The 53,357-nt window shown below is 48.7% G+C and overlaps 1 protein-coding gene and 3 non-coding genes across 6 annotated transcripts; all 4 read right to left on the minus strand.

The window, feature by feature from the left end:
* Positions 1 to 2,040: 2,040 nt before the first annotated feature.
* Positions 2,041 to 45,351, minus strand: RPL3 (ribosomal protein L3). Of its 3 annotated transcripts, none has more exons than XM_043543625.1 (12): positions 45,346 to 45,351; positions 43,482 to 43,488; positions 30,587 to 30,646; positions 28,646 to 28,838; positions 27,772 to 27,940; positions 26,669 to 26,804; positions 24,992 to 25,178; positions 24,306 to 24,466; positions 22,344 to 22,445; positions 20,941 to 21,036; positions 20,159 to 20,278; positions 19,058 to 19,173 (listed from the first exon to the last, which is right to left on the minus strand). In XM_043543625.1, exons 3-12 carry the CDS (start codon positions 30,587 to 30,589, stop codon positions 19,129 to 19,131), a joined length of 1,212 nt encoding a protein of 403 aa, XP_043399560.1. In that variant the 5' UTR covers positions 30,590 to 30,646; positions 43,482 to 43,488; positions 45,346 to 45,351; the 3' UTR covers positions 19,058 to 19,128. The 3 variants fall into 3 exon arrangements, with proteins under 3 accessions (XP_043399564.1, XP_043399560.1, XP_007069145.2); XM_007069083.4 differs by lacking the exon at positions 45,346 to 45,351 and adding an exon at positions 45,061 to 45,064; XM_043543629.1 differs by lacking the exons at positions 43,482 to 43,488; positions 45,346 to 45,351 and adding an exon at positions 2,041 to 2,069 and having other exon boundaries at positions 19,155 to 19,173; positions 30,587 to 30,662.
* On the minus strand, positions 19,714 to 19,806 carry LOC114021609. The gene has a single exon (XR_003566102.1). It is a non-coding gene; the product is annotated as a small nucleolar RNA U83B (small nucleolar RNA).
* LOC114021608 lies at positions 24,735 to 24,827 on the minus strand. Its single transcript, XR_003566101.1, has one exon. It is a non-coding gene; the product is annotated as a small nucleolar RNA U83B (small nucleolar RNA).
* On the minus strand, positions 26,805 to 26,851 carry LOC114021610. Its single transcript, XR_003566103.1, has one exon. It is a non-coding gene; the product is annotated as a small nucleolar RNA U82P (small nucleolar RNA).
* Positions 45,352 to 53,357: the final 8,006 nt, after the last annotated feature.

Genomic DNA, 53,357 nt, shown 5'->3' on the forward strand with positions numbered 1-53,357 from the left:
CAGAGGCTGCTGCAATTTGCAAGACAAAGGAGGTCCTATCAGAGAAAAGCCTGCAAGGGTAACAAAACTGAGCCCAGCCTTATCCCTGAAATAATTCTGTCCCATAACTGGAATCGGGGAGGGTTCCAATCACAGGTCATTGGCTGTATGGGTGAGTGAGTGCGAGTTACATCATCAATCAGTAGACCTAATCCTGCAAGCTACTCTGTGCAGGCAGACTCCTGAGCCCCAATGAAAACAGCTACAGACCAGTGCATGGGTCCAAGCTAATGGAGCAGCTTGCAGGACTGGGGGCCAATACTGGGAGATGTTAGGCCTGTCTTGTAAGGGTGTGTAGGTTATCGGGGGGTCTCTGGCCAATAGGTTCAGAATGGATGTGGAAAAGTTGACTTCTGGCTTTTAGCTGAAGTGTGGGATCTCTGACCAGCACTGGGAGGTAACAGTTACAATGTTCTAATACATTGGTTGTAAATAAATGGTGTATTTACATCCTTAACTCTTCCCTACCTGGTCTTGTTAGGGAACTACCTTTGTTTTTTAAAACAGCTTTTTATAACCCTAAATATGAAAATGATTTCAATGAAGTCTCTACCACTTTACTGCTGGGAAAACCAGCACTGAGCCTTCTGCCAGGCTAAGAAACATCAAAGCAGTCCCTGAGCATCTTATAAACTTTTCAGGAATCCCATTATGTTGGTAACATCTGCAGGAACCCCTGAGTTGCCTTGAAATTCTTGGGGAATACCTGCTGGTTCATGTATGGCCCTTGAGTTTATCTCACCGTAGTGCACCTGGCATGATTCAGGAGCGTGTTAACTCAAAGTCTGTATGGGTTAAAGTTTTCTTTAATCCATTCCTATGGGAGAACTTTGTGAAGCCCTGACAAACTTCACAAAGTCCACAAGAACTTTTCTATCCTTCTTGCTCCCATCCAGTTTTCTCTTTCTGACTTTCTCTTTTCCCCTCTCTATCCCTTTATCTCTTTTTCTCCTGGCTCTGTTTTCATCTCTCCCCCACCCCACCCCTTTCACTGGCAGAACTACTTTGGGAAAATTCCATCTTCCTGAAGCAGCTGGTTTGGCCAGCCCCTGACAGCCAGCACCCCTAAGGGTCATCTAGGTCAGATTTTGGAGTGGGGAGGATGAGGGAGGGTGTCTGCAAGAAAACACCATTGTTGGCTGGATGAAAGATTGAAAAATCTGCTGACATTTAAACAATGGGGCTGAAGCTCAAGCTGCTGGACAGTGAGGTGATGGGGAGGTCGTGTCAGGGCCCCTGCTACAACTGTAGGATCCAGTTCTTCACAACTGGCCTCGCCGCCTCTGCTCCGCCTGTGCTGACAAGGTTCATTTATTTCTCCATTGGGTGTGTGCGTGCATGCATAGCTCAGGCCCACGCTGCCCCCACAGCTTTGCCAATACACCTGTAGCTTGGTCTGCAGCACCCCCTGCTCTTCAATCGCAAGCTTGAAGCAGCATCAAACCCACCTGGGTTTCTGCTACTGCCTACGGGCTTCTCTGCTGAAAAACACAGAAAAGAGCATCCTGGCATGGCCCCGCCAGCAGGTCAGCAGGTCTGGTAGCTACAGTTCAGTTGAATGAGCATTCAGAGATGCAGGTAGTGATGAGCTGAATGGAAAAGCCCAATTCTGAGGGAGATTCACCTCCCTTGGCAAGTGACCTTCAAGATAGTTCTTGATCTTGGCCTTGTGTGTCAAAGAGGCACTTCCTTGTTTCAGTGCCTGTGGGTGGGAGGTCAGAGGTCAAGCCTCGGGGAGAAAGATCAGGCAGGGCAAGTTGTTCAGTCAATGCTTTGGTCTGTAGAGGGGATGGGATGGGAGGAATTAGGTGATGTCACCATGCTTAAAGAGACAGACTATTTCTCAGCTCTCATACCCTTCCCTGCAGTGCCTCCTGCTGTGAGGCTGGAGCTGAAGTAGCTACATGTGCCCTACAGCCAGCGATTCTTTGCCATCCCCCTTGATGCCGGGGAAGACTGGGACTGTAGCAGGCATGAGCTTCCCCACAGTCAGTGCTCCTACAACACCATTCCCTACACTGCACTGCTCCCTGCAGGGAAAGGCCTGAGACTGAAGTAGCTGCAAACTTTGCCATCTGGGGCCTCCATTTGCCACTAATCCCTGTCTGTCTTTCTGTGGTAGTTCTTTCTCCTTCAATGGAGACCTCACGGCGGCTAGTCCGTGTACTGCTTGCAGTGTGCCCACGAGGAGAACTAATCCCGCTGGTGACACATGCATCAGGTGTTATGGGGTGATAACAAAACCTGCCTGAGGTCATCAATATTTAATTAGCAATGGGGCTTGTTTAAACATTAACCTGGGAAGCTGGGGGGGGGGGGGGAAGAGGTGCTAGAGCACAGTGAGGTGTTAACTCTTTGTGGGAAAGAAGAAAGAAGGAAAAAGAGATACTCCGTCACTCTCTGCCTACCACCTCTTACACATGGAAAGGGAGGGAGGGGGTCAAAATTTCCCACCTGCCTAGGAACATAGACATTCATGTAATAGAACAGCGCCATGGGCCTTCTGATCAGGAATCCCAAAGGTAGTCAGTGCTGAATGCTCACCCCCTTCGCTGTAGAGAATTATAACAGTTGTGAATTAGGGGGCATGTATTTCTTCCTGGCACCAGCTGGCGATCAGATTATGTCCTGAAGCATGAGGAGCAATAGCCCTTGTCACTGGTACTTTAGCTAGCGTTGCTGCCGAGGCTGTCCTGGATTGTGGCAAGAGATGTGCTGTGTGTTTGTGTTGTTCACTGATTGATCCCTCCCAGGCTGCAGTGTCTGAGACACACAGCACTTTCTCCACCGGATGAGTCAGGTCTCCTTTACCTGGGCTGACTTGCACCTGGACAGCAGCAAGAGAGCGAGGGAGACAGGCTCACACAGACACTTTTGAACTATAAATTGTCTCTTTCATTTCCTTCTGCGGCTTAGCCAAGCCTGTTTTATTCCCCCATCCCTACACCCACCACTCACTTATGAGTGACCCACGGTACCTCAGGCTGCTCTCACAAGCTAAGCAGGGCTGGGTTTAGTTAGTTCTTACAATGGATACCCCCAAGCAAACCTCAGGGGCTGCAAGAAGTGGTGCTAGTGATTCAGAAGGGGGTGCTTGTCCCTCTGAATCTGTGTTGAATCCAGGCCCCAGCATGGTGCTAGAGGGTGCTCTGCTGACAGATGAGACCTAAAACCACGGCCATGACTATTTATGGTCACTGAAGCTCCCAGAGCACTTTTCACAGGACTGGGGTGCCACTCTCCATAGCCTGGCCAAATTCCTACATGTGGGTGTTTTAGTGTCAACCAGTCGGGACTGAGCCCACTTTGGCCAGTTGGCTGTCTGTGTATTTAGCTCTGTGTGTATTTTTAGGAGTGCGGGAGTGAGCCCAGACTGCCCCCCTCCAGGGAAGTGTGTGTATTTTTAGTAGTGTGGGATTGGGTCCAGGCTTGTCTGCTCTATGTGTGAATGTGGAACAGCTGCAGGCGGCAGAATAGGTTGGACTGTAGCAATGATGTCACTCAGCGACTCCCACGCTGTCAGTGGAGAGCATGAAGGCAAGAGAGGGAGATGAGCAGGGAGGTGTACAGGCCGGCACAACGTCCCACAACATTCAACAGTCTCAGACGAGACCCCCATTGTCCTTGAACCAGCTACTCCTGCCCAGCTGCTCTCAGCAGGGAGCACTGTGAGAAGGGTTCAGAAGTGTTGGCTGTGAGGCACTCACAGCCACTCCTGCCCCTTTCAAGAAGAAGCACAGTAGACAGGAGGTGATTCTGGAGCGCTGCCTTTGGGGAACTCACAACTCCATTCCCAGTCTCGCCCAGCAGAGGGCACGAGGGGGAATGGCGCAGGAGTGCTGGCGATTGAGTGCTCACTTGCTCCTCTCTTCTCAGCCTCTGCCAGCTGGAGGCGCTAGAGGGGGCAGTCAAAGGACACAATGAGGTGTTAGTGAATCCTGAATCATATCAGACTCCACGGGATGGGGGAGAGAGAGAGAGAGAGAGTGTGTATAGCAAGGGGGGTTCTAATAATTCGAAACCAGAACCCGCAGCCAGCCACGCAGGGGAAGGGAACCATTGAGTCAGACTACAGTGGGATTTGTGTGAAAGGGCACCAGGACAACTAGCACCTGTGAGGGAGGAAGGGAACTTCCACTTCTATTGTTGACTATGCCACTCATCTGGAGGAATGTACAGAGACGTCGGGGAATGTGAGTTCTCTCCTTCTGGGCATGTCTCCTCTCTTCTCCCTCAGGACAGTTGCTCCTTAACAACACCATTGGCAGCTTTGAAAGGAGGCGGATTGCTGCCCTTCACATTCCCTGAGGTGTTCCTCAGACCCTTCAGTCCTCCCACATACACATCCTCCAGGCCCAACAATGTAGTGCTCTTCCGTCCCCCTGGGTGCAGCAGAGCTCCCAGATTGCCAAGCAGGGGACATGTAGCCTCACCTGTTCCCAGAGGGCTGAGCACACCGAAGGGAACTTCTCCCTGCACTAGTGCTGATCCTGGCACGGGGACTGATCACGAGGGGGGAAAGCAGCTTGAACCCACACCCTCAGCATGGATTGGAGCAGCCCTATCTTGCATCCCAGCTTCAGCCCCTGTGAACCATTGCAGTACCACAGAACAACTGGGGCATAGGAGCACTCTGTACACCCTTCTCCTGTCCCCAGCACACAGCTGTGCCAGGAGCTGCTGTGGAAGTAGGTGGCCCAGAGCCAGCTATGCTGGCTGTGCGCCTGCCAGGGAGACCCCCTTTCAGCTGCCACTGTAAAGTAAGCACCACACAACTATGAATTTCCCTCATTGTCTCCTCAGGGCCCACAACCCCACTGGCCAGCAGGGGAGCGAGAGGGATTCCCTCCCCGTGTGTCTCTCTCACTCACACACAGTGTGTTACCATGAGGCCAGCTTGCCTCCCTCCTTTTCTGTGATGAGCCTCAGAGCTGGTGGCTCTTCCCCGCCCTGCGATTTGGAGCATTAAACGAGGTTTGCTATCAAATTCACAGTGGGTGGTAGCCATAGTCTCTCTCCAGATTAGTTGCCTAGTGTATCGTTCCCCTGTGCACCCCAAATTGGATGCAGGGTTCTAAGAGATCAGGTCATGTGTGCGCCATAGTGAGCTGTGGGGTCCGCTTTGGGTGGGGGCAGGGGAGAATGAACATCAGCTCTCAGGAAAGTGACATGCCCAGAGATACACGCACAGTGTCATTCAGAAAATGGGGGGCACCTACAAAGCTCATTGCTGCAGGGCCCTTCCTCCTGCATCCCATGACTGACTACACACACACACACATGCTGCACACACATACACCCCACCTCCCCCCACAACTTCCAATACCCTCCACAACCTCACGCACACATGCCGCACATCCACATCCACACCCACAAACACACACAGCCTCACTCACACACACCCCGCATGCACATACCCCCACAACCTCACACCCAACACAAACACACACATCACACACACCATACACACACAACCTCGCACACACACACACACATTACTCTTGTCTGTAGTAAGACTGTGTATAATAATGCCCTCAGGGCCTTTCTGCCTCACCTTTCTACCCCATCAGACCCTTCCTTCACTGGGCGCCTCCTATCCTCATGGATCCCCCTTCCACCCAGAGCTGTTCCCTCAGCCTCTCTCCCTGTGGGGTTCCCTCCTTCCTCATGGGCGTGGCCCCTCTCCCCAGACCTCTCACCCAGTGAAGCCCTCCCCCCAGTCCCCTGCCTTGTCCTAAAATCAAGCCCCCTCTTGGCTACCCCAAACTTGACACTGTTAATTAGCCAGTGACATCATGGCAACCTGGTGAAAGAGCGAGTGTGGGTGAGGGGGAGACATGAAAAGAAGTCGCCAGCTCCTGCTTGGGGTGCGTTCACCGGGCTCCTCGTCTGCTCCAGGTGGCAACAGGGACTCCTGGGCAAGGCACCCAATCCATACTGCAGCGTGGAGAGAGAATGAAAGAGAGCTCAGGGGGAGGGGGGCGTCCAGCACCCGTGTGCCCTGACCTGTTCAGGACCGACAGCCACAAGACCCCTCCCCTATCGCTGTTTGTCCTCCACGCTCCTCTGTCTTGCAGAGGGCCAAACTCCCATCTGAATATTTACACTGCTCCCCTCGTGTGTCTCTGACCTTGTATGGCTTTCTCTTGCCTTCTTTTCAGCTAGTTGTCTCCTCACCTCCTCTCTCAATTGCTAGTCTGCCCTCTCAGGAACAGGGACAAAGGAAGCGTGGCCTAGTGGTTCAAGCCAAGGACTGGGAGCCAGGAGGTCAGGGTTTTCATTCTCACAGACTTGCTCTGTGCCATTGGGTATGTCACTTGGCCTCAGTTTCTCATTGGTAAAAAGGCAGGAAAGGTAATAGGGGTACTGTGCAGATTTATTTATTAACTTCTTTACCGTACATTGAGATTCCCATTCCCAGGTAGAAAAGGCTAGAGGAAAATACCTGTATCTCCCTTTTCTTCCTTTTCCCTGTTCTCTTCTTGAGTGTGACAACAGAGCTATGGCACAGCAGAGGGCCTCTGCTATCAGATGGAAGGAGACAAGGGCAGTTCCTGGGATGAGAGCTCAGACTTCTTGAAACTGACCCTCACGCCCTAAGTTCTAGCAACTGAATTTCTGAATTTGGGAGCAAATTCCTGTGACCTGTATTCTCTGGGGCTCTGTCTGGAGAAGCTGCAGGACAGACTGTATCCTCCGGCTCAGCAAGGAGCCCCTACCCAACCCAGGAGCAATGTCCCAGTACGCCGCTGTTCTCTAGGAGCATACAGATCTCTGAGGGGAACAAAAAGCCCCTCTTGACAATTGGATTTGGAGATAAAATCTCCAGACTGGTGGCTTCAGGCCTCCTTGTTGTTTGCCTTTTCCAATCATTCCACCAGGTCATTTTCCAGTGGAAGCTGGGATCTGGGATTCAGAAGGTGGAGGTACCCTACCTTCCCCTGTGAGCACCCCAAAGGGCACCACTGTGGCCCAGTGTCCAGGATTTTCAGCCAGTTTTGGCCCTTTTTCCTACAAATTCCCATATCTGGGCTGCAGGGGAAACCGTTTTACTTAGGGGTCGGATGTTTGGTGCTCTCTTCTTCACACTCCTGAAAGTTCCTATTCCCATGTCCCAGGTCAAGGCTGCTGTTTCCCACCTTCTTTCCTCCCCTCCTTCAGGGCCTGTTGGGAACAGGCGTGAGGAATTCCTGGCCCAGCTTCAGAGGAGAAGCCTGTACAGGCAGCAACACATGCACGTCAGGGCTGCTCCAAATTCCAGCTCCCAAAGGCAGAAACAGAACAACGGCTAAATGGGGCTGGAGTGGGAATGCTGGGGGGCGGGGAGGGAGGGACTCCCAGGCACCTGCCACCTCAGCATGATATGTACATCCCTCTCCTCCTAGTGGTGGGGGTTAAAGAGTGAACTGTGCTGAAGAGGACTGGGGAGAAATCAAAGAATGGACCATGCTAAATAGGGATAGAAGGTTCTTTTTGGCTGGGGAGAACCAAAAAGAGCACATTACGAGTGGTACATCATGGTCAGCAGGATCAGGGGAGGGAGGAATTGGATCTGGCCAGGTTGCCATCTGCACATGATGGATTGCAGGACAGGTGCTAAATGCAGGACAGGGATGCTCTGTGGTCATGTGGACCTTGAACCACATAAGACGCATGAGTCCAACCAGACACTGGTGGTCTCTGAAATGGGGGATGTCAGAAGAGCAGTTCTCGCATGTTCTATGCACATCTGGAATAGAGAACACTTAGCCTGGGCTGTTCTCAGATGGTTCACATATCTAGAGCGGTGAAAGCTCAACAGACAGTTCTTGGATGCTCTCTTCACTTCTAAGACAGGGAGTGCTTAAATGAGCATCGCTCACCTGCAATGGACACATCTGGAATGGGAGTTACCAAAGGACAGTCCTTGAATGCTGTGTTCACATTTGGAACGTGAGATGCTATAGGGCAGTTCTTGAGTGCTCTGTGCACAACTGGACCGAAAGTCACTAAAGGTCAGTTCTCAAATGCTGTCTGCATATCTAGAATAGGAGGACCTAAAAAGCAGTTTCTGAATGTTCTGTGCACAGCTAGAATAGAAAACATTAAATTTCAGTTCTTCAATGCACTGTGAACATCTGGATGCCAGTGGCCACAGGGCACTGGTTTAAGTTTGCTAAGAGTTGTTTGAGCATGGTTGATATTAGGAGTGATATTATTGTAGATGCCCACTTATTATAGGTTGTTGAAAACAACAAAAATGACATTTTTAAACTGGCCAAACCCCCCCCCAAAAGATTGTTTCAGAGCCTGCAACAGGGTCTCATGCCCCATCGGTCCTCCCACTGCTCCCGCCGCTGCACAGACAGGTGCGATGGGTTCAGATGAGTACCCCCCCCAACCCCTTGAATCACTGTCAACATGGGAGAAAGGTTCCAACACCCACTCAGCACCTGGCTTGGCCACGCCACATTCCCAGGGGACCAGCGGAGGGGGCTGGGGCCTCTCGTTCCCCCTTCTTAATCACTTTTCATCATCCCAGCAGTGCCAACAATAACAGTGAGGAGACAATGCCTTCTTTTCACGGAGTGCGGGGCTGGGAGGAAGGGACACAGCGGAGGTAAAGCGAGAGGAAAACCGATTCAGAAACCGGGTCACCAGAGCACCTGGGAGAGGACCAGAGCAGTTCTTTCTGAACTTTTCGTCCCAGAGGATTCTCCAAGCACTTTGCCAAACAAAAGGATCACTAACCCACCACTGAAATGAATCCATCAAGCCCATAATGCTGCACAGCTTTCAAGTATTGTATCCAGCTGACACTGCAGGGGGAATTTTAGGTTGGTAAAATGAAAGACCCTGCACTAAACCCACATCTTGCCATGGGAGCTTGCATCATGAGTGGCCAAGCGCTCAGAGTTTTATGGCATTCCAGCAGCCCAGCACCTCCTCACACCAGACTGGGGCATTGGTTCAGAAGCAACAGCAGCCCCTGTTTGGAGTCAGCCCTGGGTTTTCCTTGACGTTCTCCCATCCAAGTAGTAGCTTGGTCTGAGCCTACCTACCACATAAAAGATTACAGCCCAAAGTGGCATGACAAGAGACACATAAGGCCTGATATTTCAGAGTTGCTGAGCTGCTCTCCAGTTCAGAGTCCTTAGCACCCCAGAAAAAGCTCGGTGTGTCAAGTCAGACTCCCAAATATTGAAGCACCCAAAATCAGTGGAAACTTAACTGTTCAGTGCTTCAGTTTAGTCAGCTATGAAATGATGCACACGGGGCTTGTATTAAGGGCTTTGAGAGCCCCAGGTGGCCAAGCAAAGTGTTATAATTTTGACAAGGGGCCAAGATAGGCAGCTTAAAGAAAGACAGCCCTGCTACCCAAACTGGGTTACTCTCTCTCCTTTAAAAAGAAAGCAAACAATTGTTTTGTGGCTGTTCTAGCATGAAAGGCAGTTTTGGTGGCTGTTGAGTTTGTGCTTCACTTTTAATATTTAAGTCCCTCTGAGGAAGTTGGACATGACTTTTGACGTCTTGTGTTCCCCTTCTGTCGCTTCCCATCAGCCTCGTGTTTCCACTCACCACTGGTGTTATAAAATGAAACCTAGAAGAGGTAGAGAACAAGGCTGGGAAATTCCCTTCTTGGACAGAGGCAACCCCTCTGCCCCCAAAAACCTTAGAAAGTCACACTGATGTTTTGGGCCTCATCACTGATGTCAGGGCGCTGGGCTGTTTACAGCTGCAGGAACAGGCAGGAGACACCTGGCAAGCCACATTAAACTACTATATCAGAGAGTAGTTCCCCTTAACGGCCCTTCATGCCAAGAAGCACAGAGAGGGCTGAGAGCGCGATGGAAGCAGCATGCTCAGCCCCTCTCCTGTAGGAGAATATTCACAGTCACTTGCTGGGAGAAACAGCTGGGGTCAGGAGCATTGAATAGAAGGAGTTTTGCTGAGACATCAGGACTCAAAGAGAGCTCTTGAGGCTCTGCATGGCTGCACAGAGAGACCCCTGTTTTATTAAGGGCATGGAGCATAGCTGAAAACATTGCCAAACTGGAGTTTCATAAAAGCCAACTGTTTTGCTGCAAGTTGTTAAGGGCTGCCATCAGAGGTGATCACAGACCTGGTTAAAATCAGTGGGTGTGCTAAGCATTCCTTTTTTCAGGGTAAATGGAGAGAAAAATTAAGTACCTTTTTGTAGTGGGATAGCCAGAAACAGTAGAAGCTACACCCAAGGCTATGAGCCACATGGCAAGGCCTGTGCAAAAATTAACTCACTTAGATTAACAGAAGTTTCCCTGATTGCAAAGGGGTTTAGAGATTAGGTTTGTTTGTCTGTGTGTGTTGGAGGCAGAAGGCCAGAGAAGCAGGTGAGATTGTGACTCTGGGAGGAAGCAAAGGGACAGAACTTCTTAGGCACAGAGTTTGCTAGAGGGCAGGCTTGGGAATTTTGGAGCAAGAAAACTGCCTGCTGCTGTGTGATTCTCCTGTGTTCAGGGAAACAGGACTTTGTGTACTTTGCAAATAACCAGGATTAACCACAAAGATTATATCTGACTCATATGATTGATTTCTCCTCTTAATGGAAGCAACGTGCATGGTCCTGAATACTGGCTAACTACTTGGGCCACAGGGACAAAATAGAACATTTGTTTTGATCCAGATTTCAGATAAGGATGCTGGATAACACAGAGATTGTGATGACCACAGTTTGGAAAATTACCTCTTCAGTATTTGGTAGCGAGCTACTCTTCTGTAGGGGAAGCCTCTATCACCAAGTTAAGCAATTCCACAGCGGCAGACTTGTGCCAGAGAATCTCAGCTTCTTTCTTTCTTTCTTTCTTTCGGCTCTACCACTTATGGTTGCAGAGAAATCCTTCAAAAGGAGAACCAGGTGTAAATCGATGCAGTATTGGCTGCCTGAATCTGCAGACCACCCGAAACAATAGCTCTGAGAAGTAGTTCTCTCTATAGGGCATTTGCTCTGGAGCTGAATGTTGTAATTTTAATATAAATATTTTAACTTTTTCACAACAGGTATATAAGCATAAACATCCAATTAATTTTCTTATCATTACTGGATGCAGAGACTATTAGGACAGCTGATGACTTTCAGGGTTTGCTGGGGAACAAAGAGTTCAAACCCTCTCCTCAGAATGTACAGTCACTTCTGAACCTGCCTGTACATGATAGGAAATGAGGAGCTACATCTTCACCCTAGTGCAATAAAAGCTTCAACTTTTTCCAAGGTGCCAAACACTGATACCACCGCCCGCACCTTTCTAGCTCAGTGTCAAAACCTCCAACTTCCGCCCTCCCTGGACAGCTTCCACAGTGCAGTTTCATGTTGGTGCAAGATATTGCAGCACACTGCAAAGAACATGGGGCTGCTGCACTGAGCCTGTTACTCATTTCGAAACCAACTTGGGTAAAATCCTCTGGTTTGGAACGCAGCTGAATCTGCCACAGAACATGTGATGCACTGGGTGGCAGCACTGCAGAAACCCAAGGGCTTGGCACAGAGTTGAGATCTAGCTTGCCACAGAGCACCTAGAGTCCTGCCCTGTAGCTGCCTTTGGCATGGGCAAGAGGGAAGAAAACCATGTGAGGTTTCCATCTCTAGAATGTCCTCTCCTCCCAATTCAAAGCCAGAGGAAACCCCTGCTTGCCCTGAAAGCTCAGCTCAGGCAGGCAACGTCATTGTGGCATTTCGAGGAAGTTACGGGTACAGCACAAGCTAAATTTAACGCTCACCACAGTTTGCTGATGACTGCTGAAAAAACACATGATTCAACAGTGCAGTGGGGGAAGGGGAAAGACTTCCCCAAAAGTCATGGGAACTACCATAACCTACGTGGTTCTCAAACCAAGCCAAGGTCCATAGCGGGTAATGGCATGTCAGTGGGAGTCAAACACACACACACACACAAATACACAAGAGCCACCTCCTTTGTGGTTGGTAGACAGACCTTCATCACAAATGACAGAGCTTCACCTAGTAGAGGGAGATACTCCCCCAACCCACAGTGGCTTATAGCAGGTGAGTGCAGGTCACCTCCACAAGCTGAAACCCCCCTCTATTCGGCACTGGTGAGGCCACACCTGGAGTACTGTGTCCAGTTTTGGGCCCCCCACTACTGAAGGGATGTGGACAAATTGGAGAGAGTCCAGCGGAGGGCAATGAAAATGATTAGGAGGCTGGGGCACATGATTTACGAGGAGAGGCTGAGGGAACTGGAATTACTTAGTCTGCAGAAGAGAAGAGTGAGGGGGGATTTGATAGCAGCCTTCAACTACCTCAAGGTGGGTTCCAAAGAGGATGGAGCTCAGCTGTTCTCAGTGGTGGCAGATGACAGAACAAGGAGCAATGGTCTCAAGTTGCAGTGGGGGAGGTCTAGGTTGGATATTAGGAAACACTATTTCACTAGGAGGGTGGTGAAGCACTGGAATGGGTTACCTCAGGAGGTGGTGGAATCTCCATCCTGAGAGGTTTTTAAGGCCTGGCTTAACAAAGCCCTGGCTGGGATGATTTAGTTGGGGATTGGTCCTGCTTTGGGCAAGGGGCTGGACTAGATGACCTCCTGAGGTCTCTTCCAACCCTAATCTTCTATGATTCTATGAAACAGAGCTGCATGTAGGGACCCCAAGAGAAGAACAGAACAAGACACTGCAGATCTGGAGTGAGGTGCATTGGTATAGCTATAGAAGGCACACGTAGGAGTGGACTAGCAGGGCAGGACAGCAGTGTGTTTAGCAGAGCACCATGTGTAATTTCCAGTGTCCATCCCTATTTTGCTCTAGCCAACTGCTATCACACACCCACCCCGCATGGATTTGACTCCATCTGAACAGAATGGAAACCTTCTAAGCCAAGGAAAAGGCTGCCCTCTAAGCCAACCAACAGCTGCCTCAGAACGAGCCAGCTGAAGTCAGTGGAGCTGCACCTTCCTTCCTCCTGGTGATTCTTGCCCAAGTTGGAGCCAATGTTGCTGAGTCAGTGAAGCCTTGTGTCAGTTCCTCCCAGCTCGGGTGTTTCAGCTACTCACACGTGCAACGTACCTGTGATCAAGATGGACTTGGGAACCCAGGGAGCGTCCTTCAGCTTCTCCTGTCCACCTCAAGGCCACAATTTCTGTCAGATCATCATGTCAAATGTTCAGGGCCCTTTCCCAGGTCTAACATGGAACAGGTGGTGTTAGCTCGTGGGAAACACCAGTACCTGAGCAAAATATCCTTGCTGGGGGGGAGGAGGGGGGAGCCCCTTTAGTTTTCCATACTCCAACTGAGCAATAGCAAGGGACAGTACAGATAATCTGCACCCTGTGCACCTTCCTTGGGGGCACCTCAGTTCCACTCTAACACCTGCCCAGTGACCATGCCTTACCGGAGAATGTCCACGTGCCAACACTCTCCCAGGGGTTGTCAGAATGATTGACACCATGTGCCAGGGTCCACATCCCACAGAGCTATTAGTGCAGCTGGACGGAGGCTTCCACAAGAACAGGACTGGACCAAGCAGAGCTTGCCACGCAGTCCTTTGTATAGAGTTTTCACATGCACACAGTAGCCCCAAAACATGTCACCGAATTGATAGCAACTGCTATACAGGATCAAACCAGTTGTCTGGCTAAGCCAGTATCCCATTGCCAGTAATGGCCAGTAGCAGTTGCCATTTCAGAGGCAAGGTGTAAAACTGCCACAAAGGACACTTAAGTTATGCTTATTGGGGGAGCTGCTTCCTCATGCCGGGACAGTAGTTAGTAGATTGCCAAGCATGTGGGTTGATGTCCCTTAGACACTTTTATCCTAGCACAATTGCAGATGGTAATGTGTAATCCTATTTTTGTACCCTACTGAGTAATTTGCTTCCTTTTAAAAAAAGAAATCATGATAATGAATTAGAGAGAAATTTAGGCACGATTAAAGAGACCAAGCAATGACTTTGCAGGGGGGAGTTTCCAGACAGTGACAGCACAACTAAAAATGACAAATACAAATAGGAAGGAGGACAGAGCAGATGGAGACCAACTCAGAAAGGGCTTGGTGGTGCCACAGAGCCAGATCTGGCGTCAGTCTGCAGATAAGTCTGAAAAGCAAGTGGGGCGGGGGTGATGGGAAGCCAGTGAATGTGATGCTGGAGAACTGGGGGTGAAGAGCGAGCAGGTGAACAGCGGACAGATGATCATGTGGTTAAGGCACTGGCCTGAGACTTACAAAATCTGAGTTCAGAGACAGAGCCCATCTTTCATTTCAGCTTGTGCAGTGCCCAATACAATGGGGGCTGAGCTGAGGAGGGTCTACCATAATATACCTAGCAGTGAAGGGGACTGAGAAGCAGCACTTTCAAACCAAACCACAAAAAGCAGTATGTTAAATATTCATTTTGGGTTAAACCTGTGCTTTCTAGCCACATGCTGCGTGAACCCAGCTTCATCCCCCTTGGGCATGTTAATAAGCTCCCCTTCCACATTAAGCATATTTGAAGCTCTCCACCTGTCGCTTGATCAAAGGCAGAGGCCTGGGCGAAATGCAAGAACATCAGCTGTGCCACTCGTGAAGCTAATTGTGAGAGCCAAGACCTCAAACCTGAACCTGCTCTTGCCCCCGAGGCATCCTCAGACGTTTTTTGTCTTCCTTAGAGATTTGCAGCTGCTTTTTGATTCATCTCTAAGAAGGGGAAGAGCTTGGAAACAGGCAGCTCCTGCCCAGATGTGCCTCAGCAAGACAATAAAAATGCACTCGTAGCCCCTTCCTGGAGCAGCCCAAGATGCTCCACACTGCGATTCCTGCTCTGCCTGCAGGCGGGCAGCATGGATTCCAATACTTGTGTCCTGGGTCTGTGGGCTCCACCGGCCTCAGAGCGGAAGTGTGAATTCCAGGCCTTGTGCCCCGGGGTCTGGATTCCCACTGCCCTCAGAACAGAGGGAAAGCAATGTCCAGTGATTGACGGAAAGGGCTGGCAGTTTGGAGTCCAGGCTGTATTCCTAGCTTTACCAGACTGTCAGATCTTTTGCAAGTGATTTATGTAGGGGGAAGCTCTGCCTCAACTCCCTCTTATATTAAATGTAGATAACCCCTGCCTGTTTCACAGGGGCAGAAGTTTAATCAATGTGGGTAAGGTACTTGGAGAGCCTCAGAAGGGCCAAGCGTTCATTTGTTTTAAGAGGGACTTGCATAACAGAACATTTAATATGAGAACAGCCCCTTGCAACACACACACAAAACCAAGCTGGTTTCTGCCCTGCTTGCCAGTTCTCCAAGCTTTAGGTTTTAGAAACCATTTATTGTCTTCACAGCCAAGTCTCCTCCAGGCTGAGCCCAGAGAAGCCCTGATCTGTGACCTCAGTTGATTGTGGCCTGTTGCTGTGGAGACTGTGTTCTAAACACAGGAGGCAGCCTTTGCTGCAGGACAGGGGAGAGCGCACTGCTAGACAAGCCCGTGCACTGAGCTCACAGACTGCCTGCTGGCCCACTTCATTCTCAAGTAGCACATTCTAGTTTGCCTCAAACCTCTCACTGTTTAGCTTACCCCGCACTTCTAAGGCATGAGCATCCCAAACAGCTTTAAAGCATGACAGGCAGGGAAACATCTTCTCCCCATTTTACAGAGGGAGAAATGGCCACAGAGAGGATAAGTGAACCCTCAGCCTGCTGCTGCCCAGCCCTAACTCCCCATTGCCCCAGGCTCTAGTAAGGAACCCATGCACCCACACTGGTCATTCAACAGGCCACAGCCTCCCCTACTGTCAAATTCCTCTAAGGAGTGCCATCACCACAGGCATAATTACCGTATTCAGCTCCAGAGGGAAGAGCACCATCTTGTGGCACATCTGGCCATTACACCTTTGTCCTTAAAATGCCGCTTGAGGAACAGGCTTAAAAGGGAGCCGCAAAGGATTTAAAAAATTGAGCTTGGGGCTTTTTGCTTAAGAGGAAGGCCTGAGTAGATATAATTTAAAACCCGCATAGAAAAAGAATCAGGAATTTGATGTCAACTCTGGTCTCCCCTGATTTTGCTAGAACTGAGGTCTCACAAATGTATGATGGCCTCTCACCCTCTATATCTATATCTATCTAATCTGTGTACACCCCCCCAGTGTGGATGCTGAACCTTTAACAGACATTCTCTCAAGGCTGTTTGTCAATGAGAGTAAACAGGTGGCAGAAGCTGGACTGAAAAGCCCTTCTCCCTCCATTGCTCAGCTCTTGCTTGACCCTTGGCGATGTCAATTTCACTTGCTCTCTGGTCACCAGGGCCTGAAGTAGAATTTTGTAACCTTGCAGTTTCTTTTAAAGGAAAAGCCCATTTTATCCCGCCATTGCTGGCGTCACCTTACCTGAGCAGTGGCAAGTTTTTAAGCCACAAACAGGGTCCCAAATCTCTCCTTTCATGCTATTTTCATTTTAATAGGTACAGTTGCTACTTCAGGTCTACCAAGAGCAGTTATTCGTCTCATTCAAGATTGGATGGAGCCAGTGGCTTAACTATGCAGTACCTTCAGTTGTGGCCACTGCTGGATGCGTCAGAAGAAGTAGTAATCTATTTCCTCCATATGGGCTACAGGCAGGAAGGAAAATTTCTGACCTTTGACAGTGATCAGTTTATGCCCTGAAGCATGAGACTAGATCTCAGCACTTGTATGGCCCCCATCACTGTAAGCTCCTGTGCTTTCCTAGCCAGTGTCACGAGGGTGCCCATAAACAATACTTATTCTTAGATGCAATACGTGTACTTATGCCATCAGCAGGAAACCAAGCCAGATTTCTCACAAGTGCCCTCTCTATCAATCACGGCACTTTTACCTGACTTAAAACAAAGTGGGGGGGGGGGGGGGGGAGAGGAGCGTTCAGCCTGGAACTCAAGATGAACTGGTTATTTTCGGTGGCGCAGTAATACCACTTGGCTCTTACACAGAGGGTCAGAATAATGATCCAAGGCTCAGTCTGTCTCTTTCTTCGTCCCCCGTCACACATTTATCAGGAAGCCAGACAAACATGGAATGACATCTCTCTCTCAAGCTATTTCTGTGGCATCAGGCTGTCTGTCTGGAGGAAAAGCCTTTAAGCAAGGATGGGGGCGGGGATTCAGGAAAATTAAACTGCTGTCATACAGATGACTGTGCCATGCCAACCTGCCTACTGCTCCTTTGGTAACAGCCAGTGCCATAATTAACACCTCAGAACAGAACAGGCAGGACAATTCTTCTTGCTCCCACTTGGGTGTTAGTAACAGCCGCCGTTGCCATGGAAACTCAAGGCACTCCAGTCCAGACACTACGTAGAGAGATTTTCAACTCATTTTAGATTCTAAATCTGGACGTTATTACACTTCTAGAAAAGGGTCACTTGCCTTTTCTAACCGTTGTTCTTCAAGATGCGATGCTCATGTCCATTCTGTGCTAGATGTGTGCACACCACATGCAGTTGCCAGAGATTTTTCCCCTAGTGGTATCTGTAGGGCTGGCCCTAGCGCCCCCAGGAGCCCTGCACACATGTGCCAGTATAAGGGGCACTGCTGGCTCCGCAAACTTCTTGCGGGTAACTGACAGAAGGGTAAGAGGACCTGTCATGGACATTAGCAACACACCTCGAAGAGCAACAGTTACCAAAGGTCAGTAACCACTTTGAGTGCTTGCTCATGTCCATTCCATGATAGGTGACTCAAGCAGTATCCCCAGAGATGGGCTCAGAGCTCACACACATGCTGATTGCAACACAGCTCTACCCAAACTAAGTCACAGGCCTGTTGGGTGATGGCGTAGTGGGGCGCAAAGGTATAAATTGAGCACCATGTCTTGGCCCTGGAAATATCCAGGATTGGAAACTGCATGAGGAACGCAGCAGAAACCTGTACTCTTGTAGAGCAAGTGGTCACAGTGGAACAAGCACAGAGGCAGGTGGTGTTAGGAAAGCCTTGAAAGAGCACGGTTGTTCCAAGCAACCGACACGGGTGGTAAGAAAGAGGATGTGGAGCTGGTGGCACCCCTTATCCCAGCACATGTGCACAGGGCTCCAGGGGATGCTGGGGCCAGCCCTATGGATATCACTGAGGGGAAATCTCTGGCAACTGCATGGAGGCACACAGAGATAGCAAGGAATCAGCATGAGCAAGCACTTGAAGAATCTGCAATTCAAGGAAGCTTTGCATCACCCCTTCCTGTTCTAGAATACAGGGGAGAAGGTTAATCTGAGGGAACCAACCAACTGGGAAGGGGTTGGAATACACAGAGAACAGCCATGGTAGGGAGAAGCCTGTTCTGCTTCTCCCCTCCCACACCAGTTACTGCTGGGGAGCCAGAAACTTTGGCTGTTGCCCCACTAAAGCACCTTCAAAAAGTGTACAAGTGACAAGTGTAAAGGGGACCTGCATAAAGAATGTGGGGGTCAATCTAGTTCCCCAAGGGCAGCCCTCCACCTGGCTTTACTCACCTCTTAGCAGTCTGAGGGACCTAAGTGCCATGGAGACCAAACATACTAGATATGGTCCCTTCAAGGCAGGCATAAAGCATGTGGTGGAGGGGGCAGGATATGAGGGAAGCAGAGCACTCTATGGAGAGATGACTCTGAACTCCAGGGACTGTCGCCTTGGTACTTTCTCCAAGCATTAAGTTTACGAGAGTTGCCATACCAGATCACAACAGGGTAACATCTAGTCCAGTTTCTTGTTCCCATCAGAGTCCAGCTCCAGGTGCAGATATCCTGAAGTAGGCTATCATGGAATAACTTCCCCTGTAGGGGAAATTTCCTCCTAAGAGGATGAATTACGTCCTGGAGCATGAGGGCTTGTGTTTTTGGTATACCAGCTCCCTGTTCACACCCACAAAAACGGATTGGGGAAAGGAAGGGGGATCATGGTGGTGAGAGAATTTTCATTGTGCTGCAGGAACCCTCTTGCAAAGAAAGCATGGTGCAGAAGGTAGGACATGAAGCCCCAAGTTACCATGGTGACCCAGCTAAAGCTAAATATGAATAAGATTCACAGCAAAAGCAATCTCAGATTTTACCCAGACATTCATAAAGCAAGAGGCAAGAGGGTTGGTATTTTTGAAAATATCTGTAGTTTTATTTGTCTGAGGCAGACCCCAGAGCTGCACAGGACTGTTCCAGATGTTAAGCGGTCTCCTCTTTAGCGATACGATCTTTTTTGAGTGGTCCCTGCAAAAAAACCAAACACGCAGTTACCTAGCAGAACTGACCATCTCCCCAGTGTTGGAGACCCCACCGTCCTCAGTACCTCATCGTGGAAGATTACCTTTGCTTTGAACCACTAATGAAGACAATGGCCACAGGCCTACTTGTGGTGCAGATCTTAGCTTAAGTGTGTGGCTGAACGTGAAGCAAGCAGCAGAAATGGAGGCTGGTGAAGCTACACTGCTATGCACCGTCTCAAATTAACAGTTTAAATATAAAATCTGGCACCACCTAGTGGCAAAGCTAACTTTAGAGCCATCATCACTGCCTCCTCTTCCTGAGAAAGCATTAAGCAGCTTATAAATAGCTCCACCTCTTGAAAGCCTGCAGCGTTAAATGGTGGATGAAATCTTACTCAAAACCAGTTTTTGCCACATTAAGAACTGTTCAAGGAGGGACCAGAGATCTGCTGTTTCTCACCAAGGACAGATCAGATACTCAATGTGCCATGGGCAGAGAGAGCCTGCTTTGCTGCCTGCAGCAACCTGCGCACGGTTCCCTGGAGCTGTGCTCAGAAGGAAGGCAGCATGGAATGTCTCCTCATGCCTGTCGGATACTGTGTCCAGTGCTAGTTCCATGGCCTCATCACCGAACAGCCCATATGCTGGGGTGGGGGCAGCATCCAAGCCTCACCTAGCTCCAGGTAACAAGGGCTACGTAGATGAAATGAGTTCACAATCACATGGGTCTTGAAAAAATGAACCTCCCACAGGATTCCAAACTTCATCTGGACAGTTACACAGCCTTGGAACAAACCCCTGTGCTGTGCTGCGTGAGTACACGTGTGCCAGTGACCCAATGGCTGAGTTATTAACGGCAGTTCTCACGGTGGGAACACACTGCATTGGCACCCACCTCTGTCCAAGTCTGCAAAGACGCATGCTTGTGCAGCAAGACAATACAAAGGTATGCAATACAAAACTGAGCTCCAGGAGATCAATGCCCTTACCATGAAAGCCTTCTTCTCCTCCACCGTCTGGAAGCGGCCGTGACCAAATTTGGAAGTTGTGTCAATAAACTTCAAGTCAATCTTCTCCAGGGCCCTACGCTTTGTCTGCACAAGCAGGGACTGTGGGGAAGAGACATGTTCAAATGTGGCAGCCCAGGTCACCAATTTTCAGCAGAGGACCTGCATTCCCTGCTAGAATTTGCCTTAACTGGGTATTTTAAAATGAGATTTCTGTGGGCAACATACATGATCCAAACCACCATCACAGCAAGGAGCTGAGGTGCCTGGTAACACACCGGCTGCTGTAACAGCAGTGTTGGCAAGTCACTCCGTTATCACACCAACCAAGGCAGGAGCACAGGGGGATGGAGTGGTCACCACAGGTTAGCATTAATAGGCAGAAGGAAAAGCTAGGCTATTGTACAAGAGAAGCTTCATGAGCCACATGAGTTCTCAAACGCATCGGGGTCCTTCATTAACAACCAAACACAGGCCGTAGCATTCTGAAGAGACCAGTAGCCCAGCGCCCAGCAGTGGCACTGATAAGTGTTTCAGAAGAGCAGTGCACTAGCATTAGGCAGCGTGCACTCCTGTGTTAGGGCAACAGTCTCTCTTCCCAAGTCGTCTTCTCCTCTAGCTTGCTATGGAAAGCCCTACCCATTATCAAACAAGACAACGTTCTGGGGTAAAGGGACTCTAATTTGAAGCATGCAGCAAGGCAGAACAGAGAATCCTGGCTCCCTCCCACAGATTGGCAGAACCAATATTCTTGCATTTCTCACCTTGCGCAGAGTTAGGACTCTCTTCTTGGTCCCAACCACACAGCCTTTCAACATGATAAAATCATTGGTCACCTCCCCATAGTGGACAAAACCGCCCTGAGTAGAGAGAGGATGGTTAAACACACGGTACCATGCAGTAGCAGTAAGTACTGGCCTAAACTGAACTATGCCTTCTGATTTTGCGGGTGCCGAGGTTCCTGCACAGCACGCATGCTGGCTCTAAAGGGGTCACGGCCAGCAGACCTCCCTCCCAGGGAAACCCCAAGGGAAAGGGAGAGTCCCTGGAAGCATAGGTACAAGAGCTCTGAGCAGCCCAAGACATGAAAGGCAGATCGGAGGAGGTAAGAAAGATGTGTGGCCAGAGCGGCAGTTATTTTGTGCTGCTGGATGGCTCCACAGGGAGCTGTGGCAGCCCAGCATTCACTAGAGCAGCCTCTGGAGATTTTAGTCCTTTCACGCTGCTATGTCATGGGCTCTGACACAGGGATTATGCTTTCCCAGCAAGCCACAAGCTACTTTTCAGTTAGCTCTTCCCACCCCCGCCCCACCTTTCCACTTGTCCTGCCTGGCTGCCTCTTGCTCTTCCACTGCACAGAGCTGGCACATTACACTGGCTCATCCCTAAGGCAGACAGCATGACTTATAAATGCTTCACCACTCAGCTTCCTATCTAAGACTCCCCAGAGCGACAACCTGGCTAGCCACTTTGCCCTAAATGAAATCTCCCAGCTACCACTGAGTCTCTCTTCAGCCAAGAACAAAAAAAAATTCAGGCCTAAAGAGGCGAACATTTCTTTTAATTTTTTGGCTAAAACTTCAGTGTTCGAGGCCTCTGTGAGGGCCTTCTAGCTGCACACTACTGAAAGGCAACCATTTAATGATCCACAGCAACAGCACACTGTCATGGAAGTCAAATCGAAAGCTTCTCCAGCTGAAAAGAGCTGAGAATTTTAGGCCGACAGAATTATCCAAGCTGAAAACACAGGAGCCCAAATTTTGCAAAAACTTGCCTGGGGGGTTTAAGGCCCAAGAGTGATCAGGACCATGGTAAAGGGACACAAACTTGAAATCTAGACAATGAACCAGTTGTTTCTGGTCCTACACCTGCTTGAGTCTTCCCTCCAATCCTTGTGGCCTTTACAACAGACACAAGTGTAATTTTTAAGTTGACACCATTCTCTTAAGTTGCAACCAAACACAGCTCAGCAATCCACAGTACTATACTTGTTCAATATTGATAGAGAAGAATGCAACCAAAGGAATCAATATCGTTTCCTGCAGTACCTGAGCTTTTCCGTATTGACTAGACTAGAATAAGTGGTTTGGTTTATGAGCTCACAGTCCAGGATTAAATTCCCATACCCTTTCCACACACAACCTTTAACAGCTGGAAAGCCACTCACCAGAGGGTTAATGCTCTTGTCTGACAGATCGTAGTCAGTTGATGCATTGTTTTTGATCAGCTTTCCGTCCTTGATTTGGTAACCTTGGCCAATCTTGTAGACCTAAGATGACAAAAGGAGAATGCTATTTTGCATGTGCAAATGGTTTGACAGGAGCAAAGAACCTAACCCAGAAACAGCAGTTCAAATCCATATGAAATTTGTTGAGCACACAGAAATGTAGAAAACAAATGTGGCTGGTGTTTAGGGGCAGCAATTAAGAGCTTCAAATATTGTCTCTATCATGAAGCCAATGCCTCAGTCACTGCATTTTAACTTGTCACCAGGGCACCCTATTAACCGAAACAAATCAAAAGTATTTTAACTTCCTTAGAACTGGTGTGTACAGAGGCTCTTGGCCACCTACCCATTTCATAAAAAAACCCCTTAATTTCAATTATGCTGAATTTCCGGATTTCAACTTTTTATTATTAACTGCAATAATACCTACCAAGATAGTATCACAGCGTGTTTTACGTGAGTGGGTTAAAGTAGCTTTATCCCATTTTTATGGATGGGGAAAGAAAAGTTTAAGGGTATGTCTACACAGCAAAGAAAACCCGCACCTGGCCTGTGCCAACCAACGTGGACTGAAGCTGTGGGGCTGTTTCATTGCTGTGTAGACTAGTGGGCTTGAGCTGGAGCTCAGGCTTCAGGACCCTGGGAGGTGGGAGGGTCCCAGAGCTTGGGCTCCAGCCCAAGCCCATGAGTCTACATAGCAATGAAAACAGCCCTAGGGCCCAAGCCCTGCACGCCCAAGCCAGCTGCCATGCAGCCAGCCACAGGGTTTTTCTTTGCTGTGTAGACATCCCTCAGTGACCTGCCCAAGGTCACAGCCATGCAGTGGCAGAGCTGAGAGCAGAACCCAAGTGTCCTACTCACTGGACAACTCTTCCTCCGCCTCTCCTTCTCCAACTGGTTTGCTGTGATATGTTTAAATATAACTAGGACCCTACCAAATTCACAGTCCATTTTAGTAAATTTCACGGTTGTGGGATTTAAAAAAATCTTCTATTTCATTGTTTTAGATATTTAAATCTGAACTTTCAGTTTTAACCATGGAGGTCCAGTCCAAGGGGGGGGAAGAAGAGGAGAGTATCGTGGCACTGCCCCCTTTACTTCTGTGTTGCTGCTGGCGGTGCTGCCTTCAGAGCTGGGCAGCAAGAGTGGCAGATGCTGGATGGGAACTGTGCCACAACCAGAAGCACTGCAGAAGTGAGGGTGGCATGGTATGATAGTGCCACACCTACTTCTGTGCTGGCTGTGGAGGTGGGTCTGACCTGCCCCCGGGAGCAGCCCATGCAGGAGAAGAGGAAGCGATCACCCCCTGCCCAATGCCCTGGGCAGTCAGTCACTCAAAGCCATCCCTCCCCTCCCGCATATCATGCCACCCTTACTTCTGTGTTGCCACTGTTGGCAACGCAGTCTTCAGAGCTGGATGGCTGGGGGCACCAGCTCTGAAGGCAGCGCAGAAATAAGGGTGGCAATACCATGACTCCCTTACAATAGCCAGATTTCACAGGGGAGACCAGATTTTACGGTCTGCGATACGTTTTCCACAGCCATGAATTTGGTAGGGCCCTAAATATAAAATACAACAAAGCAGCTTAAGTGCTGGCCCTAGGCACAGTCTGAGCTCACTGTAGACCACTGCCCTTCAGCACAGGGCCAACCAGTGGCGGGGCGCAGATCTGGCAGTTTTCATTAAGCACCTATACATGCTAACAAGTTGCATGTTGGTAAGTATAGTAAGCTAGGGATGCTGAATTACTTTGCAGGCCCGCAAACAAACAAACAAAGCCTGAATTGTAGTCTGAAACCTTCAGTCTGCTTGATGATTCTGCAGTGACCTTGACAATCCATCTGGGGGAACCAGGACTCTAGTTTGTCCAGGACACTTCAATATGCATCTCAGACTCTTACCTTCTTATTAATTTCTGTGCGATGGTGGTATCCCTTCTGACCAGCTCGGGCCACAGAGAAAGCCACGCGAGCAGGATGCCAAGCGCCAATGCAGGCTACTTTCCGCAGACCCCTGTGGGTCTTGCGGGGCAGCTTTTTGGTATGCCAGCGGCTGGTGACCCCTGAAAGAAGAAAACAAAACATTACAGCACTATAGGACTGTCATAACTGCTCAGCTGTGACATGTGCCTTTTTTACAGAGGTGTTTATAATTAACCTGCAACGACACTATGCACACAGTTTGTGGCTGCTGCGTAACGAGAATGTGTATCCAGTGCAACACCAACAGAAATTCAGATCAGTGTACCGATTAGGCACGGGTGTTGTGAGTAACTACCTGCGGAAAACCCACCCACAGCTGCCCGTGTTTTCCCAAACTGTTCCCTGAGTGCTGTTCTCAGAAGGAAGGCAGCATGGAATGATTCCTCATGGATGTCGGATGCTGTGCCCAGCACGTATTCCATGGCCTCATCATTGAACAGTCCACTTCTGATGTGAGAGCAACACTGAAGATACCCCTCTGACCCATGCCCTATGTACCAGGGCAAGAGAGCGTGTGGGGATTACAAACAACTCTCCACTAAACTCTGGGTTCTGGTCAGACTGAAGCCTTGGGGAAACAAGAGGGAGGCGGCCATAACATCTACCTTTGTATCCCTTGCCCTTGGTGACTCCAATCACGTCTATCATCTCATCTTGGCCAAAGACAGTTGACACAGGAACCTGCTGTTCCAGCTTCTCCCGGGCCCAATCCACTTTCTCAGCAATGGTGCCACCATTCACTTGGATCTCCATCAGGTGAGACTTCTTCTGCCGCAGCGGAAGCAAACGCATCTGGAAGACAGACCTCACATTAGCTATATTATAACCCGGGCAAAGTGCTGAGATCTCTAGTGCAATCTATCTTTCTGAGATGCACATCCTGGGTCTGATGGATTTTTCCACCTCTGCTGTATCCCAGTCACAATATACACAATGCTTGGAAGACTGAAGCTCTGGGGGTAAGGGGAAGAGTTATCAAGACTGTAATGACGTAAGTAGACAGGCCTATGTTTCTGGCAGCCAGATCACCAAAGGGAATGAGAAGAAAAGCAGTAAAGACACAAGGTGGGTTAGGTAATATCTTTTATTGAACCAATTTCTGTTGGAGAGAGAAGCTTTTGAACTTACACAGAGCAGCAGTAATACATGCCTCACACCGCCCTTACAGCTGGTCGCCAGGCTGAGGATCTTAAAAAAGGACTGAAGACAAAGCCTCTAGAACTGGGTAACAGCCTAAGTAAGGTGACATCACACCCAGTGTTCTACACTATATTTGGGAAAAGGGGGACTGACATTAAAATGCTGACAGCAGCTGCACACCCCCCTTTGCTGCTTGCCACAAGAGGCCATCTCTAAATATTAGTCTTGTGAGCAGACAGCTTACTCCACTTATTCCCACATAGGAGATCCTATTACATTTCTCAGTCTGGAAGTATTTGGCACTCACACGGGGGTGGGAAGGAGAGGAGAGTTTCACACTGCTTAGCAATGATCTAATTAATATAAGCCACTGATGGTCTCCACAGGAGAGCATTGCCCGCATATCCTTGGTCTGAAGCTATAGTAGCCGTCCATTTTTTAAAACCAAGTGAAGATGTCCTGGGATCCTCTGGCCCCCATGGAAAGGAGGCTAAAACATTCAATCCTATTTCTAGCTGTAACTATAATCAGAGAGATGAGGTGGTCTATTGGTCTGAGCATAGGATGGAGGCCAAGAACTCAAGTTCCAATGCCAGCTCTGACACACACCTACATACACACATGCGCACGCACCAAGTTGCTGTAGACAATCCAAACTCAGTTTTCACACCTGTAAAATGGGGCTGGGGTTCCTTACCTCTGAGGGGTACAGCAAGGATTTGATAGTCATTTGCATAAGCCTTTGAAGTCAAGAATAAAACCATACCCAGGTTTTATACTGTGCTTTACTGATTAAAGTGCTTTACAATGGAACTCAGTATCATTATCCCCATGTACAGATGTGAAACCGAGGCACAAGAGGGGAAGTTACTCACCCAAGTTCACTCAGCAGACCAGTAGCTGAGCTGGGAATAGAACCCAGGTCTTTGGAGTCCTAGTCCAGTGAGCTATCCAGTAGAGTAGACTACACTCCCTCCATAACTATTAGGTATTAATACTGAGCACCAGATTTGGGGGACAGGGAATATGAGCAGCAGTAGTGAAGTGAGTTTCTGTAGAGAATGGCAGGACCACCCTAGCCCTTGTGGATTCTCTGTATCCCAAAGCGTGAGCCCTCTTTGTGAAGGAGTCAGAACACTCACCTGAGTGTGAGCTATGACCCGGATAACCTGGCAGTATTTCTTCATGCTACTGAAATCCTTCTCTAGCTGCTTTTTGCCCTCCTCATCCTGCCACTTCTTGCAATACTTGGTGAAGGCCTTCTTCTTGGACTTGTGCCTTCAGGAGCAGAGCAGAGAGGGTATGGCTTAGCCCTTCATCAGTCCCCCAAGGAAAGGGGGGTGAGCGGAAGGAGCTGCCACCCAGGTTGGTTTCGGCTCATTGCCAGCTTCTAAGGAATCTTTTCCACCAGCAAGCGGAGCCTGGAGCTCATCAGACAGAGGCTGGGTTGCCAGAGCTGAGCGGAGCTGCCATGAATTCATCCAAAGCATATTAATATACACAGTATAAAACATTCACAAAATATCAAAGCACTGCTCTGCAACACAACAGTGCCTATCAGCTAATTATCTGTTGCCTTAAAATACTGCTGTAAATGCTCTTGTCTTGCTTCCAAGTCTACAAAGTCCTACATCTTTCAACCCTGGACTACAGCTGACGTAAGAGGACACCAATGCAATACCCAATATCCTGGCAGTGTGGGAAGTTCATGAAGAGCATCTAGGAGAAATACTTCCTAATCCCATAGGCAAAGGAGAACTTGACAACCCCACTGGAGCCCTACTGTCAGACTGACCTTATGTGAAGGCATGACAGCAATGCATGGAAGAGTGATAAGAAAAAAAATCTCCCCCCCCACCTTCCCTGAGCAAAAAGGACTATGCTCAACACTCAGCAAAAAGCAACAAAGGCAATTTCCTTATGTCCATCCACAGAAAAAAACATCATGTGTAGTGTGTTCATGCAGACATCAGACAGTTAACTTGATCCCCAAGCCCCACCATGAACAGCACTTGACAAGCAGTGAGCAATCACTGTTCCAGCCAGTTGCGGTTTTATACTATTATGTGATCAGACTAAAACTTCAGCCTAGCACCTAGATCCCGAAGGGCCAACCACTGGCTGTGATGTGGGAGCCTTGAAGTGAATTGTTCAGACTAAAAACTGCAATAGCACTACACTCATTCAACAAAGCCAGCAATGCAAGGAACACAGACTGAGGTCCCTCCCTCCATGTTTTTTTTACCAGTTCTTGTAGAAGCGTCTCTTGCACTCATCACTGATGTGCTCAGCAAAGATGGTCTTGAAGGTGCGGAGGCCACGGGGAGTCTGCACATAGCCCACGATGCCCACAATGACCATGGGAGGAGTCTCTACCACAGTGACTGCCTCTACCACTTCCTTCTTGTTCACCTCTGGTAAGGACAAAAAACACATTGTGCCAGTTAGCACCACAGCAGATGAAACACCACCACCACCCCAAAAGTATCAGGAGGGGCCAGTGACCCCCTAAAAGGTCTTCACGCAGCTGGAGTCAGTGGGATCCATGAGCCAGGGAACCTTGATTAGCCACCTGAGCTATTAAGCACCCTAAGGGTATAATGGTGACTAGATGCTATACTTAAACCCAAGGTTGGCCCTGTGATGTAAAATGGAGTAGCCAAATTGAGCTGTGTGGTGGCTGATAACAGAACTACATTCAGGACTCGACAGTCAGCAAAAAGCGCCAAAGGCGATTTCCTTATGTCCGCCCGTCGAAAAAGATCATCATAAGTAGCCTGCTACAACACAGCTCTACCAGTGGGGCTCCTTGGCAAGTCACCTACACACCCCAAGAAGAGCCGTTACAGTAAAATAAGACACCAATCACCAGCTGGGCACAAAGTCTGGAACTAGCGAGGAGGACTATCCACTAGCCTTTGGGAGCTTGCTTTTATAACTAGCAACTGGAAACAACAGCCGAGGAGCCAGTGTAAAGAACATCAAGGACTTGGCAGAAATCAGACTGGAATCAAACCCAGGGACCCATGTGAACCTGACAGTCTCCTCCCACTGCCTCAGTGAAGGGAAAAAAAGCTGTACAGTGACCTCCTATAACAAGAGCAGCAGAGAATACATACTGGATCCAGGCCTGTCCACTTCCCGGACAATGTGGGTCATGCCAGACTTGTACCCAAGAAAGGCAGTGAGGTGAATGGGTTTGCTGGGGTCATCCTTGGGAAAGCTCTTCACTTTGCCCCGATGTCGACGACTGCGTTTGCGGGGCAGAAAGCCCAGGGATCCATGTCTGGGAGCTGAGAACTTACGGTGCGACTACAAAAAAAAGGAGATACTTTTAACACTCATGTTGCCTGAGTGACTAATTTGCCCCTAATGGCATACTAGTTGCTGTCTCTCTTGTTCCCTTTGAGGGGGCCATTACACAGGCATACCAGTATGTCCTGCCTTCTACACATTCCTCTCCTCCACACCAGCTCTCCTCTGTGTTACCATTTTAGAATGGTGACTACATCAGGGCCTTACATGTGTCAATCAGATTTGTTCACACGACTGAGGAAAATTTAAAGACACAATACAAAGGTTTTTTGGAGGATGAGGTTCTGAACACCCAAAGTGCCATTCTAACTAAATGTCTATTAAGGGGAAAGCAAAAATTAATGGACACACCTGGGAATCCTTATAGATTACAGAAGTTAATAGCAAAATGTGATTCTACTCTGAAAAGTGACATGACAAAAACTGCTCCATGGGGTCTACCTTTGTTGGAATCACTTTTAGATGAAATGTGATTAGCTTACAAAAACAAGGTTTTCTTAACTGCCAGCTCTGCACACTCACCCTAAGATTTAAGTGTCCAGATGGGTTACATAAGATCGTAAGAATTGTGAGACCAACTCAGGCTAACAGTCCATCCAACCTAGTATCCCTGTTGGAACAGTGGCAAACACTACATGCTTAAGGAAGCTGCAAGAAGCCCTATAATAGAAAATTCTGGGCTCACTTGATCCATATAATTTAACTACAGTGCCCTCATTTTCCAGAAGTCAAACCCTCTTGAATTCTAAAACTTTTAGCTTTATCTTGTGGCAGCTACTATAGTAGTGAGTTGCTTTTAAAGTTCATCAAGCAATCTCCAGTTTCTTGCAAACTGCCTGTAACCACCAGCAACAATAACAGGCTCTGCAAGACCAAACGTTGCCACTTGGACCTGTGCAAACTCCCCTCCTCCCCCACACACTTCAAAACAGCTTTAGACATTATTACTCTGAGAAGATCTGGCCCTGCAACTGGAATTCCCTCAGCAATACTAGTGGCACACAAGCTAGACGAGACTTCACCTTACACTCAGCTGCACTGCCTTGCCAGACTAGCAAAATTCAAGCCAGCAGAAGCGCATTTTAGCCCTAGAGTCAGCATCTCAGACCTTGACATATACAGCTGGCAGATCTGCCACCGCCTGTCCCTTTTCAGAGCAAAGCCTCACTTTAAAGAGTGAGGGGAGCGAATCAACCACAGCTGAAGCCCCCATCAATAAGCTTTGTGCTGCAGCCCATCCGTAGCCCCCGATCTCCCGAAGAGGAGTGAGACGCTACAGGCAGCGCCCCGCTCTTGGCGTAGAACAGGCCGCAGGAAGTTACGGGAGGCCCGGAGAACGCCATGCGGCGGCTCTGCAAAGCCCAGCTGTCCCGCGATGCCAGCCGGGCTCTCCCCAGTCATTCCCCCACCCCCGCCGGCAGCTAACACGTGTGAGAGCCGCCTACAAACGATTCTAACCCGGGGGCTCTGCAGCCCCCCCGCCCCAGGCCCGTCATAGTCCTTCCTCCGCCGCTTCCCGCTCTCCAAGCCCAGGCAGCGAGTGTCCGTCCGCCCCTCCCTCCCGCCCGTCAGGGGGCCGCTCTCCAGCCCCGTCTCCCCGCCCCGCCAAGAAATGGGCCCCGCGCTGCCTCCAGCAGGGCCCCCGTGGCATCGGGGGGCAGACGGGGAGGCGGCCGGGGCCGGGATGGCGGCGATGCCGGGGGATGGTGAGACCCGGCCCCGCACCCGCCCCCAACGCCACTTACCATCCCGCCAGGCAGGCGCACCGAATTAGTAGAAAAGGGGCGGGTAGGCCGCGCACACGTTATTTATAGTCGCTTCCACGGCGCCTTGCGTAAGGGCGTACGATCACCGTTACGCATGTGCGTTTACACGTCACCCTCTCCCTCCTCCTCTCCCTTCCCGTCGTAGGGCGGTGCGCGAGGAGCTATGGCTCATGGTTAGGGCCACACTTCTTGAGAAAGCGAACTCCTAATGCCAATAGGATCATTTCAGGTTTCAGAGTAGCAGCAATGTTAGTCTGTATCCGCAAAAAGAACAGGAGGACTTGTGGCACCTTAGAGACTAACCAATTTATTTGAGCATAAGCTTTCATGAGCTGCAGCTCACTTCATCGGATGCATCACTGATGCTCAGTCAGAGCCGGGGGGCACCTGGGCAGTAACGGGAGCCAAGCTGGGGTAGGAGTTCAGGCCCTGCACCCTTCTTCCTGGGAATTCACTGAGACTCTCAGCCAGCCAGTAAAACGGAAGGTTTATTGGACAACAGGAACACAGTCTAAACCAGAGCTTGTGGGTACAACCAGGACCCCTCAGTCAAGTCCTTCTGGGGGAGCAGAGAGCTTAGACCCCAGCCCTGGTGTTCCCTGCGTTCCACCACCCAGCACCAAACTGAACCTAAACCCCCCCCAGCAGGCTCCCTCCTGCAGCCTCTGTTCACATTCCTGAGCAGAGGTGTTACCTCCTCCTCCTGGCTCAGGTTACAGGCTCTCAGGTCTCCCATTGAAACTCCCCTGTCACATTCCCAGGTCAACACTCCCTGCTCCCTGCTGCATCACATCTCTCCCTCCTTCGAGACTGAACTGAGCAGGGTCACTCTGACCAGTGACCTGGGGAAGTTCAGGGCGCCCTCTCCGGGACAACGCATCCACTATCATGTTGGCACTTCCCTTCACGTGGACCACGTCCATGTCGTAATCCTGCAGGAGCAGGCTCCACCTCAGGAGTTTGGCGTTGGCTCCTTTCATCTGGTGCAGCCAGGTCAGGGGAGAGTGGTCGGTGTACACGGTGAAGTGTCGCCCAAAGAGATATGGCTCTAGTTTCTTAAGGGCCCACACCATGGCCAGGCACTCCTTCTCGATGGCCGCGTAGCGTTGCTCCCGGGGTAGCAACTTCTTGCTCAGGTACACGATGGGGTGTCTCTCCCCCTTTTCATCCTCCTGCATTAACACTGCCCCCAGTCCCATGTCTGAGGCGTCGGTGAACACCATAAAGGGCTTGTCAAAGTCTGGGTTTGCCAGAACTGGGCCACGGACCAGAGCCTCCTTCAGCACCTGGAAAGCCTCCTGGCACTGCTCGGTCCAGACCACCTTGTCTGGCTTCCCCTTCTTGCATAGCTCAGTGATGGGGGTGGCTATGGCGCTAAAGCGGGGCACAAACCTTCGATAGTATCCTGCCAACCCAATAAAGGCTTGGACCTGCTTTTTGGTGTGGGGAGCAGGTCAGTCTCTGATCACCTCCACCTTAGCTGGTTCCAGCTTTAGGCGGCCGCTCCCCACCCGATGGCCCAGGTAAGATACTTCCGCCATCCCCACCTTGCACTTCTCTGCTTTTACAGTCAGCCCAGCCCCCTGGAGTCGGTCCAGCACTTGTCTAACCTGGGACACATGGTCCTCCCAGGTCTGGCTAAAGACACAGATGTCATCAATATACGCCACGGCAAAACTCTCCATCCCTCTCAGTACCTGGTCCACCAGGCTCTGGAAGGTGGCCGGCGCTCCCTTGAGGCCAAAAGGCAGGGTCAGGAACTCATAGAGCCCCAGAGGGGTGATAAAGGCCAATTTCAGCCAGGCATCTGCATCCAGCGGCACTTGCCAGTTGCCCTTTGTAAGGTCCATGGTGGTACGGTATCGAGCTCCTCCCAGCTTGTCTAGGAGCTCATCAGGGCTGGGCATGGGGTAGGCATCAGATACAGTGATGGCATAGGGTTTCCGATAGTCCACACAGAACCGGACCGACCTGTCCTTTTTGGGGACGATCACCACCGGCGAGGCCCAAGGGCTGGCAGATGGCTGGATCACCCCCAAAGCCAGCATGTCCCTGACCTCTCTTCCCAGGTCCTGAGCAGTTTTCCCTGTGACTCGGAAGGGGGAGCATCTTATCGGCGGGTGCGATCCTGTCTGCACCCGGTGGACAGTCAGATTAGTGCATCCTGGCCGGTTGGAAAATAGCTGTCAGTACGGATGCAGCACCCCCCTGATCTCAGCTTGCTGGGCAGGGTTTAGCTGATCCGAGAGGGGAATTGTTTCCAGGGGGGAACCAGCTCTGGTCCCAGGGAATAGATCTACTAAAGGGTCATCTCCCTGCTCCTCCCAGTGTCCACACACGGCCAACACCACATTCCCCCTGGCATAATATGGCTTCATCATATTCACATGGTACACCTGGCGGTGGTGCGCCCAGTTCGATAGCTCCACCACATAGTTTACCTCATTTAGCTGCTTGACAAGCTTGAAAGGGCCTTCCCAGGCGGCCTGTAGTTTGTTCTTTCTCACGGGGACGAGAACCATCACCTGATCCCCGGTGGCGTAGGCACGGGCCCGCGCCGTGCGGTCATACCAGACCTTCTGCTTCTTCTGGGCTCTGGCCAGATTCTCCCTGGCCAGGCCCATGAGTTCAGCCAGTCTCTCTTGGAAGATCAGGACATACTCCACCACTGACTCTCCATTGGGAGTGGCCTTCCCCTCCCATTCATCTCTCATCAGGTCCAGGGGGCCCCTCACCCTACTTCCATATAACAGTTCAAAAGGCGAAAATCCGGTAGACTCCTGGGGCACCTCCCTGTATGCAAACAACAGGTGAGGTAAGTACTTGTCGCAATCCTGCGGTTGCTGGTTTATAAATGTTTTCAGCATCATCTTTAGCGTCCCATTGAACCTCTCCACCAGCCCATTGGACTGGGGGTGATAAGCTGAGGCCCAGTTGTGCCGGACCCCACATTTCTCCCATAAGCACCGGAGCAGGGCCGACATGAAGTTGGATCCTTCGTCTGTCAAGACTTCCTTGGGGAACCCCACTCAGCTGAAAATGGTCAGGAGCGCATCCGCCACGGTGTCTGCTTCAGTGGAAGCTAAGGGCACTGCCTCGGGGTAGCGGGTGGCAAAATCTACCACCACCAGAATGTATTTCTTCCCCGACCGGGTCATCTTGCTCAGAGGTCCCACTATGTCCATGGCCACCTTCTGGAAAGGTTCCTCTATGATGGGCAAAGGTTTCAAAGCTGCTTTCCCCTTGTCCCGGGCCTTCCCCACCCTCTGACAGGGGTCACAGGATCGGCAATACTGCCGGACAGTGGTAAAGACCCCAGACCAGTAAAAGTTCTGTAGCAACCTCTGCCGGGTGTGCCGGATTCCCTGGTGCCCTGCAAGGGGGATGTCATGGGCCAGGTACAATAGCTTGCGGTGATACTTCTGGGGGACCACCAGCTGCCTCCTGATCCCACAGGACTCTACTTCCCCTGGGGGAGCCCATTCTCGGTACAGGAACCCCTTCTCCCACAGGAACCTCTCCTGGCAACCTCTCCTCATGGTCCGTACCACCCTGAGGTCGGCCAGGTCCCTGAGCTTCCACAAGGAGGGATCTTTCCTCAACTCGGCCTGGAACTCAGCGGCTGGGGAAGGGATGGGGCCCAGTTCCCTCTCATTGGCTGGGTCTGAGGCCACAGCCTCTCTGAGCCGTGCCCCTCGGCGCTCTCTCCCCACCAGGGTAGGGTCCTGCGCCTCCGGTGTGGTACCCTCCCCAAGGTCAGGGCACAGTGCCCCTCCCCGGCTCTGGCTACGGGTCACAACCAGGGCGGTCTGGGGGTTGCTTGGCCAGTCCTCTAGGTCTCCCCCCATCAAAACCTCAGTGGGCAAATGGTGATGCACACCCACATCCTTGGGGCCCTCCTTGGCCCCCCCATTTCAGGTGTACCCTTGCCACGGGCACCTTGAATGGGGTCCTGCCCACCCCTGTCAGGGTCAGGTAGGTGTTGGGCACCACCCGATCTGGGGCCACCACCTCGGGCTGGGCCAGCGTCACCTCCGCGCCCGTATCCCAGTATCCATTGACCTTCCTCCCATCCACCTCCAGGGGAACAAGGCACTCGCTCCAGAGGGACAGCCCCGCGCCCACCCTGTAAACCGAGAACCCTGAGTCCAGAGCCTCCAGCCCTCTGGCGGAGCTGGCCTGAGGTACTCTTCCCTCCTGAGGCCAGTGGATCACTTGAGCTCAGGAGTTCTGGGCTGCAGTGGGCTATGCTGATCGGGTGTCCACACTAAGTTCGGCATCAACATGGTGATCCCTGGGAAGCTTGGGGTTACCAGGTTGCGTAAGGAGGGGCAGATGACCCAGGCAAGGGGGGCTGCCAGCCAGCTCCTGTGAGGGTGTGGAGGCTGCTCACCAGCCCTGACTGAACTCCCCCGGGGGGATCTAGAGCCCCCTCCCCCCGTCCGTCCCCCCCCCGCAGGTCTCTCTGGCGGGTGGCGCTGGGTGACAGGAGGCAGCTGAGTTGGGCTGGGAGGATGGTGCCTCCGGCTGAGGTGGCTCTAGGCCAGGCCGGCTCAGGACATAGGGTTACCAGGGGTCTGGTTTTCAGCGACAGATGTACTGAGCGGACACTAAAAGTCCAGTTACTGCGGGCGGGTGGCAGCCTGTCGCCCGGTCCTTACGTGGTGGCTCCCTTGGCAGCAGGCATGCCCCTGTTTAGGAGCACGGTTTGCAGGGCTGCAGTGGAGGACAGAGCGCCGGGGCTAGGGGTGCCAACCCTCCAGGATTGGCCTGGAGTCTCACGGAATCGGCATCGATCTCCCAGTGACTATTGAAAGCAATCCGGGAGATTTTAATAGAATATTTTACGAAAATGACATTATGTCATGTTTGGGGGGGAAAATCTCCCGGAATAGCTTCAGTCAGAGTTGGCAATCCTACCAGGGGCCCATGGCAAGCATGGTAAGAAGCACCCAGCAGGCATGGAACATGCCTCGGGAGGGAAGGAACATGAGCTACCCTGCCAGCCAGTGCTTCCCCTGGCCGTGTGCTCAGGCAGCTCCAAGACAGGGGGAGGGCTCAAGTGGGCAGGAAAGCCGGCTGCTGGGCAGGCAGTGCAGAAGGAGGCCTATAGCCTTAGGCCCTTCTAGTTTTAGGCCCTATTTTAGGCCCTCCTATACGCCCTCTATTCCATACTGAAGTAACAGCTGAGCAACAGTAGCGGGACCATTGGAAATGTTTTGTCTCATTAGATATTGCTATGTACAAATTAACCCATCAAGATTGTCAATTCAAATTATGGTGGTTGTGATTTTGTCTTTGTGGGCTAAGTAAGTGTTTGTGGGCCCAAGCAATATTGAACTTTGTACACAGTATGCCTACACTGGACAATAAAAACAATGTTGAAGAATGGAGGATGGCAGAAATTGAAGTAGGCCAAAGAAAGACGGCAAAGACAAGATGTAGTGCTGAAAGGTTCTCCTTCGCTCCTAATGTTTTTTCCTCCTACTAAGTATGGTGGTGAGGAAGTCCAGGCGAATACCAGCCCTGCTGCGACTGATGAAAAGGAGCAGCCTCCTGTGACTTCTCTAGCTGCAGCCTCATCCCACTCCTCTGAAGACTTCCCCAGTGATAGTAATAAAAAAATATCCTTCTCCAGTGATTCAGGCGAGTGGGACGTGACTTCTCAAGATCTCATTGCATATTGGACTGAGAAGGGCCCACAGAAATGCCAGAATCTAGATGCTGACTTTTCACTGACAAAGTGAGAGTAGAGCAATCAGAATCATTATCTGATGTTTGAATACGTGAATCCTAACAAACAGATTGGCAAGCAAGAATGGCTCATCTATTCACCTTCGCCACCTGCTTTCTGATACCAAAAAGCGGGGAATGTTCTGTGAAGGCTTCAGTGTTTGGAAGAGTACTGCATACATTACCAATCATGCAATGAGTGAGCAGCATACGTTTTCAATTAGCAGCTACTATGCCTGAAAGAAAGTTAGTGGCAGTATTAATACACAAATGGAAAACCATTTTTGGGAAGCTCATGCTGATTGGAAGAACATTCTCAGACATGTAGTTGAAACCATAGTTTTTCTTGCTGAGCGTGGTCTGCCATTCCGTGGCTCAGATGAGACTGTTGGATCAAAACACAACGGCAATTACCTTGGCGTTGTAGAGCTAATCGCTAAGTTCGATCCTTTCTTATCTCAGCACATCAATGAACATGCAAATCGTAGAAATGGCCACACATTATATCTATCAAAGACTGTGATGAATTCATTGCACTGCTGGCAAAGAAAACGCTATTAGCCATTGTAGATGAGATCAAAGATGTGGGATTTTTTTTCAGTGTCCGTCGACTCATTACCGGATGTGTAACATGTAGATCAGCTGACTGTCATCTTGCATTATGTGCTACCCAGCGGACCAGTTGAGCATTTCATGACCTTCATAAACATCACCAGCCACACAGGGGAGAAACTTGCCTCATACCTACTTGATTTCCTCACCGAAAATGGGATTGACATCAGCCTTTGTCGTGGCCAAAGCTATGACAATGCAAGCAATCTGAGTGGCAAATATTCAGGGATACAGGCAAAGATAAAAGAGCGCAATGTTTTGGTTGATTACATACCATGTGCTGCACGCTCACTCAACCTTGTTTGCCAGTCTGCCGTGGATTGTTGTGTTAAAGCAGTTTCTTTTTTTTGGATTTGTGAAGAATTTTACAATTTTTTCTCTGCATCAACTAGTCATTGGATGATTCTTAGAGATTCACTACCAAAGGGCTGCCCAGTGCCCAAATTACTCTCAGGGACACGGTGGAGTGCCAACGCTGAAGCTGTGAATGCAGTTGTTCTGGGATACCCCATCATCCTTGAAGCGCTAGAGAGCATCAAGGATGATGAATCTGAAAAATCAGCAACAAAAAAAGATGCGAAGATCCTGAGTGATGCAATGCACACTTTGGAAACTGGTATTTTGTGTGAGGTCTGGAATGATTTACTGCAGCCATTCAGCAGGTGCAGTCTAAGGTTGCAAAGTATTCAAATTGACCTTTCCACTGCTGTAAATCTAGTAAGAAGTCTTGGAACTGGTCTTCCACAAATGCAAGATAGTTTTGATGAGTATGAAATTCAGGGGGCTGTAAGGACTGCTAACCATGAGTATAAGTCAGCCAAACACCACAAAAGATAGAAGACATGCGAAGATGCAACTGCCCACTCATTCAGTGACAGGGAGGCTTTCATAGTTAATACCTTCATCACAATCATCGACAAACTGAGGAGTTCATTAGAACATTGGATCAAGGCCTACAAAAATAATGACAAAACCTTTAGTGTACTCACAATTTTTTCGCCTAACATTTCAAATTCTGAAGTCAGTGAAGCTATCAAACGTCTGTGTCAGAAGTACCCAGACGATCTCCCAGCAGATTTTACTAAAGAATTTCTTCAATTTGTTGAATTCACATTACTCTCAGATATAGAGGGAAAAAGATGACGAAAGCAAATCTATTTGGATATACCGAGTTATCACTGAATCTAATGTGATAGAATGTTTTCCAAATGTTGAAACTGCATTACGTCTGAATTTGTCATTAATGATCACTAACTGTACTGGAGAATGTTCCTTCTCTCTTCTTACAAGGGTCAAAAATGTCTTCCGATCCACCATGACTCAAGAGCATCTCAGTGCTTTGTCCCTCTTGAGCACTGAGAATGAAATCATCAGGTCTTTGAATTACAATGACATCATTCATGACTTTGCCACATCTAAAGCTAGGGGAAAAAATTTGTTTGAAGAATTGAGTGTAGTGAGAGTAGAATAAACTTGTTAATTTTACATAAATAATATGTAAATATGTATGTAGATAAAATCGCAAAAGAGCTCCAGCATGGACTGAATGGGAGGTACAGGATCTGATCACTGTATGGGGAGAGGAATCCGTGCTATCAGAACTCTGTTCCAGTTTTCGAAATGCCAAAACATTTGTCAAAATCTCCCAGGGCATGAAGGACAGAGGCCATAACAGGGACCCAAAGCAGTGCCGCGTGAAACTTAAGGAGCTGAGGCAAGCCTAACAGAAAACCAGAGAGGCGAACAGCCACTCCGGGTCAGAACCCAAAACATGCCGCTTCTATGATGAGCTGCATGCCATTTTCAGCCACCACTACCCCAGCCGTGTTGTTTGACTCCTTCAATGGAGATGGAGGCAACATGGAAGCAGGTTTTGGGGACAAGGAAGATGACGATGATGAGGTTGTAGATAGCTCACAGCAAGCAAGCAGAGAAACCGGTTTTCCCGACAGCCAAGAACTGTTTCTCACTCTGGACCTGGAGCCAGTACCCCCCGAACCCACCCAAGGCTGCCTCCCGGACCTGCCAGGTGGAGAAGGGACCTATAGTGAGTGTACCTTTTAAAATACTATACATGGTTTAAAAGCAAGCATGTTTAATGATTAATTTGCCCTGGCATTCGTGGATCTGCTGGATATACTCCCAAAGCCTTTGCAAAAGGTTTCTGGGGAGGGCAGCCTTATTCCATCCACCATGGTAGGACACTTTACCACTCCAGGCCAGTAGCACATACTCGGGAATCATTGTAGAACAAAGCATTGCAGTGTATGTTTGCTGGCATTCAAACAACATCCGTTCTTTATCTCTCTGTGTTATCCTCAGGAGAGTGATATCATTCATGGTCACCTGGTTGAAACAGGGTGCTTTTCTTAAGGGGACATTCAGAGGTGCCCGTTCCTGCTGGGCTGTTTGCCTGTGGCTGAAAAGAAATGTTCCCCGCTGTTAGCCACAGGGAGAGGGGAGGGTGGAGGGGCTAGCCACGTGGTGGGGGGAGGCAAAATGCGACCTTGGAACGAAAGCACATGTGCTATGTATGTAATGTTAACAGCAAGGTTTACCGTGAAAGAGTGTACCCATTGTTCTATAAAATGTGTCTTTCTAAATACCACTTTCCCTTTTTTTTTCTCTCCACCAGCTGCATGTGTTTCAAGGATCACAGGATCTTCTCCTTCCCAGAGGCTAGCGAAGATTAGAAGGCGAAAAAAATGCACTCATGACTAAATGTTCTCTGAGCTCATGCTGTCCTCCCACACTGACAGAGCACAGACAAATACGTGGAGGCAGACAATGTCAGAGTGCAGGAAAGCACAAAATGACTGGGAGGAGAGGTGGCGGGCTGAAGAGAGTAAGTGGTGGGCTGAAGAGAGTAAGTGGCGGGCTGAAGAGAAGGCTGAAGCTGAAAGGTGGCGGCAGCGTGATGAGAGGAGGCAGGATTCAATGCTGAGGCTGCCGGAGGATCAAACTAATATGCTCCAGCTTTGGCTGAGCTGCAGGAAAGGCAGCAGGAGCACAGACCACCACTACAGACCCTGTGTAACCAACCGCCCTCCTCCCCAAGCTCCATAGCCTCCTCACCCAGACGCCCAAGAATGCGGTGGGGGGGGCCTCTGGCCACCCAGCCACTCCACCCCAGAGGATTGCCCAAGCAACAGAAGGCTGGCATTCAATAAGTTTTAAAGTTTTAAACTTTTAAAGTGCTGTGTGGCCTTGTCCTTCCCTCCTCCACCACCCCTCCTGGGCTACCTTGGTAGTTATCCCCCTATTTGTGTGATGAATTAACAAAGAATGCATGAATGTGAAGCAACAATGACTTTACTGCCTCTGCAAGCGGTGATCGAAGGGAGGAGGGGAAGGTGATTAGCTTACAGGGAAGTAGAGTGAACCAAGGGGCGGGGAGTTTCATCAAGGAGAAACAAATAGAACTTTCACACCATAGTCTGGCCAGTCATGAAACTGGTTTTCAAAGCTTCTCTGATGCGCACCACACCCTCCTGTGCTCTTCTAACCGCCCTGGTGTCTGGCTGTGTGTAACCAGCAGCCAGGCGATTTGCCTCAACCTCCCACCCCACCATAAATGTCTCCCCCTTACTTTCACAGATATTGTGGAGCACACAGCAAGCAGTAATAACAGTGGGAATATTGGTTTCGCTGAGGTCTAACCGAGTCAGTAAACTGCGCCTGCACGCTTTTAAACGTCCAAATGCACCATTCTGCACTTGCTCAGCCTGTAGTTGAACAGCTCCTGACTACTGTCCAGGCTGCCTGTGTACGGCTTCATGAGCCATGGCATTAAGGGGTAGGCTGGGTCCCCAAGGATAATTATAGGCATTTCAACATCCCCAACAGTTATTTTCTGGTCTGGGAATAAAGTCCCTTCCTGCAGCTTTTGAAACAGACCCGAAGATGCAAGTGTCATTCCTTTCCCGGCCATCCCACGTTGACGTTGGTGAAACGTCCCTTGTGATGCACCAGTGCTTGCAGCACTATTGAAAAGTACCCCTTGCGGTTTATGTACTCGCCGGCTTGGTGCTCCGGTGCCAAGATAGGGATATGGGTTCCGTCTATGGCCCCACCAGAGTTAGGGAATCCCATTGCAGCAAAGCCATCCCCTATGACCTGCACATTTCCCAGGGTCACTACCCTTGATATCAGCAGATCTTTGATTGCATTGGCTACTTGCATCACAGCAGCCCCCCCCACAGTAAATTTGCCCACTCCAAATTGATTCCCGACTGACCGGTAGCTGTCTGGCGTTGCAAGCTTCCACAGGGCTATTGCCACTCGCTTCTCAACTGTGAGGGCTGCTCTTATCTTGGTATTCTTGCACCTCAGGGGAAAGCAAGTCACAAAGTTCCATGAAAGTGCCCTTACGCATGCGAAAGTTTCGCAGCCACTGGGAATCATCCCAGACCTGCAACACTATGCCGTCCCACCAGTCTGTGCTTGTTTCCCAGGCTCAGAATCGGCGTTCCACCGCATGAGCCTACCCCATTAGCACCATGATGCCCACATTGCCAGGGCCCGTGCTTTGAGAGAAGTCTTTGTCCATGTCCTCATCACTCTCGTCACCGCGCTGACGTTGCCTACTCGCCCGGTATTGCTTTGCCAGGTACTGGTGCTGCATATAATGCTGGATAATGCGTGTGGTGTTTAATATGCTCCTAATTGCCAAAGTGATCTGAGCGGGCTCCAGGCTTGCCGTGGCATGACGTCTGCCCAGAAAAAAGGCGCGGAACGATTGTCTGCCATTGCCCTGATGGAGGGAGGGGCGACTGACGACATGGCTTACAGGGTTGGCTTATAGGGAATTAAAATCAACAAAGGGGGTGGCTTTGCAAGAAACTGAATGGCCCCCTCAAGGATAGAACTCAAAACCTCAAGGATAGAACTCAAAACTGGGTTTAGCAGGCCATTGATTTCACAGAGGGAGAGAGGGAAGAAAAAATGAATACAAAACAAATCTGGTCTATTTCTTGTTTTGAGCCACTTCATCTATCTTTATACATCTTGCTGGCAGCAGACTGGTCAGTACGACCGCTAGCCATCGTCATCTCCTGGGTGCTCGGCAGAAGACGGTGCAGTATGACTACTGGCCATCGTCTTCTGCTAGCTGTAGATTAAAAGACAGTGCACTGCCAGTAGGACTCAATCGCCATGAAATGAAACAAGGGAAATGACCTGGCTGAGTCACTCCCATGTTTGCCCAGGCGCCCGGTTAAAAGAGCACCCAGGACTACGTCGACGACGGCTACCAGTCATACTGCACTGTCTGCTGCCAAAAGGCAATAAACTGCTGCTGTGTAGCAATGCAGTACCACGTCTGCCAGCACCCAGGAGACATATGGTGACGGTTAGCTGAGCGGGCTCCATGCTTGCCGTGGTATGGCATCTGCACAGGTAACTCAAGAAAAAAGGCGCAAAACGATTGTCTGCCCTTGCTTTCATGGAGGGAGGGAGGGAACGGGGGCCTGACGATACGTACCCAGAACCACCCGCGACAATGTTTTAGCCCCATCAGGCACTGGGATTTCTACCCAGAATTCAAATGGGCGGCAGAGACTGCAGGAACTGTGGGATAGCCACCCACAGTGCAACGCTCCGGAAGTCGACGGTTGCCTCGGTACTGTGGATACACTCTGCCGACTACATGCACTTAGAGCATTTGTGTGGGGACACACACAAACGACTGTATAAAAACGCTTTCTACAAAACCGACTTCTATAAATTCGATCTAATTTCATAGTGTAGACATACCCATAGAGAGCTGCATGTGTGGCCCACAATGGTAAATAGGTTATGAACCACTGATCCAGATGCTTACAAAATGATGGTTTAATAATTTGTTTCAATATCTTTCCTGGTATTGAAGTTAGACTGACTGGTCAGTAACTCCATGGGTCCTCTTTGTTCTTCATTTTTAAAGATAAGTACTATGTTTGCCCTTCACCAGTCTTTTAGGACCTCACTTGCCCTCCATGAGTTCTCCGTGATAATTGTGAATGGTTCCAAGATTACTTCTATTATAACAGAATATTATCTTTATTCATATAAATGTTCAGTCACTCAATGTTGTTAATTTCTTTGTCTCAACAACATGGCTAGGATTGTAGATCTATGTTCCAACAGCAGATGGAAGAAACAGGGACCAAGAAGAGAATTTTTCCTGTTCCTTGATACATTTACCCAGCTCGCTCTTGTCCTAGGAGCTGAGGGGATTGGTTATACCTGCATAATTAACTCCTCAGACCTGCTTAGCTATAGCTCTACTATACCTTTACCTTACTGCCAAAGTAACAGCTTACAGGGAATATCTCCCACTTAAAGGGGATCACCTTCTGCACAAAGCTGTTAGAAATGCTCTCTGACAGCCCTTCTTCTGGCCCTTGCTGTGGGGAGTGTGCTAAGGAGAGGTTAGAGTGCAGTACAGTCCAACTATTCTTGACTGCTCACAGTCCTCTGGGCCTCTATTCCTGGGCCAAACAACAGGGACAGAACAGGATAGCCGTCCTCTCATCATTTCAAAGGTGAGCTGAACTCTCTTTTGGCTTAAATATATAAATAAAATCTATGTTGGATTTCATGTAATTCACAGCTATACATGTGTGCACTTAAAAATTAGAAATGAATGGCAACCATCTGTCTGAAAAGACAATGGTGTAAGTGCCAAAGCAGATCAGTTGCTATGTGCCGTGCTATAGTACCGCAAATGGTTAAAAGTCCCATTCTCAAGCGACAGTCCTTGCCACAGATAATGCAAGTATAAAGCGCAGGGCAGGAAGATGAAGCCAGTGCACTACTAGCACCTGAGGCCTGCTGTGCTTTCCTCTTCACTCTTTTCACTTTCTGCTCTCTCAACCCCCTCTCTTCAGCCTCTTTGACTCCCTCCAGCACAGTCAGTTGCTAGCTGCATCTTCCCACCTTGCTGTGTCGATGTAAAAAGTTTTCAGGTCCCTTTTGCAAATGGCCATGCACCTGAGCCTAGGTCGACCCAGTGTCCTTGGAGCATCCACAAGTTCTCCATACATGAGATACTTTGGAATGCATCGTCCATCTGGTGCCCATGACGAAACCAACGCAGATGTCTGTGTTTGAGAATAGTGATAAGACTTTGTAATTTTTCTTTCTCAAGTATTTCAGTGACAGGAGCTTTGGTATCCCACTTGATATTCAGAATAAAGTAAAGCCAGAGGGTGTGGAAAGCATTTAGCCTGCTCTCATGTCTGCTGTAGCTGGTGTCACCACTATATAGCAGCATTCTCAAAACATATGTCTAGTAGACCTGTATCTTGTTGTGCAGTGTCAGTTTCCGGCTATCCCACATGCACTTGGTCAGTTGGGCAAATATGGTGGCTGCCTTTCTGTTATGAAAATTAAACTCACCAGCTGGATATACATTATCAGATACAATTGATCCCAGATAACAGGACTTCTGCACAACTTATAGCATGATGCTAGCTATTAGAATTTCTGGAGCAGTCAACACACCTTTTGCCATAAGCACTGGGTTTTGGTTTTTTGGTTGTTCTTTTTTTCAAACAGATGATTACTCCAAATTCATCACAAGCTAGCACAAAGCTATTGCAAAGGTGCAGGAGCTCCTCTTCACTGCGTGTATGATGAGCACCGCATCATCATCGAAAATCAGTTAGTGTATCAGCAGGTTTTTGACTTTGCTTTTTGCTCTTAGACATGCACTGTTGGAGAGTTTTCCCGTCCGATCTTGTATGTACACACTTTGTGTTATATGAGAAAGCGTGACGAAGGAGCAGAGAGAAGAATATACTGAAGAGTGTTGGTACCAAAACAGATCCCTGTTTGACACCACTGCAAATTACAAACATTTAAAAGTTTGATAGTTTGATGGTTAGAACACTGTAAAGAGTTCTGCTTTGCTTTATATGTTGCTATAGTCACAGGATAAATACAGGAACTGGTGTAGAACCTTGGCAGGTAAAAATCATTCCAGTAACACTGGCAACTGCTCAGGATTGGTTGTCTTGATGCAAGCCAGATACAGTATGATCTTTGCAGCATTAGTCATAGTCCTAAGGTTTAAGGCCAGAAGGGATCTACTCTGATCATCCTGTACATCACAGGCCACCAAACACCCAGCCACACTCACATCAAACCCCACAACCAGAAGTAAACCTAAGTATTACAGCCTTTAGGAGACTAAACTATGGTGTGCCACAGCCAGAGAATAGGAGGGACCAAGGTGTACCTGTACCCAAGGCCTCTGCAAGCACTTTTCCTTCATTTTTGCCTATTCACTTTCTTCTATCACCAGCTTCCACTCCCTTTAGGTTGATCCTGTGTTTTCAAGCTACTAGTGTCCTCTAGAGGACCCATCACCCCTCCTCTCTTTCTGATGCAATTAACTGTGGTGTCATCACCCAGTCATCTGAGGGGACTATCCAGAACCAAATACAGGGGACAGATGGCAGGGCAGGACATTACTGTTGAGATGAGCACAACCCCACAGCTGAGAGGTTGGAGTTCTAGGAGAGCAAAGAGCAGGGCCAAAAAGGTTGGATCTCCATCTGCCAGTGAAGAAGACTACTAGATACAGAGCAGAATGAACTGGGAGCTGCATCGAGTCCACCTGGTGCTACTCTACTTCTTGACCTATTCTGTCTTTGTGAACATCTACAAACCACTGTTCCATCCCCTCACCACTGTAGCAGACCTAGCGTCCCAATGGGTCACTGCCCAGGTGATCAGGCTCTTCATACTGTGGCGCTGCAGCCTAGAGATGGCGACTGCTTTACTCTTAATTCTGGGCAAGAAGCTCTGGGCTGAGATGCTAGCAAATAAGGCCCTATGGCAGTCCCTGGCAGCAGCCAGAGTCTTCTGCCTTCACCTAATCACTATCCTGCTGCACTGTGGCAGGAGATGTGCTGTGCAGCTGCTGGGGCACCTGAAACAAGTGGTTTGGGCTACCTTGTCATCCAGTGCCCAGTGGGTCCACCATCATCTGGCTGCCTGTTTCCAGGAGAACAGCAGGGACTGTAAGACAGCGCTGCGAGGAGGCATGAGGCAGGCGAGCATCTCACTCTTCTTTGGGTTCCTCGATGGGGTGCTAGAAGTTTTCCGCATGTCAGCGCTGGCAGTGAGATACAGAATCACCCATATCTTCAGCTATGCCAGGCCCGCATGGGACCCTGCCTCAGAGGACAACAGCTTAGTTACCATCACTTCTGTCCTCCCCCCTGCCCGGGTTCCCTTGAGCCACCGCTTCAAGGGCCCTACAGCCTCAGTCCTCAAAGACTTCCCCTCATCCACTGACATGCTTCAGTTTGTGGTTGTCAGTGAGAACATAGGCAGGGGTGCTGGTAGGTATCGTTTGGAAGGCACGGCTCTTCCCCTGCATGTAAGATTCCAGAGCTATATGAGAATGAGAGAGCCATTTTCTGTGCAATCCAGAAGCACTACAGTGAGGCAGCTGAAGATAGCCTGCATGGTCTTCATTGTGCTCTACCTCTCCATACTTTCTGTCATTGTCCAGTGAGTCACGTAAAGGACCAGCTCATATATTTGTGGTATTTTATTTATGAAAGATGTCCTTGCACTAACACTGTTTTTGAGGGGAGGGGCCTAACAGCACAAGGTGTGTAACGCAGGGGAAAGAGTCCCAGTGGTGAAGTGTGGTTTAAGCATAAGATGTCCATCTCTGAGGATTTGGGTACAAATCCTGATTTAGATGACAAGTGACAAGAATTTGGCCTCATCATATTTCTTGATGGGTCAGAAGAATTCCATCAAGGAATGAAGAATATGTAGAGTGAGGTATTAAGAGGAGAAAGCAGGAAGTGGGATATAGTGTGATGGAAAGCCAGAGAGAAGAGATGGAGTAAAGGAAGAAGGTGGGGGGCCGTGGAGGGCACAAAGGGAGCAGAGAGAGAGGCAAGAGACCAAGGAGGACACAGTGAAAGTAGAGGGAGCAAAGAATAAGCAAGAGAGTGAGGAGAGAGAAAGAAGGAATGGAGGGAGGGAGGGATAGGCTGAGAAGAGAGGTAGGAAAACAGAGACCGTACAGAAGAGTGACAAAGGGGGTAAGAGACAAAAGGAGAGAACAAACAGGAAGAAAACAGAGAGGTAGAGAGAGATGAGGCAGGGGCAATTCAATGTCTGTGGCCATCCCAGTCATTGGCCTTTCTCCAGAGAATACCAACATGGGGAGCAATCTGTACCAAATGGGCATGTGGTTCTTTTGGCAAAGGTTGTTCAGTGCTCTCAATATGTACAATGAGTTAGGCGTATCTCAGTTCAGTCCTAGCAGAGAGATGGACCACACTGCAAAAGCCACCATCATAATTGGCACTAATTGAGTCCCTGCAGCGTTCAGGGAATGAGAACAGCAGCAGAACAAAAAAAATAAAAATAAAAAAGTCACAAAAATCACAACCCCAATCCACCCTATGAATGCAGAGAAAAGGTCTTTAAAGGTCAAAAGAGTTAGGTCTGAATAAGCAGCATATGAGGAGAGAAGAAGGTGATAAGGAAGCAAGATGAGTCTCGATATGCAATCAGTGTTATTAAAAAACACTCAGTAAAAATGCAGTATCCAAGCCAGTTTCCATTGGATGGCATTTAAAACAGGCATAAGTTTGACATACTCTTCAGAGGGTTTTTTATGCAAGTTGCCAGTGTGGCCCTTGGCATTGCAAAGTTTAGCCATCTTTGACTGCCTCTAGGTATTTCCCATTTCTAATGGTGCAATTCTGCATTATTTGATGGCGGGCTGTCCAATGAGGTCAGGGAAGCTGTGTGGGGGAGGTTATTTCCCATTTTATAGAGTACAGTTTGCATGGTGGAGTGAGGAGTCAGGAGGAGCTGGAGCCTCTAGAATATCTGAAGTGTTTGTGAAGAAGGATATCTGGAGGGTAGAGACTGTTTAAGACTCCCAAACATCTTGGCATCTTCCCTTTTGGATAATATAATTGAGGAGTGTCTGAGCAGTGATGACTCCTTCAATTCTCTCCCCCCTATTCCTTATTCTCTCTCTCCCTCTCACGTTTCTTTCTCTTCACCCTGTCTCTTGAAGGGGGCTTGCCACACTAGCTAGGTGAAAGACCTGGCTGGGGATACCTGCGGTGCAGGCAGCAGAAGCCCTATGAGGCAGAGGTCTTTGGAGGAACCAGGCAGCCGGACCTGTTTTGACTGATGTTGAACTGTGTTTATGCCTGAACAATAACTGCATCCCTGGGAAGAGGGAAGGGACTCTCGATATTGGTGAGAGCTTCACTGATGCAACTCGCTGGTGAGTTGTCCCCCGCTTACTTAAGAGTGGAGAAGATGAGGCAGATGCAAGTACAGTGGCCTTGCATTGTGATGGCACCTTTATGCAATGTCATCCCATGATGTCGTGATGTAAATGAATTTGTCTTGCAAATTTAAAAGGTGGTGGAACCGTCCCACGTGAAAGGCTCCTGCCTTTGGATGAACCCTTTCAGAAGCAGTTATAAAAAGTACAATGTGCTCATGACATGATCAGCCAATGAGTGATTCATCTCATGAACTGCTACTCCTAATTGGTAATCCATTGGCTGAATGTGAGAGTTCAGATTTATTTGTTTTTCTTCCTCCATGACACTTAAAAAGATACATTTTCCACTATTCAGGAAATATCACTGGGCCAAATGCTGAATTCCTTACATAAGAAAAATCTCAAAGTCAATTAGCGTTTTCTTGGGTAAGGTCTTTGAAATATGACTTAAGAGAATTAACAGACAAAATACTTTGTGAAGTTTAAATTAAGGTCACTGCTACACTCCCACTCCAAGAAATATTCTCTTAAAAATACTGAACATTTAAACGTTTGAATGTTGAACAATTAGAGGAAAGCAGATATTCAAATATACTCACAATACATACAATCTCCTAAATAAATTTACACGTGTAGTCATCATATTACATAGTCCAGAACAACCTTAATGACACCTGAAAATGGCACAGTGATATGGGGTTACAGTTAAGTTTTAAAATGCTTGATCAATTGCCCTCACTTTCAGGATACACTAGCATGTTTTATTTTTAAGAAATCACAAAAAATATTTTTCTTCTGCAGTTATAAGGGCCTATCACAGAACAGTGTTGCAACTTTTAACTCTGCTACTGAACAGCTCCATGTTCATGGTAATTTGTAATGCCTTGTAACTCCAAAACAGCCTGATTAATTTATTCATACTTTGCAAAAAGATACAGCATACAGTACCTAGACACTGTAAAAAACAAAACACCCTTAGATTAGATAACAATTGATCAGATAAAATAGATCTAGTTTCTTATATTGGAATCCATTATTTTAGCATCTGAGCACCTCAAGATTAAAAAAAAAAAGACATAAGATAATTCACATCTCCCGTCCCAGGGGGGACATGTTATCAAGCTGATTGTGAGCTCTTCAGGGCAGGAAGCATGTATTCATATGTATTTTTAAGTGCCTGGTACAACTCACCCTGAATGCAATTAGGGCCTCTAGGTACTACTCTGTCAAACAATACAAAACAATGCTCTGGAGTTAACGTTATGCAGGGAAGGGAGAGCTAACAATAAGCCTTATCATGAAACCTGTCTGCAACAACTTAATGATGGAGACTATCATCCCTTCATAAGAAAATGTAATACATACACCACCAATATTAAATCACTCTCAGTTCATTTACTGGTATTTCTAGCATACAAATCAGCATAATAAAAATCAAGTCATACTGCTGGATGGTAGAAGCTGGCTTAAATCATGTCAATAAATTGTTTATACAAGGGTTTCTGATAAGGCATCTCTTCATTCTGCTAGCTATATAGGGCTGAGTTGCAACCTGAACAGTTATTAATTGGGAACTGCAGGATGAGATAAATTATTAACTCCTCCTTTGGCGAAGGGAAATCAGATAGTACTGGAGTCAAGAAGCTCTCTAAGGTCTGTCTGGATTTGAAATTGTGCTAGTGCCCGTTTAACTAGCTGTTTTCAGACACAGCTCTTGCCAAGCAGCTACAATTCTTCAGTGCAGGCTCCTTGCCCTTGCACCTGCACCACTCCTGGGCCCCCACCCAGCCATAATCTGGCCCCAAATCCTAGAACACAACAGGCAGAGGATGAGGAATGCAGATCAGAATTCCTGGCTTGCTCTGCCAACAACCCAGTAGTGTTTGAGTCATCAGTAGGCTGACACCTTCGTCCATCCTCCTTCCCTGGCCTGCCAGTGTAGGGGTGAGGAAAGAAACACCAATAAGTTCTGTTGAGAACGCAGGAGGAAAAAAAAATGCTTTTGTGCCCAAACTCTGGTTCCTGCAAACACAGCTCACTACGGAGCCTTGTCTACACCAGGATTTGGGGGGCAAAACTTTCCCAGTGTTGCTAACATTGGTGCCACTCCATCAGCGGGAGCAATGACAGGAGCCCTGGGGTAAACAGGGCATTAGCAGCTATCAGTGTTTTTTAACAGTGTATCATTTAGATGTGCTCTGAGCAGAAAGGGAGGAAGGAGAAAGAAGGAGAAGAAAAGATGGAAACATTAAATAAAGAGAAAAAATTAAGCTAAACTGATACTGAAAAGTGTGAAGGAAGGAATGGATACATTAAGATGGGGTAAACCTCTGCCCTGCACCAAGCCTGAGTAAACAGGGTGAGCAGAAGGAGAACAAATGCCCCTCCTCCTCCACAGCCAGAGAGAAACAGAGCTGTTCTACCACTAGTGTAGCACCCAAGGGAGCAGCAGTTCATACACAGGAGTTTGGTCAGCAGACCCACATATATGTGTTGTCGGGGATTCATGCCCCCATCTTCCCTGCACATCCTCCCTGCTCAGTGGAACCCCCCCCCCCCCCCCACACACACACACAGCACAGTTCTGTTGCCTTTCCAATGGCATGTGTCCAATAGGTGGAAGGGGGCAGGATTTTCCCCTGTACAGCTGAAGAAAAGTGTAGTGAAAGAAGGGAACTGAGGAAGAAAAGAGCAAGGGAAACAGTATGAAAAGGCAAAAAGCGTTAATAAATTTGCTATAAACTCAGATTAAAATGACAGATAACCAATGTATATATTATTGTTATGGCAGGTGTTCACAGGTAGCCCTGTTACCCCCAAGGGTCTCCCAAATTCTTTTCCTTAGCATACAGACAAGCTTTGAGTATTGGAAGAAATGCCTGTGTTAGATTTTGGTTACCCACCTTACCAGGTAAAGGGAGCTGCACTAGTGGCAGGAGAGTTTGCTGTCTGCCTTGGTCTCAGATTAGAGTAAATTCTTGAAGCAGAGTTACTCTCCAGGAACCAGGCCTTTGTGTTGGGCTGAGATTCCTGGAAATTGGATGTGCCCTGTGGGCTGTGTTGTCATCTCAAACCAGATCTGATGTGTATATGTAAATAAAGCAACTTATGCTTAGAATGTACCAGACTCTGCAATGCTGATTTCTCTTACACTGGGAAGCTAGACTGCAAGATTCCAGTGTCTGTCACCACTAGGCCAGTGGATCTCACCCAGGGGTCCATGTACCCCTGAGGGTACTCAGTGGTCTTCCAGGGGGTACATCAACTAATCTAGATATTTGCCTAGTTCTACAACAGGCTACATAAAAAGCACTAGCAAAGTCAGTACAGACAAAAATTTCATACAGACAATGACTTGTTTATACAGCTTTATTTGCTATACACTGAAATGTAAGTATAATATTTATATTCCAATTGAGTTATTTTATAATTATATGGTAAAAATGAGAAAGTAAGCCATTTTTTCAGTAATAGTGGCTGTGACACTTTTGTATTTTTATGTCTCATTTTGTAAGCAAGTAGTTTTTAAGTGAGGTGAAACTTGGGGGTACGCAAGACAAATCAGACTTGTGAAAGGAGAACAGTAGGCTGGAAAGGTTGAGAACATCTGTACTAGGCAAAGGGGCAACACTCATTTCATAATGGGGACATTGGTGTCAGAAGAAGGGGCAACATTATATAAATAAGACAGTGGCTTTCAAAGTTGTAATTTCTCTTAATATTTACAAACCACAACTGAATTAAGCAAACATTTAAAACAGATTTGATAGATCAGAGAAAACCTCTTACAGTGTCAGTTTCCCCCTTCAGCACTGCTCAGATTTGAAGAGGCAGAGCCCACATGTCAAAAGATGCTTAACAAGCCTAAGTTTGTTCACCTTCGAGCATGTTGCAACATCTGTTTCTCCAGGCTTTTACTCAGGGAGTGCGTTAACTATGTTGAGAGAAGAAGGGTTTACCCTGGGTATGTAATGTTTTTTCTTTGTTGGCACTGGTTCAGCCTAAATTCTTTGTAATAGATTCAGTTGCAGCTAGAGCTCTAGGTGGTTGTGTGCCCATACATCAGAATAATTCCATAAAAATGGAAGGAAGGATGGTCCAACAGTTAGGGCACTAGCCTCGCCCAGCCCTTAGGAGACCTGACTTCAATTTTGTGCTCTGCCACAGACTTCCTGTATGACCATGAGCAAGTCACATAGCCTCTCTGTGCCTCAGTCCCCTCTCTGTAAAATGGGGATAATGATACTTCCCTACCTCAGAGGGATGTTGAGAGCATGAGTTTGTTAAAGGTTGGGAAGCACTTTGAGATCTACTGATGAAAAACTTGGTATTATTAAATAAGAAGCTCGCATTTTCCAGAAAATGTGTCTAGAGGGGAGCAAAAAAGAAAAGTGAAACAGCTTTGCTAAGAAGAATCCACAATGTTGCTCACAACAGTTTTGACTTTCTCTGCACAATGGTTTTTACAAATCTTAAAAACCCAGTGAACCTGCTTCTGATTTCAGTTCACCAGTTTAGAGGAGTAGCTCTATTGAAGCTAATGGCGTCTAGGCATAAAACCAGTGTATGCAGCAGGAAAATCAAGCCCAATAACTTGAGCTATGTCTCCACTACATTTTTTTTTCTTTACAATTTCCCACCGAGGCAATTCCACTGGTGGCAGCAAGGGTAGGAGTCTTACCTCAGACCAGCAGCTTTGCCAACTCTCATGATTTTACCACTAGTTTCAATAACTGGTGTTTTTCTTAAAGCCCCGGCTCTTGGAGTCAAGTGATTACATGAGAATCTCAGCTTTCATTTTTTAAAAAGTATGTTTTTACCCTTTGTGGTTTCAGAGAAATCCTTGAAAACATGAAATGAGTGCACGTAAGCGCTCAGAAACAAAGCAAACGAAAAGAGCCCAACATATTATTTTTTGAAAAAAATTTATTTTTAAACCAATCTCATGATTTTGGGGCCTGACTCGTGATTTTTGAATGCTGGACTAGTGGCACTTTACCCACCAAATCATCTGAACCTGCTCACAGGAGGTCTAGAAAACATGGTAGTCAAAATGTGGGTGGTCACAGGCAGCTTGTCTACACTAGAGCACACATGAAATTTTAAGAACCAATGTCTAGGCTACTCAATCCAAGCTTA

The sequence above is a fragment of the Chelonia mydas genome, chromosome 1 (assembly GCF_015237465.2).
Source record: "Chelonia mydas isolate rCheMyd1 chromosome 1, rCheMyd1.pri.v2, whole genome shotgun sequence".
In the NCBI taxonomy this organism is placed as follows: domain Eukaryota; kingdom Metazoa; phylum Chordata; order Testudines; family Cheloniidae; genus Chelonia; species Chelonia mydas.

What these genes read in the sequence shown, in the direction of transcription:
- RPL3 (XM_043543625.1), bottom strand. An exon ending in CAAGGGCAAGGGATACAAAG is followed by an intron (nt 24,467 to 24,991) that starts GTAGATGTTATG and finishes TTCTTCTTTCAG; the next exon opens with GGGTCACCAGCCGCTGGCAT. An exon ending in GAGTCCTAACTCTGCGCAAG is followed by an intron (nt 20,279 to 20,940) that starts GTGAGAAATGCA and finishes TCTTCCCCACAG; the next exon opens with TCCCTGCTTGTGCAGACAAA.